Source organism: Hyperoodon ampullatus (genome assembly GCF_949752795.1).
Source record: "Hyperoodon ampullatus genome assembly, chromosome: 18".
NCBI lineage: Eukaryota > Metazoa > Chordata > Mammalia > Artiodactyla > Ziphiidae > Hyperoodon > Hyperoodon ampullatus.
Window position 1 is genome coordinate 54,021,038 of NC_136931.1, and position 70,361 is coordinate 54,091,398.

Genomic DNA, 70,361 nt, shown 5'->3' on the forward strand with positions numbered 1-70,361 from the left:
ATCCGGCGCCCACCGCTGGGGAAAGGGTGGGAGGCAGTGTCAGGTCTGGCCCGCTCTCCGGCCCGGGCCTGCCTCTTCCCAGGGCGTCACCACGCCCGCCCCCGCCCCCCACTCCCGAGCCCATTACACAGGTGGGAAGACCGAGACCTCCAGATGGGCAGAGGTCCTTGCCTCAGGTCTGTCTCCAGCGACCTTGGCCAAAGTGCCAGGAGCAAACTGCAGGGGCCAGGGCTGGGTTACCCGTGTGCGGAGAGAGTCAGGCACAGGGCAGGTGGAGAAGGGGTGTAGTTTCCTTCCATCAGCTCCTCACTCCACCCCAGTGTTTAGGAGGGTGAAGAGCCAAAGAAAAGCCTGGGGGAGCCTGGAAGGACCATAGCGACCAGGGAGGACCACACATCCACACCACTTTACAGATGGAGAGCACATAGTTCTCCTGGGGAAGTGTGCATGTGTCTGTCTCTGTGTGACTTTAGGTTGGTGACCTCCCCCCTCTGAGCCTGTTTCTCTTGTCTCTTAGATGGGACAATAATAGGACTGACCCCAGAGGGTCTTCGTGGGGATTAATGAGATGGTTTAAGGGTGCCTACAACACAGCAGCAGCTCAGTAACGGTGACTGTGGCTATAGTGCGCTGAGATAAAGGGGTGGGCATCTCAGGCACTCAGGTGTTTGTGGGTGGGTTTGTTCATTTAGTCTTTCAGCAAGTATGGATTGAGGCCCTACTATGTGCCAGGCCTGTCATAAAACACGTCTTCCAGGGCCAATTCCGACTTCCATTTCTCCTCCCCAGCTAATAATGAGTGGCTACCATTTAGTTTACATACAGGAAGCTGAACCCTCAGAGAGGCAAAGTGACTTACCCAAGATTGCCAAGCGAGTAGCTACCACCCACTGGCTTCACTGAGGGGCCAAGGCCTGGCTGAGCCCCAGAGGCATCCCAATAGAGATGGGCCACCGCCGCCTAGGCTCCCGACCAGCAGGGCTGGATGGGGGGCATGAGGAACTCACGATGAGCCCACATTCCTGGTAAAGGGCTGTTGGGGGTAGCTGAGGTCGGCACAGTAGCGAATCTGTCACCACATCCGGGGGCTGGCTGGGGCTGGGGAAGGAAGTCTGAGGCTGGAGCGAAACCCTAAACCACCACCTGGGGAAGCTGCACAGAGCCCAGAGGGATGAGGGGGCAATGAGGCCACATGGTACCCATAGCTGGGCTCCTGTCAGCCTCACCTGATGGCCATCTGCCCACCTGTGCCCTTTGTCCAGACCAGCAGACGACCACCACAGTGAAATCCTAACATGAGAGTGCACTTCTCAGGCCTTCATCCTTCCTCAAGTGTTCATGGGGCCCTGACAGGAACCAGGCCCTGTTCTGGGCACTGGGGTGCAGCCCTTGATAAGCCAGGAGGTGGGCATTACTGACAGGCTCACTTTACAGGGGAGGCTGAGGCCCAGGGAGGTGCCAGGACTCACCCAAGGACCCCTGGCTGGTAGGCAAAGAGGCCTCATAGCAAGCAGAGGGAGTCACAAGGGACTGGACACAAATTCTGATTTGTATCCTGCTGGGCCCTGAGCAAGCTCCTCGAGCCCCCGCCTCCAGCTCTCGTCCTTTGTAACGCGTGCATAATGCTACGCTCCCCACTTTTTGAGGTTGTGGGGACCTAGTGAAATGGCACGTGAAGAGCTCTGAGGGCACAGCTGACTACTGTGATTCAGCCACCGCAGAGAAGGGAGAAGGGAATGGACTCCTCAGGGCGCCTGCAGCGAGGGGTCAGGCACTTGCGTCTCCTCCCCTGGCACCTCCCAGCAAGGGCAGAGGTGCTCCGCGCGGGCATGTCCCAGGGTCTCCCGTCCTTCCCACTCCATGTAGGCCCAGGCGTGGGGCAGGGAGAGAAGGGGGACGTTCAGTACTCTGGGTTAGCACTTCAGCCTCACTGCCAACCATCACACGGGGGGCGGGGGGGATGAGGAGCTGAACTGCCACATCGTTTCATCTGCTAGTCAGGGCTCTGCTGTAGCCCCTGGGGAGGGAGCGCTTAGGGACAGAAAGGAGGGGCACAGGTCCTTGCCCCCACTTCCGTCCCGCCACCCACACCCCACCCAGGATCTGGGCCCCTCTGCACCCCCGCCCTACCATGAAACCCCAACCCATCACATCCCCTCACCAAGCTCCACCCACCCCTGGCAGAGCCAGTTACTCCTCCCAGCGAGTCCCCGGTCCCCTCAGTAGTCAGCACCGCCGCCCATCTTACTCCAAAGGGTTTATTGAGACAAGGTTCACAGGCAAGTCCAGGGCAGAGGGGATGGGGCTTATAAACAGGAACCTGGAAGGGGGCCTGAGGGCACAGGGTGGAACCCAAAAACGAGAGTGAAATAAATAGAGGAAGAAAGTGGAGGGTCAGGAGAGGAGACGGACAGACTATCACACAGTGATAACAACATGGGTGGGGGTGGGGCTCCATTAAAATCCCATTTATTTATACAGATATACAGGGAGTTACGGGGGACCCGGGGGACCCCACTCCACCCTCCATGCGCCACGGAGGGGCAAGAGAAGGCCATCTCTCCCCATGGGTGACCCCATGGGGGTTTGGGGGGCTGCCCTTGGAGGAGTGTTGGGGGAGGTAGGGGTGGGCACCTCCCCCGAGGGCATCACCAGCTCCCCAGGCAGTTACTGGCCCTGGCGGTGTTGGGTAGTGTCTGGAAAGCTGTGCTGAGGGAACTGGAGGGGAGGGGGTTTACTGGGCGCGCTCCGGGGTGGGCCAGGCCCGCACCTCCACGGAGGACAGCCCAGCCTGCAGCTGGCTCCAAGGCCCCGGCAGACCCAGAGCAGGGGCATTGGGGGCTCCTCCCGGCACAGCTCCCACCCGGGTCCAGGGAGGTGGAAAGGAGGGGTCAGGGGTTCAAAGAGAGAATCTGGCACCTTCTGGCGTCTTGGAAAAGCTAATCCCTAAGCACACCCAGCCCTGGCTGTACGGCCCCTGAGAAGGCAGCTCAGAGACCTGGAGTGGGTGTCAGGGTGAAGAGAAAATTCCCAGAGACCATCCTGGAGGGCGATTCCTGAAGGAGGCCATGTCCCGGCGGGATGCCCGGGGAAGGACGGGCCGAGGGGAGGGCCTCCTGGAGAAAGGGCCAGTTAGCACCACCAGGCTCCAAGGCAGGCAGGAAGAAGCCAGGCCTTGGGGCCTCCAGACCAAGGCTGGAGTCACCTACGGGGGACAGAAGGGAGGGGAGACTGGACCACGACCTCCAGGGTGCAAGAGGCCAGGCAGCTCCAGCCTCTCTAGGCCCCAGCCCCTCCTCTGAATGCCCAGGGGCTACCTTGGCAGTTCTCACAGGGCATCCTGACTAGGATTTCGGGTCTTCGCACCCTCTGGAAATGCCAGGCGAAGGGGTGTTTGTGAGGGCCCCATCGGGAGTGAGGATGCAGGGGGCTTCTGCCCTCCCAAGCCAAGCCTCCCTCCCATCTGGCCCCTCACCTCAGTCCCACCTGCCCAGCCCCACTCCCCAGCCAGCGTGGCGGCCTGGGTGGGGCCAGGTGGGCATCATACGAAGACCTTGGCCAGGGCGTCGGCGCCCGCGCTGGCGATGAGGGCCTTGCTGGGGTGGCAGGCGACAGCATGGATGGCCTCCTCGTGCTTCTTGCGGTGGGCCGTGATCTCCTGAACGCATGTCTTATTGTCCAGGCTCCACAGACGCAGGGAGCAGTCGTGGCCTGTGCAGATGTGGGAGCAGTTGTGGCCGTCACCCAGCAGCTCTGGGTCCCCCCGCCTCCTTGCCCAGACCTGCCCCCCGAATCTGGCCTCGTCCAAAGGCCTGGGAGTTGGGTGGGGCTCGCTCCCCTGCCCAGTTGCCTCCAGATGCCCAGTGTGAAGCACTGCCCTTCTGACCAGCCTATCATCCAGCCATCTAGGCACCGAGTGTTCACTGAGCACCTACTGTGTCCTGCACTCGGAGGCGTGGTGAACAAAACAGGCAAATCTCCCTGCCCCTGTGGTGCTGCGTCCCAGTGTGCAAGAGACAGTAAACAAGAGAACAGGATAAACGAGGCCAGGTGGTCACAAGTGCTGTGAGCACCAGTCAGTCAGTGTGAGGACCGTGTGGCCCAGGGGGTAGGGCAGGGGGAAGAAACTTCCAGGCAGCAGGGACAGCTAGGGGCAGGTCCTGAAGACTGACAGCCTGAGCAGGCAGGCGGGGGGTGGGGGTGGGGAGTAGACTGCGCCAGGCCTTGGGGCCACGAGCCACTGCGGGGAGACCGCCGGACTTAGGCGTTACCGGGATCTGGTGGGCTGCGGTGGGGGGACCTGGGCCCTGTACTGAATTTTTGCCTGGGCCTGATCTCACTGACGGTTCCCTCAACCGGCGTCCTCCCTGGAGACAGCTGTAGCACCGTCCTGGGCCACCCCCGCCCTCCACTGCCACTGCTCACGCCTGTGTGTGCACTCGCTCGCTGACACCCCGGGGCAGGCTCGGTCTGGTCAGGCCTCCGTGACCGCCAGCGCACACCCTTCACCCCCTGGGGAGCTTCAGCCCCCTTCTCCATCCGCCCAAGTCCCAGCCCATCCCGTTGAGGCGCAGCCCCGCACTCACTGGGGCTCAGTGCCTTTATCCACAGACAGCAGGTGCACCAAACGCTAAAATTTCTCGTGGGGATTGAGTCAGATAAACCTGAACTTCAATTCCTGCAACCCAGTGGGCTGTGACCAAGTGAAATGACTTCTCTAGCCCCAGTCACCACATCCGTGGAGTGGGAGTAACAGTACCAACCTCATTCAAATCCAATGAGATGATGTGGGAGAGGGCCTACAGCGGGCTCCAGTGCACAGTGCTTTGTTGTCCCCACCCTCGTGACCGCTGTCATTCCAGCCACGGAGGGGCTCCAGGCCCCTGCTCGGACAGCACTCCCACCAGCTCCCCACCCTCAGGGAGCCCCCGGAGTACCCCCTCGGGACCAGAGCCTGGGTCTCTTCCTCCTCCTCTCCCCCAGCCTGCCGGAAAAGGCACACGCCTCACTCCTGAGGAGCCAGGAGGCTCCCGACTTACTTCCTGACATCAGGAATACGCCATTGGGGTCCACGGCCAGGCAGGTGACCGCATCCAGGTGGGCAACCATGGAGTGCACGGACCTCCCTGAGGGGAGAGAGGGTGGGCGGCAGGTTACCCTCCACTCTGCGCCTCGCCTGGGAAGGTGAAGGGGCTAGAAAGGACACTGAGCCTTCAACGTGGACACCAGGAGGCCTGCCATCTGAGCCTGGTCGACCCCCGCTCCCCCTGAGCACACGTGTAGGGGAGGCCAGGAAGGTTGGGCCTCACCTGTCCGGTTGTCCAGGAAGCGGATGCCTCTGTCGTCATGGGCGGTGATGGTGAGGGGCTGGCTTGGATGACTCACCACCTGGTTGATCTGGGTTGGGCCTGACAGGAAAAGGAGGGAGACGGGAAGAGGTCAAGGGTGGGAGGCAATCAGGTAGACCGGCACAAAGGTAAGAGGAGAGCTGCCATCCCACGCCCATCCTCTGCTCAGACAGCGAGCAGGGCTGGGCACTCCAGCCGCTCCCTCCTGGGCCCAGTGCTTCATCTGTGCAATGGACACTGCACGGCCTTGGGGCGAGCAGGAGGGAGGACAAACACGAAGACGGTCCTTCTGTTCCACCAAGTGGCCCATGGGCGAGTCCCTCATGACGTCTCTCCAGTCAGCCCTCCCGAGCACTCTGTGCCGTCCATAATGGCAGTGACCGGGACCTGATCTCCGTCGCTCTCAGAACCCCCAAGGGGGCAGGGCAGCCACTTTCCACTGACTGGGCAGCAGGTCACCAAAGCCACAGGAGAAACTGGGGCCCTGGAGGCATTCCTGGGGCCTCCCTTACCGCTGTTCCCCCGGGAGTCCAGTGTGAGGAGGGCACTGCCAGCCTCCAGGTCATACAGGACGGTGTCGCCAGAGCGGAAGGAGGCCACAATGTGGGCAGGCTCGGTGCTGGTGAAGGCCACTGAGGTGGGGGTCCCATGATCTGAAGGCGGAGGGGAGAGAAGGCTGCCTAACGGCCCCGCTCTTCCCTGGGTGCGGGGGGCACAGGCCCCCTCTGGGGGCCTCCGGCTCTGTACGGCTCCTGTGCCACCTGTCAGGGTCCCGCACGCCCCCACGACTCACCGCTCGCTGTGGGGAAGGTACAGAGGCAGGTTGGGCTGCTGCTGCTGGGGTCCCAGATGCGGACGGTGCCGTCGGCAGAGCAGGAGGCCAGGCGCTGGGAGGTGGGACTGAAGGCCAGGCCCCACACTGCGTCCCTGTGGCCCTCCAGGACGTGGCTCAACACGCTCGGGTCTGGACCCGCCAGAGGGAGAGAAGGGCTGCGTCAGGGCTGCCAGCCCCGACCCCGGCCGGGACAGCCCAGGAGCACCAGTTCTGCCGAGACGCAGGCACTGAGCTCGAGCTGCCCTTTCGCCCAGCTTCGTCCCCAAATCCTCACGCCCTCAGAGTTGCTCCCGCTCTGACCGCTAGCTGTTCTGTGAAGCTTTTAGGGCTCTGAAGGTGCCCCAGAGTGAAAGCTACAGAAGGTAGGGATTTCCTTGTTCCCTGCGTCCCCGCAGGCCCGCGATAGTGCCTGGCACAAAGCCGCTGCTCGAGACATACCTTTTAGGACTTAGTTAAGGGGATGAGGGACAAGGGTGGCTCTGTGACCCTGGGACCCTTTGCAGCCTGGCCCCTGTGGGTGAGCCCCACCCTCGGTCCCTGCGGTCTTTTCTGCCCAAGAGCACGGCCTTGCCCGGTCTCTCCAAAGCCCTCTGGTCGTTCCCACCACTGCCTCCCTGGTCACTCGAGTCCACACAGGGTGTTCTGGCTGGGTCCTGCTGACACCCGACGTGTGACAACTTGCTTAGCCTAGAGCAGATACTGCCTGGGACTGACCCTTGAGCTCTGAAAGGGTGAGACTATCCTTCAGAAAACAGTATACATTCTCTGAGAGGAGACACAGACCTCTAAACTCTGCCATGACAGCCTGTTGTATGGAGCCATGTGTGTGATCAAAAGGGTTATCAGAAGAGGCGTCAGAGGGCAGGGACACGGACACTGAACAGATGCGACAGTCTGGTCACTTCTCCGCTTAATCTTAGAGGTGGCCCAAGGACACAGCCAAACTCCCTACAGCCTGGCCCAGCCAGAGTCTCCGTCTCACCTGCTCGACCTGCTCCTCACCGGCTCCCTCCGCTCGACCACGCAGGCGTGGGCAGAGCTGAGCGCAGAGAGCTGCCAAGGCTCACCACGCCTTCGCCGGGGCTGGTCCCCGGCCCCAAAGCTCCACCCCAATCAGCTCCTCTGCGAAACGCTCCCCCACCACCCCCGCTGCTGCCTCGTCTTGTCCCACCCTTGGGCACGTGCTGAATCGCCTTGGCCCGTGCTTCACCAGACCGGGAGCCCTTGGCATGCCCACCCCCAGTACCCAGTGTGAAGCCTGGGGGCTTCGGGAACCAAGAGGCCCTGGTGGCAGGTGGGTGGGGGAAAGGAAGGCAGGGGAGGGAGCTGTCCTCACCGTAACCGTCGTACGGGTCCATGTTGAGGTCTGGAATCTTCCAGCTATGGATGCGGGCATCCGCCCCACCGCTGTAACAGTATTCACTGTGGCTGCCCATGGCTACTGCCAACACGGGGCCCCTGGAGGATACCAAGCTGGGTGAAGCGGGGAGACGAAAAACTCCAGGCTCCCCCTCCCCCATGGGACCCTGAAGTGCTCCACTAGCATTTTTCAAGGCTGGCAAAAAGGAATCCAGCGTCTGGACCTCTGGTGGTGCCATCCAGGCAAGGTGCCTGTCCCACTCCCCGTGTCTGTTTCCTCCTCCGAAGGCTGTGCTGAGAACCAGCTACGGGGGCACTGAAAGTCTGCAGAGCGCCAGGAGCGAGGTGGGGTGCGTGCAGAGGGTCACAGGGACTCCGAGCCCTCCTGCCACCCTGGCTCAGCCCCCAGGATGGCTGCCTTGGGGGGCACTTCCCTACCTGTGAGCCCGGAAGGCATGGATAGGTTCCACGTCTAGCGCGGCATTCCTGGGGGGAGACAGAGGGGCTGGATGTCGCTGGGAGCCCCTCATCACCCTGTCCCCTGCGCCCAGATGCCCTCCCCACCCCCCACCCTGGGGCTGCTGCTCTCACTTCTTGGCCGTGACCGCCTTCTGCAGGTTCCAGAGCTTGAGCGTGCCATCCTCGGAAGCAGTGAGCAAAGCCGACTGGCTGTGATGGAAAGCCAGGGAGCGGATGCCGTCGTAGTGGGAGCGGAGGGTGAATTTGGGGTTCCAGGTCTTCTTAAAGGCATCCTTGCTGTCAGACAGCTGCGGTGGGGAAGCTGTCTCAGTGTCTGCTCGTCCATCTCAGCCGTCCCGCAGACACCAACTCCCAGCCCCACACGGGGCACCTCATAGACTGGCCTCCAGCCCGGCCCTCTCCCACTTCCTCCTTGCCCGCTGTGTCCCCTCACTCACTCAGCAAGTGCCTGCAGTGTGCAGGGCCTGGGCTGGCTTCTGGGGAGGCAAAGGGGAGCCCAAACCCTGGGGATCTCACCATGCAGAGGGAGCCTGGGGGAGACAATCAGATCGTCTCCATAGCGCAGAGGATTATGAACTGCGAGCAGTGCCACGAATTACAAACGCACCGAGAGGAGGTATGGGGCAGCCTGTCCTCCTCTGTGGGGGGTCAATAAGGCTCTCCTGAGGAACTGACAAGCCGTCAGGACGTAACCAGATAAGGGGAGGGGACAGAGGATGGAAACTGCACGTGCAAAGTCCCTGAGGCACAGGCAGCAAGGGCGGATCCTGAGCCTGAGAGGAGGCCTGGGATGCAGAAAGCAAGGGAGAGAGCGGCAGGAGATGAGGCCAGAAGGGCTGGCCAGAGCCACAATAGTGGCCCACGCTCAGGAATGTGCAGCTCATCCCAAGCGACAGGGGAGCCACAGAAGGGTTTAGAGCAAGGAAATGACACAGCTTCTTCGGGCCGCCCCGTGGGGGGGCTCGACTGGGGAAGATAAGAGTGCCCGTAGAGAGAGAGGTAAAGAGGTCCTGAGGGAAGTCTCCCAGGGAGAGGTGAGGCAGACCAGACACTGTGGAGTGGAGATGGGGACAAGCACACAGTGGGGAGAGACTGGGAAGCCGAATCAATAGGCCTCTGAGGGAGAGTCCCAGAGACACCCCACAGGTCCTGGCGGACGAGGGTGCTGCTCTCCAGGCGGGGTACCCGGGGAGGGCCACTCGGGAAAGGAGACGAGCAGACTGTCAGCCAGGCCTCAGCGCTCTGCCCCGAGACGAGGTGTCCCCGAGGCACCCCTTCACCTGGCCTCTGTCCCCCAAGGTCACCACTCCTGCCACAGAGGTCTAGGCCGGAGGGGTCTGCCCCCTCCCATGCACGCTGCCCCGTGGGGGTGGGTCTCACCTCGGGGAGGGCAGAGGAGCCCTGCCGCGCGCTCCCTGCTCAAACCCTCCGCTCCAGTCTCGCTTCCTAACACCCCACAGCAGTGTCCTACCCTTGCTGGGATCACTTGAAATCTTGCTAGAAGCTGTGGTAAATGTCCTGCTACAGGAACTTGCTCACACGTGCCCGTTTCAGAGATGCCCAGATAGCCAGAGGCCCGGCCACGGATCTCAGGACACTGGCCCTGAGGTCTCCCTTCATTCCAGCCCAACATACCAGATCGGCCTGGTTTTTTGTTTTGTGGCTTAAAGTCACCTTCCCTGCCAAAGTCAGCTCAATTCTCACCTACTGCACAGACTTTCTCACCCGAGCCGCCACCAGCCCGAAGCCCCCGTCCGTCCTCTGATGCTGTATTGTGACTCAGCACCCCCTTCACCCTTGCCTCCTGTCTGCGGTGGGTCCTGGACTTGAGGTGCGTGGAAGCCCAGAGTGGGAGGGAGCATTGCCGGGAGAAGGAGCCTGGCAGCATGATTAAAACACAGGCGCCAGAGCCTTTCAGGCCAGGCACCTCGGTGACCCCAGTCAAGTCCCACCGCCTGTCTGTGTCGGCACCCTCTGTGAAACAGTGAGCTGGCGAATGATCTCGCATCGTCCTCGTGTGTGAGGGGCTGGGCACAGGCCGGGCACATGGTCAGAGCTCAGCCAGCCCCGGCACTGCGCCGACGCCCCATGGGGGCCTGTAGGGGGTGGGCACCCTGAGAACTTACATCACAGCTGAGGTCGTTGTCGTTGGTGACGGTGAGATCTGCCAAGTCCCCCAGGCTCACCTCCCCGCCCCCGATAGTGTCCATGATGAAAACGTCTGAGGAGAAGCCAAAGGAACCTGGTAGGGGGAGGAGAGGGAGGGCACAGAGAGGGGCAAGGAGAAAGAGAGAAAGACAGAGGGAGGCAGAGAGAGAGGTAAGGAGTGAGAAGGAGGGACAGGGAGAGGACAAGATCAAGAATCACAGCTGGAAAGGAAGAGACAGGGAGAGACAGACAGACGGGGCAGGACAGACAAAAAGAGAGGAGACAGAGACAGACAGACGAACTTTTGGGACAGGGAGGCTGCAGACTAGAGGCTGGGCCTCGACCCTGAGGACACAGAAGCCCTGGGCTTAGCGCTGCAGCCTCCCTCTGCCGTGGGCCCCTCAGGACTGGGCCAGGGTGGAGGGGCCTCTTACCTTCGTGGGGCCGGGGCTGGGGTGTGCCGGGAGGTGGGCCGGTCACTTTGGGTGGCAGCCCATCCACATCCCGAAGGTCGGCCAAAATTCCCTGGAGTTTGACCCGCCGGCTTTCTGAAGGGACAAGGCGCAGGGCAGGAGTTACTGACTGGTTCACTCGGCCACATGCGAGTGATGCCTTCTCCACCACCGAGAGCTCTCCTGCAGCTGTGGGGAGGCCGGGAAGCCCTGGGCTCCGGGTAGGGATGGCAGACAGGCAGAGGAGACAGACTGAGGTGGGACCCTCCATAGGCCGCCCTTGCTGGGGCCTCAGTCCCCAGCCATCCTACATGACCCCCGAGGGCCTCGTAGCTTGGAGTCACAGGACAGGAAGCAGCAGCAGCACTGCCCCGTCTGCCTTCTCCACTCTGGGTCTGCATCCTGTCCACCCCGCCCCCTCCAAGGTCCGCCAACAACTGGCTGCTCGAGTGGAGCTGGAGGCCCTGCCTCAGGAAGAGCCGGGCCTGCCTGGGTCCCCACAGGGGTTTTCCAGGGAAGGAGTGAAGGCCTGGCCATCGTGGTGCAGGCCTCCCGCTCTCCTTGGCCACCCTCCTCTCAGGAAGTGTATCCATCCGGTGGAGACCCTGGGGCAGGAAGCAGCTGCAGGCGGCTGTGTGTGCCCGCAGTGAGGAAGGTGGGCCAGAAAACCCCCAGCTCACCCAGTTCGTGGTGGGTCCCCTCGCCGGCGCATCGTCGGGGGCCTGGGGAGCCCTCTCCGTCCTCTCCTGAGCCCAGGAAATCAAACTCGTTGATGGCATCCTCTGAGTCGTCCTCCTCGTCTTCGTCCTCCATTTCAGGAACCAGGGCCTTGGATGGCAGCTGGGGCGTGGAGACAACCAGGGGTCAGGGGCTCCTGCATGGGCCCAAGCCCACCCAGTCTCCAGAAACAGAGAAACCAAGGCTCCTGGCCTCGGCCCGCAGGGTCCGCCCCAGCCCCACACTTTGAGGCCGTGCTCCCCCTGCTGGGAGCACTCAGGGCTGCTCCTCACTGGAGGAGCTGCTCCCCCAGCCTGGCTCTGGAAACCCCTTCCGCTCCTGCTGCCTCCAGCAGTGATCCCCGCACAGGGCCCTCCTCCTGGCTTTCACTCAGGCTGTTCCTGCTCCCCCATGCGCCACCCCCCAGCACAGTACTTCTCATGAAAAAGTGTCGGATAATATGACAGCCTGTTTCGGGGGCGAGGGAAGATATATGTGTGTCTACGGGGGTAAGTGAGTGGAAGGAGGTGCTCAATCAAAGTGAGAACAGATCCATGGGTACAATAGTAATGATAATGAACACTTACTGGGCCAGCCTCTCTGGGTTATTCAGTGCACTGAATAAGCTTCACATATGTGATTTCACAACCCCATGAATAATTACTATTGTAATTACTATCCCCATATTACAGATAAGAACTGAGACTGAGCAGAGTGAAGCCCCCTGCCCAGGTCACCAGGTCCAAGCTGTTCCTTATACACGAAGACGGCTCTGGGGTGTGAGATTACCTGAGGTTCTCCAAGTCTTCCTCATAACTTTCTACACTGGCTGAATTTTTGTTTTCTTACATAACAAGCAGGAGCTACTTTTAGAATGAGAGAAAACACCCCGATTCCTCCACTTTTGAGAAACAGAACGCTGGGCGAGTGGACACGGAGTGCTATTTCCCACAGTCGGTCTTAACCAGGAGCAAGAACCAAATCATCCTGTTTTCCTCAATTCACAAGCTTGGACCGAATCCCAGGCTTGTGAATTTAGGAGCAGCATCACACCTGTGTTTCCCCACACGGACACCTTTGAGATGCAGCCTCATGAAGTGACATCTTGCGTATGATTCTTTACCCTCTTGTGGCGTAAGCATCACTGTGTTTTACATAAAGTGCCATCCGGAAGCTGTGTACTTGGCACTTCAAAGGCTGCACTTAAATGGCTTAAGGGAGCTTCAGAATTTTCAAATACAGTTTTGAATCCGAGTTCTGCTTTAAGTGCTTCGGAGACCACTGGTTCCAAACACCACCTCTTCCAGGAAGGCTTCTCCCTCCTAAGTGTTCCCTGCCTGGGCCCAGCCTCAGTCAGACTGTGAATTCCTCGAGGGCATGGCTGACGCCCCTCCTCCCAGAGGCTCAGCATCCTGAGCTGGGTCTGGAGGGTATGAATTTGGAGCAGCTACGCTCAGGCTCAGGCATCGTGGAGGGCCAGCCTCTGGCCTGTGTGGGAGGACGGGGATGGGACGTGAGTGCCTTCCTCTTCCGGCCTGGGAGAAGACCCAGGGTCAAGGTTCAGACAGCCTGCCCAGAGAGATAATGGCAGGGGTCAGTCCACGAGAGGGGCCCTATGCAGTTACGTCCTGCCATCACTGCCTGGGACTGTGACTGCCAGGCCCCTGCCAAGCACTGCTAATACTGCTGCCGCCGAGCACCTGGCCTGGCAGCCACCGTGCAGCCAAGGGCTTTGTACGCATGAACTCATTTTAATTAATTCCTCAACGACCCAGAGACAGGGACTACTTTTTTTTTTTTTGCAGTACGCGGGCCTCTCACTGTTGTGGCCTCTCCCGTTGCAGAGCACAGGCTCCGGACGTGCAGGCCCAGCGGCCATGGCTCACGGGCCCAGCTGCTCTGCGGCACATGGGATCTTCCCGGACCGGGGCACGAACCCACGGCCCCTGCATCGGCAGGCGGACTCTCAACCACTGCGCCACCAGGGAAGCCCGACAGGGACTATTAGCCCCTGAGACTGAAGCCAAGACAAAGAGAATCATGTGCCCACAGTTACAGAGCCAGGCCATGGCCACTCTGGGAGTCACGGGCAGGTCTTCTGAATCAGGGTCTGGTCACTGAAGGTCTGCTGTGTGGAGACAGAGGGCTTGGGGAAGCATGGGACCCCTACATAATGAGCCACCTGACAGGGCATGCGGTGACTGACGCAAAGGCCGAAGGGAGTACGCGATCATTTCTATGGGAGGAGCGGAGAGGAGTGGGAAGGTTTCCCAGAGGAGGCTGAGGCGAGACCTGCAAAGGGAGTGAAAATCCCAACAGGGGGCAGGAGGGACCAGGCGTTCTGGACCAGGGGAGAAGCTTAGAGACCCCGGACTCAGTGACACCCTGCTTTTCCTGCAACCCCAGTGCCAGTGTGCCGGCTCTGTGCATTCCATTCCCCTCAGTGCGTTCCCTGAGTGCCTGACCTGTGCGGGACCCTGCACTGAGCCATGCCGGGGACACTGGACACAGAGCTGAGGCCAGGACAGACCTGACACCAGACAGGGAGGACCCAGAATGGTCCCGGTCAGGACGGGGGAGCCCACAGGAGCCTCCTGACCCTGTGGGGGGAAGGGGAGCAAGGGCGGGTCAGACAAGGCTTCCTGGAGGAGGGGGGTGTCTGAGGTGAGTCTGAGGAGGGAGGGCTGGAGTTCGGGTGGGAAGGCCGGGTCAAGGAAAGCCCCTGAGGCCGTCTCCCACAGGCTCCCCTTCCTGGCACGTCCCTCTGCCTGTGACTACCTAGAAGCCCGCACTGGCCCCAAGCTCCTCCACGCCGGGACCGGGCCTCAGCGTCTCCATGTCCTCAGTGCCAGCACAGAGCTTGGCCCAGGGAGGCCCACATGGATGTTTACTGGACAGATGAGACCTGGCCCCACGTAAGGACGGCGCCGTCAGGATGGCGGGAGCACGGGGCTCTGGCAGTTAAGGAGTGGGGGAAATGCGGTGGGAGCTGTATCTCCAGGCCAAGCTGCGGAGATGTGGACTCTACCTTGCGGGCAGTGTCCCTGGGCCTGGGTCCTGCCACCAACAGCAGACTGGACACTTACATCCTATGAAGTCCCCCCTGGAGTCCCCCGACCTGGCTCCAGGCTGAGCTCTGGGCCCGGCCACATTCCCTCAGGGTGCTGGGGAGGGAACAGTAAAAAACTCGCACAGTCCCTGCCTCGTGGAGCTCACAATCTACTGCAGGAGACAGAGGCAGAGTTACACCAAAACATTTCTAAGTCCGACTGTGGTCAGGCTGGCCAGAAGGAGAGCACACTGTGAGAGGGTGTCTCAGAGCTGGCCTAACCTGGAGATTCAGGAAAGGCCTCTCGGGAACATCTGAGCCCAAGGAGAGAGGATGGAGAGAATGACGAGGGTGCAGGTGGAGAAGGGGCCAGCCCTGATAGAAAAGACCTAGGCACCTCCCAAGGTACCCGAGGCAATGGCACGGCGGGACAGGAGATGGGGACCCAGGGAAGGGATGTGATCAGGACACAGACCAGTCCTTCGAGGCAGCCCCAGAGCACTCACAGAGGCGCTCTGCTCTGCACACACAGCAAGCGTCCTCTTGCAGAAAGGGGGAGGGGCACCCCTCGAGCTCACGTGCTCACCTTCACGCGCTGCTTCTTGTGCTGCACGCTGTCCAGCTCATCGTCCTCATCACTGTCCTCATCCTCGCAGTTCTGCAGGAAGGGAATCTGCTCCAGCACTGAGCCACCCAAGCGCTCTTTGCCGTCTTTGCCGGCCGCATTCCTGCCCACGACAAGGGGGCAGAGGGGGCATTAGTCCTGCCAGGCGACGAAGCTCAGATGGGAGAGCGCTGAGGCTCGGGGACCAAAGGCTGGACCCGGCTCTCAGGAGTGCCAAGCCCACCCTGACCCCAGAGGAACCTTGACTCTGATCACACGCAGGACTTCAAGCCCAGCCTCTGCCTGACACACCCCAGCTGGAACCCTCACTGGGACCACAGACCAGGCCCAACCCCTCACTGAGTTCTGACCCTCCCTGAGTTCCAGACTAGCCCCCAACCCTGACGGCACGGCCCTGGCATATGCTGAGTCAGAAGGAGAGCTAGACAACAAAGCGCCACTGACTCAGCAGCCCCCGTTCCCACGGCCCGCTCAAACCACAAGCACAGAGCAGGTGAGTGGCGGGGACAAACCCAGCAAGAAAGAGGAACCGGTCACTGCACGGTCACTCGGGCCCCTCACAGCCTGCACTCTCCCCAATGACAGACGGCGCTCCCCTGTCCACCCCGGGCCGCTGTTTAACGGCTCCATCGGGATGACCAGTTTTAGCGAAGGAGGTTATTTTCCAAACCTGACTCCAGGGCAGAAAGGAGGGTAGAATTTGAAGTTCAGATAAATGCCAACAGCCTCCTCTTCTGCCACTGGGCTGATGCCCCAGAGAGTTCTCGTCAACTGCCCGGGTGGATGGTTGCCACTCCGCCGGGTCGCTGTGCCCAGGCTCTCCCCCCGCTCACTAGCTGCCTCAGCCTGGCCTCCCCTGCTGGACCGCCCCCAGGGCTCAGTCCTCGGACCTCCTCTCGGCACCATCAACACCCTCTGCCTCAGTGACTGCCGAGTCCCGTGGCTTCCAAATCCGCCCGTGTGCTGGTGAACTGGAGGTACGTTTAGGAGTCCAGCGCCCCCACCCCTCACCCTGGGGGCCAAACAGGCACCTCAAACTCCACTCGTCCTGAACGGCCCCCTTGAAGCCCCCCCACCCTTCGTCTCCTCCATCTGGGTCAGTGCTGCTCCCAGCTGCTCAGACCACGCCCCTCAGTCACCCCTAGTTTCTTTTCCTCTCCCCCCACAGGCAATCCTTTAAATAGTGTCGGCTCACCCTAAAAATCCACTGAGAAGCGGACCCCTTCTCACCCCTCCACTGCTAATGTCCATCATTTCTCACCTGGACGTCCGCAGGAGTCTCCTACCCGGCCTCCCGGCTCCCACCCCGACCCTGTCAGCCTCTCCTTCTCCAAGCAGACCAAGTATATCAAATGATGTCACACCCCTGCTCGAAACCACTGGCTTCCCACAACCCCAGCCTCCGAGCTCCTTCTCGTGGCGCTTGAGGGCCCGTGTGATCCGACTCCTGAGATCTCAGCGCACCGCAGACCACAGCCCCCACGCGCTCACGCCACTGCAGCCACACCGGCTTCTGTGGCTGCTCCCGAACGTCCCAGGCCCTTCCCGTCCCGGAACCTTTACACTTGCTGTTCCCTCCGCCTAGAACATTCTCCTTCCAGCTGCTTGGGTGGCTAAGCCTCCACTCCATGCAGTTTTATGCCCAAATGTCACCCCATCCGAAGCAGTACTACTTCTCCCATCACTCTTCCTCACTGCCTTTTATATAGCATCTCACTTCACCACCTATTATTTATTTTGACAAATTACAATTACCGATGAGAGAATGAACAAATGAGAGCTCCCTGGGGGCGGAGACCACATGTTGTGCCCCCCCTCAGCCCCCGGTCCTGGCGTGTGGCCCGGGGTCTGCCTTCAGCAGGGGCTCGGTGTTTCCTGGGGAGCACACAGGCCTGAGCTTCACAGGGGGCCGGGCCAGCGGGAGCTGTGATGCACAACAGCACCAAGGCAACGCCAGGGGAGGGGAACCCAGGGGAACCCAAGACAGAACCTGGACACCCCACAAGGAAGGGACAGAGGAGCCCGCGATACACCCCAGGAAGGAAGCGGCCCCCGGAGCACGGCTGACGTCCTCAGGACGGAGAAGGCACACAGGGATGCACCCGCCAGACCCAAGGGCTCACCTCTTTTTTTTTTTTTTAGCGGTACGCGGACCTCTCACTGTCGTGGCCTCTCCCGTTGCGGAGCACAGGCTCCGGATGCGCAGGCTCAGCGGCCATGGCTCACGGGCCCAGCCGCTCCACGGCATGTGGGATCCTCCCAAACCGGGGCATGAACCCGTGTCCCCTGCATCGGCAGGTGGACTCTCAACCACTGCGCCACCAGGGAAGCCCCAGGGCTCACCTCTTGATCTGCTCCTCGATCTGTTTCACCAGCAGCGACTCGCCGCTGCTGAGTCCCCCGGGGCCCGGCGTGGCCCTGGGGCCCCCTTCGCTGGGATCCACGGCCCCGTTGAGCTCCAACGAGCGGCCCAGTAAAGAGCGCACGCGCTTGGACCGCATGTCCAGGATGGTGTCGGTGTAGCCCACCTCTTCCAGGTACCTGCAGGGAGGCAGAAACAGGGTGGGTCAGGCGCCTTGTGGCTTCTTCATACGCTGCGGGGGGCCGATGCAAATTGGGCCAGGCTTTTTGGAGGAGCAACTTCAGACTATACATCAAAATTTCAAAGAAGCATACCCCTGACCCCACCGTTTCCCCTTTGAGACTATTTCCAGTGGAAGCCTTTCTACACAGGCACTGTGCTGTCGCAGATGCTCGCGGAGACACTGCACATACGGGTAAACCAAAACGCAGGGGCCAAACTACACGTCCGCTGCTGAGGACTGTGGAAGCAAATGACTGCTGGGACACTACGCACAAGATAAACAGAGCAGAGTGCCAAGGAAAGAGGGCCATGATGAACAGTGGAACAAAAACTGTTAAGTTAGGTGTTCCTTACAATTCAAGTGTTTGTGGGAAAAAAAGAATGTGCATATAAGTATAGACCACACACAAACACACATTTGTATCACGCCCCTCGCTAGGCCTAGAGAGAAACACACTAAACTTCAGAGCAGTGACCGCTGGAGAGCGAGACTGGGCATATTGATAGGAACTTCTGGCATTTACTCCACTCACTTCTACAAATGAGCATTTATTACTTCTGCAATTACAAGAACTGAAGCCAGCTGGGACTGGTCTAAAAGCTGAAAATATCTGTGGCTTCAAAAGACTGGAGACAATGAGTCCCATGCTGGTCCTCAGGAGGCGCCTCCAGAGCCTCTTCTGTTGAGCCTGACCCTGTCCCTTTGGGAACATCAGACAGCGCCTGCCTCTGCCTGCTGTCTGGCCTGCTATCTCATCTCGGGCGCCTGTGTGTGTCCGACGCTTCCCCTCCCCACCAGCAGAGGGGCAGGAAAGTGTGGTGCGGAAGGAGCTGGGCTCTGGGGACAGGCTGCCCGAGATCACACCTCACACCCTCCGCTGATTAGCTGTGACCTTCCATAAACAGATACCCTCTCTGCCCCTTGGTTTTTTCATCTGTGAAAACGAGGGGAATGCTAGCAGTTACACCACATGGGGGTTTATGTGAGGAATCCTTGGGTGCAAAGAGTTTAGCGCGGTGTCAGGCTCGTAACAGGTACCTGGCAAGCGTCGCCTGTGATGACCTTTCTGTTGTCACCGTTTGCACACCCTTTAAGCTAGCAATTGCACTCCCAGATATTCAGCTTAAGGAAATCAAGGATATGGACAAATAACTTCCTGGTGTTTGTCACACTGTCTACTGAAAAAAACACCTTCAACGAAATACACAAGAAGAGACTGGCCATAGGAAGTTATGATTATCCATGTGACAGACTATTATACAGATCTTGAAATGAGGCAACATAACTATAATTTATGTGGGAAGATGTTCACAACACTTAGCAAAAGCAATGCCTTATGAAACTGCAAAGGGGGAGCCCCGGCTTTTTATAAAACACACACACACACACACACACACACACACAGAGGCACAAATACATATCCACGGAAAAGAAAGCATATGTGCCAAAATGTTGACAGGGGCATGAAATTCCTTGGGTGGTGGAATTATGAGTGATTTTTATTCTTTTCTTTCTGCTTCCCTATGTTTCCCAAGTTTTCTAAAACACACACATCTCTTTAATAAAAAACAATTTAACATTACCCCTGGGGGAAAAAAAGGCACAGAGGCACTTGGGGTCGCTTTCCACACGTGCCTCCTGCAGGGAGTCTTCCCTTGCTCTCCCCGATAGGGTGACAGCTGTGGCCAGCAGGGATCCTGACAGCTCAGGGTCCCCAGTGGGGACAGGAAGGACTGTGGAGTCTTCGGGCTTATCTCCCAAGCCAAACATGTCTTCTCGCCCCCCAGCCTCCACCCTGCCCTCCACACACTCACTGTCGGAGAAGCTGTCGCCCCTCTTTCCACACCAGCGGGCTGTTCTCCAGGGTGACCGACTCCACCGGGCCGTTGGAGACTGGAGGGTGGAGAGAAGGGAGGCGGGCTGTCTCGGTCAGGGCACCACCACGCGCCCATCACCTCCTCCATCGTCCTTGGAGCCCCTTCCTGAGAGCGTCTGAAGACTCCCTCTGCCCCTGTGCTCCTCCTCTCTAGTCTCTGGGTCACTTCCCAACCATTCCCAGACTATCCTCAGACTCCACTTATGTTAGTTTCCCACAAGGGAAACGGGCTCAGTTCTGAGCGAACAGGAAGACTTGACCACGTCCCAGCCTGGCTCTGCCACTTCCCGGCTGTGCGGCCCTGAGCAGGTTAGTTTACCTGAGCCTCAGTTTCCTCTTCTGAGAAACGAAGTTAATAATCTCAGCACCTACCTCTTGGGATTGTTGTGAGGATTAAATGAGACAATCTGTTTGTTTTATTCATCGAATATTTATCAGGCATCTACTATGTGCCCGGCTAGGTGCCTGGACTACATCAGTCAACGAAACCCCTGCCCTGGTGGAACTCACACTCTGGTCGGAGGAGTCTGACATGAAGAACAGAGATCACCGTCAGCCTGGCCTCGAAGACCCTGACCCCGTGAGCACACCACACTCTTCCACGCCTCCGTGCTCCAGTACACTCTTCCCTCTACCTGGAGTGCCTTCCCTACTGCCCTGATGATGAACTGATGCCTCCTTCCAGGAGCGCAGCCTGTCGGGCCTTGTGTGTCTGTCTATCTCACACAGGGACAGCAGGCAGGACTCCCAGCCTTCTTCACCCCCTGCCCCCACTCCCCCGAGCACCCAGCACAGGACCCGGCAGAGCAGCCCACGGGGGCGGGACGCTGAGAGTGAGACCCAACCCCTCCCCACCCCGGCCAAGCCTGCTTTCTGTGGAGCACGGTGAGAGAGACGTGGCCCATCTCAGCTCTTCTGTCACATTCGGTTTTGTTGGGAGGGGGCAAGAGGGGAGGATCGGGGGTGGGTACCTTGTTCCGACAGTTCTGGCTTCTTCTCCCCCTGGTTCAGGTCTGTCCCGAATTTCAATTTGTGATATTTGGCCCTAAAAGATCAAGCAATTAACCAGTGAGAGACGCAGAAGAGTAGACGGGGCCAGCCCCCACCTCGGGAATCCCAGACCCCAGGTTCTCTTTAATCAGCTCTCCTCCCTCTGAAGCTGAGCTGCCCGATTAGGAAGCAGCCTGGGCGGAGAAGGCATCACGGATGGCCTGTGAAGTGCCCACTCTTTGGAGTCAGGCAAACTGGGTTGCTATCCCAGCTCCAGAGTCCTTGAAGAAGTCATCACCCTCTGAAAGCCTCACCTGTACCCATTAGGCCACTGGAAGCGATAAATGAGACAATGCACATATGGTGTTTGGCATACAGTGGGCCACCACCATTATGAATACTGTTGTCAGTTGTTTACCCCGAATCCCACCCACTATTTCTTGTTCTGTCCCCCTCCTGGAACCATGCAGGACTGGGTGATGGGGAAGAGAATGCTTGACCCCAAAGGCTTGATCCCTGAAGGCAGGACGGGGGACAGCAGGGCTCACCTTTCCTGCTTCAGTGCATATTCTAACATCTTGATCCGCCGCACCAGGTCTGTCTTGAGATTCTCTTGCCCCTTCCTTTCTCCCTGGAGGAAGGCCACCTGAGCCTGTGGGGGGGAGAAAGGGAGACAGGAAGACAGCAGGGCTCAGGCTCACTGACATGTGTCCCTCACTCACTCAGGGACAATCAGCTCCAGCCCTGCCCCCACAGCAACACACAGCAGCCACTTCTTCAGGCGTGAAGACCCTGAGCCAGGGTTCCACGGAGCAGTGAAAGGGCGGCTGGATCTGTCTCCATGTCACCCGCAATGAAACAACTGAAGAGAAGCCCTTAACTCCTGAAATTAAATAGGGACAGCCTGGGCCTAACTTGGTCCCCACCTCTGGGGAGGAGGTGGGCCAGGGAGGTATTAACAGCCCTGGGCGCCTCCTCCCCCCACTCAGGCCGGTGCTGTCCCTAAGGTTGCTGGTGGAGGTGGCGTGCCACTACTCCTACCAGAGCATCTGTCTCTGGGAGGCGTGGGACGCTGCTTCTGGCGTTTAGAGACAAGAGCGGGCGGCTCGGCTCAGCTCCCGCTGCAGCGCGAAGGCTTCCCCACCCGACCCCCATGGTGGGGACCAACCTTTCCACTGGAGTCTGCCCAGGGTGAGGGAGACGTGCCACAGCCACGACCCAGGGCCCTTGCCAACCACTTCACACTGTCTGCTGGCACGGGCTGCCCCAGTCTGCTCTGGTCTGTCAACAGGTCTTTTGGAGACACCGGGTCAACGGCCTTCGAGGCAGGATCTTGGCCCCTGACCAGGTTCCGGAAGCCCAGTGCCAAAGCCCTGAGCGCAGGGCTCCTCCCCAGCTTCTCCCCAAGGCTCCTCTGTTCCAGGCTAGGACCGCCTGAGCACCAGGCTTGGCTCGGCCACTTATTCGCTGCATGATCTTAGGCAGGTCACTGGCCCTCTCTGAGCCTCCGTTTCCCCTCATGTGTTAAGTTCTTCTCAGTCCAAAGCCTGGCACAGAAGAAAGGCTAACAAATGCCAGCTCCTACCTCTTACTATTTTTCTTCTCCCTGTCTGTTCTTCTAGGGTCTTGAAATGGGCCCAGTTCTTTAAGAGAGCTAGGATCCCTCTCAGACCTGAGGCCCATCGAGCAGAGCTGTCTGTGGCTTACAGGCCTCCTGCCCCACAGGCAGCTGCGTCTTCCTGGGGCCAATCCTCACACATCAAATGCTTATTGAAGAACTTCAACAGCTCCCCCAGAAGCCCCCAGTCGCCCCAGATACCTTTTCCAGGCGGTGAACATTCCCAAAGCCTCGTGCTCAAGGACTGTCCACTGTTGGTGGCCTCTCAGACGCCCATGAACACGCCTCTTCCTCGCCTTGGGGCTCAAAGGGCTCTGACCTATCTGCCCCCAGCACAGCCCTGTGCCCCCAGGCCTCCTATCACCCCTGTCCTGCTCCAGGGACCAGGTCTCTCCCGCAGATTAGCAGAGAACCAAATGTGCGCTAAGCATTGCCGAGCACTGGCCAGGGCCGGGGGCCAGGGAAACAGGCACACTCAGACACCACTGGTGGCGCCATAAATTGACAAACCCTTCCGGGAGGGCAATCTGGCTATATCCACAAACACGTTAAATGCACATGCCTTTTGTCCTAGCAGTTCCACTTCTAAGGAATTTACCCCACAGGCATAATTGCAATGGTAGGCTTCCTTTTGAACAAATAAAAAGGCATATATGTATACGAATGTACGACAAAAGTATCATTCATTCATTCATTCACTCCACAAATATTTATTGAGTCCCAGCTATGTACCAGACACAGTTGTGGACAAAGGATACATCACTGAACAACGTGAGGTTTATATTTTAGAGGAGGGTGCGGGGAAACCGACGAACACATAAATACACGTCACAGGTACGCTATGGAAAAGAAACCTCATCTGTCCATTGAGAGAAAGGGACTCCCCCCAATACCTTTTCCGTTCTACACTTTAAATCAACACGTATGTACATAAACACCTAAGGCCAGACAGGCAGACTCACACGTGATCAGTGTCTCGGAAGTGTGAATTTCTGTCCTCTGTGCACCTTCTCATCACCCTGAGGTCTACTCTGCCCGTGACTTGTTGGAAGGTGGGGGGCGGTGGGGAAGGAAAGGTCCATCACCAAATACGAGTCCGGGGTCACGGCCTCCCTGTGCCCTCACCCTTCTGGGCTTCCGTCCGTGAGCTTCTGTTTCCCAGTGCCTGCGCGGGCTGCTGAGCCCACGCGCATTCAGTATCTGACACTGGTGACCGCCTGTGACGGGCCAGGTTCTATGTGAGGTGCCGGAGAAGGAACGGAGAAGACGAGTGCCTCCTGTCCCGGCAGAGCCCTCAGTCTGGCTCAAGCGACAGACACGAGCAGCCACAACTAACACAGGACATGACTAGGACCCTACGGAGGGAGCAGCGGAGGTTAGGGGAGGGACATCCAACCCACTTCTGGGGTGAAGAAGTGACGGTTCAGCTAAGACCTGAAGGCTGATTAGCAGTCGGCCAGGGGCTGGAGCATCTAGCTGGCCGAGGCCAGAGACAAGGGTGGCAAGGTGGGCTGAAGGAGCTCTACAGAGGCCAGGATGCCTGCATCCGAATGTGTAAAAGGGTTAGTGAGGAAAATCGGAGAAGCCTGCAGGCCCGACAAAGGATCGCAGACCATGTGAGCAAGTCTGAAATTCATCCTAAGAGCACAGGGGAAGCTATGGAAGGGTTTTTTAAGCAGAGAAGAGATATAATCAGATTTGCCTCTTACAAAGGTAATTCCGCGAGCTCTAATGTGGAGAAATGAGAGCTGCAGGGGGCGAGTGGAGGGCGAAGCTAAAGGCCGAGAGACCAGTCACAGAAGGAAGCAATCCCAGGAGTCCCAGGGAGAAATGACGGGGGCCCAGACTAGGATCAGGCAGGCGGGCAATGAGTGGATTTAAGGTAATAAGGAGGTGACCCTCACCTGTGGGGGAAGAAAGTGGAGTCGAGGGGCAGAAAGCAGGGTCCAGAATCACGCTCAGACCTCACACTTGCTCAGCCTCCCGCACCCCCTGTGCCCCATAGCAAGCCCTGATTTCCCTTCTCCTAATGATGATGCAAGAATCTCACTCAGGGGGCCTTCCCTGGCAGTCCAGTGCTTAGGACTCTGCGCTTCCACCGCATGGGACACGGGTTTGATCCCTGATCCATCGGGGAACTAAGATCCTGCATGCCATGCGCCGTGGTCAAAAATAATCTCACTTTGCTCTCTGGGCCTCTTCCCAGTTCCTCTGGCAAAGAAGGGAAAAAAGAGAACCAGAAACATGCGGCTGAAGTGTCCCGGGTTGGTGGAATACCACAGAGAGGGGAAGTGCTGGTGGCCAGTCCCTCCCACCCCGCAAACACCAGCAGCCACGGCTGCCTGATCTGTTGGCAGGTAAGGCTGGGATCTGGAAGTTTTCTACCCGCCACATCCACCCACTACCACTCTGAGACAGGGCCGCCGCCTCTCCTCCGGCTGTTCCCTTTCCACCCAGGCGGCATGGAAAAAGCTTCCGGAGGGGCCTGAGCATTTCAGCCCTCCCAGGGGCCGCTGATGACTCTCTGTACCCCAACCTTTCTGTCCCAGCCCGCTCCCCGTCCCGGCTCAGTCCCATCTGGCCCTGCATCTCCTGCACTCCACTCGTCCTCCCCAGGGTCTGGGGGGCTCCTGGCAGGGTTGAGTCCCCATGGATCCCCCAGAGCCCCTTGTGAGGCGGGCAGTGGAGATGGGCCAGCTCCATACCTTCTCCGCCAGCTGCTCCTACATGAATGTCCAGTTCAGGCCCCGCCCCCAAGGTCCCTCTCGCCCTCAAAGAGCTCGCTCCCCTTTGCAGAAGTACCAGAGATCGTGGGCAGAGCCACGCAATCAAAGACTCAACTGCGTCAGTGTGTACAGTTCTCTGCAACCTCCTGCACAAACCAGCCTTCTCTATTAGCCTGGAAGTTTCTGAAGGGCAGAAACCACGTCACCTCCTTCTGGGAATCCCCCTACCTGGCAAAGTCCTGCTTATTATCAACCACGTCAACGCCACCTCCCTGCTCCCATCTTCGGGCGCCTCCTGGCAGGACCTCACGAGAGGCTGCCTTTTCTGCTGCTCCCCACACGCTGACTGCATGTGGGTCCTGTGCCAGGAGCAGCTGCACGCAGCTACTTGGAGAAAAGGTATTCAGAGTTTATCAGAAAAATCTGACGCAGTCCAGGCCTTAAAGGATCTCACAGGAGAAGTCACACCTCCCTAAGTGATAAGGGCTCGAGCAGAAGTGTATAAAAAGGGGTGCTGCTGCTGGGACTGTAAACGTGGGGCGACTTGGCACAACTAATCACCCCTTTATAAACACATCTATTCTACCATTCCACCCATCTATTCTGCTGTATACTCACAGGGGAACACAGGGACATTCACTGCAGCCATTTCTGACGGGCAGAAACGGGAAACAACCTAAAAGTTCAGCAAGAGGGCTCAAACTAAATGAGCTACGGTACAGACACCAGTGGCATGGAGTTTTCAATAATAATAAGACCTCTCTCTGCTGATGTGAAAGGAACACAAAGACACATGGGTATGTGGGGAAAAAAAGTCACCGAATGATACATGTAGTATGATCTCATGTATTACACACAGAGGTGAATCACTTTCATAGCAATAACAGTGGGGGGGGGCCTTTCCCTTTCCACTCGCGCGCGCGCACGCGTGTGTACACATCTATAAACGCAGACGCTTCTGAGATCTTTGCATTTTTACTTATGTAACAGAACAAAAGAAAATAAAAGTACAGGGCTTCCCTGGTGGCGCGGTGGTTAAGAGTCCGCCTGCCAATGCAGGGGACACGGGTTCGTGCCCTGGTCCGGGAAGATCCCACATGTCGCGGAGTGGCTGGGCCCGTGAGCCATGGCCGCTGAGCCTGCGTGTCCGGAGCCTGTGCTCCGCAACGGGAGAGGCCACAACAGTGAGAGGCCCGCGTACCGCAAAAAAAGAAAGAAAGAAAGAAAGAAAATAAAAGTACAAAGTAAGAGATGCTGGAGCCTAGACAAAGGAGAGCCTAACTGGGTGCTATCTACAACTTCCTCTCAAACGCCAAGAAGGACCACTAAATGCGGGAACAGACACATGTTTTCTCTCGTTTGTCTCAAAGATGAGGAAGCGGGGTGGTGAGTGCTGTAGGGTACGCTGGTCTGTTACGAGTGCTGGATGATCCTGGGGAGGCCACTGGGTTTCCTTGGAACAGGCTTCTCATCTGTCCTGGGCATCAGAGAGGTAATAATACATGGGCTTGAAAGCCCACAGACCACCCCTGCCACCCACAGGCTGTGACCCTAGATAAATCACTGATCTTGTCAAAGCCTCCATTTCTTCTTCTGATTATTTTTTTAAAAAGGGGGGTGGTGGTGGAGGGGGGAATAATATCACTTACCCTCCCAGAATGTTGCAAGGATTAAATGATACCATGTATCTGAAGTGCCTAATACAGTGCCTGGCACATAATATGTGCTCAACAAATAGCAGCTGCTATCATGATTGCTAAGTGAGGGCAATGCCATTGGCCCTGCCTCCATGATGGGGCACTGAGAAGATCTAATAAGATGTACCCTGGGAAAGAGTTCTGTAAGTAGAGATGGGACACCATGGGACACCAAAGCAAGGGGTACTTACATAAGGATTTCTCTCCCACCCCAACTCCAAGCCTCAGCCACCACACAGCTAAGATCCCTATTGGGGTGGGAGAATTGCGGGATGCTCTCTTTATTCATCCTAAGGACAAAATTCTAATCCGGTATTTACTTGGGTCCCCACCTCAACTAGATAGGAAACAGCAAATCAGAAGGGGAAAGACGAGCTGCTAGAAGCAGGTACTGACTTCTGCTAATAACGCCCCAGCCCACGGACCCTTCAAATCCTCACAACTCTGATTCCCAGGCTCCTCAGGACACTCTGCCAATCGACCCACACTTCTCAAGGTCACAAAACCCAGTCCAGCCTCAGCCTCTTCCAATCATCATCCGAGGGCACATCCCTCCCCCAAGCTACTCCACAAACCATAGGGTCCTTTCCCAGAAACTTCCACAAACACCTCCCCCCAGGATCCTTCTGAGATGCTTCCTCTGGCTGCCTTCCTGCTCTACAAAATGCTCCCCCTGCCATCCCTGGGGTCCCCCGGGTTCCTCCTCACATTCGCCATCCCGCCTCCCATCTCCACAGCTGGACATGTTTGACCCTCCCCCACTCCAGTTCGGGGTTCTCCATCCGACTTCCTACACACTTCCCATCTCAGGGCGGGAGTCCCCACTCCTCCACACCCCCAAAGAGTTTCAGCTCTCAGGCTCTTCCAACACAGGTTCTTGAGGCACGTCCTGGCCCCGTCCGTGCTTCCGACCCAGGGACCCCCTCCCCTGCCCTCCCAAGCCACGCCTGCCCGGGCTCCCCAACGTTTCCTCCTCGGAGGGGAGGGCACACATCTTCATCGGGGACCCCCCGACACCTTGCTCTCATCCCCCGAGTCCTCACCACAGCCGTCTTTCAGTCCCTCCTGTCCAAACGCTCCGAAACACACCCGTCCCGAGCTCCCTGACTTCCTCTTCCGACTCACCCGGGTTACCCGCCCCGACCCGCTCTCGTCCCCAACGGATCCCAAGTTTCCCCGACGCCCCCTCTCTCCCACCCGGGGCCCAGCGGGCTCCACCTCCAACGCGCACCTGGCCGGGGACGGAGTGGGAGTCCCTCGGCACCCTTGGAGCTTTTTGCTCACTCGCATACAAGACTCCTCCATCCCCTCTCATCACCCTTTGCTGAGTTCTCTTGGGGTCCCCTCGGGGCCCCGAGGCCACTCTCTCAGGAATCCTTCTGCCGGTCCGTTCACTCCCACTCCCACTTCCAGCCGGTTCTGCTCCCCTGTGCCCCTTCTCTCGGCGGCCGCGGTCCCGGCCCTGGGCCCCCCCTCCCGCCTCCAGCTGCCCGGGTGCCCTTAGGACCCCCCTCGGACGGCCCCTCACTCCGTCTCGGGGCCGGTCGCTGTCCCCTACCCGCCCCCCCGGCCGTCCCGGCGGCCATTGCTCCAAGATGGCGGCGGCGGCGGCGGCGGCGGCGGCGGCGGGTGAGGCCGGGCCGGGCCGGGCCGGGCGGGGGGTCGGGGGTCCCGGGGCGGTACTCACCTGCAACTCGGCGCGCTCGGCCTCCCAGCGGGCCTTCTCCGCTTCGAAGCGCGCCCACTCGTGCTGGATAAAGTGTAGGATCCCGGGCAGGCTCAGGGGCTCCGGCCCCGCCGTGGGGCCGGGGCTCCCTCCACTGCCGCCTCCCTTAGCAGCCGGGCCGGGCCCGGGGGCGGGGGCAGAAACCGGGGCCGCCCCCGTCGGGCCGGGGCCCGCGCCGGAGCCCAGCGGGCGGCAGGAGGAGGCGGCGGCGGCGACCGCGGCGGCCGCTCGCTCCTCCATCATGGAGGCCCCGGGGCCGGCCCGCGCGCCCGCTGTGCCTCGCGCGCCTGCGCGGCCGCGCCGACAGTCGCGCGCGCGCTTGGTGGGGGCCGGGGGGGCCGGGGGGGCCGGTGACGGGAACGAAGTCGGATGCGCGCCTCGCCCACCCGGGTCGACCCCGAAGGCGCGCGCGTGGGGGGCGGGAAGGGGCGCGCGCCCGAAGGAGGGCAAACGCGACCCAGGCCCGGCGCGAGGGTTGCCTTTGGGAAGCGCGGGACTTAAGGAGGGGCCGCTTTCTGCCCCCCTCCTCACGCTTCACCCCAAAGAAAGACTCTAGTCCTCTCCAGACCCAAACACCATTCTCCTCGACAATCACTGTCACTCTTTCAGAGACAGAGCGACCACCAACGGTGGTTTCAGCAATGGCCCCATCCAGATTCCTGGCCCAGGTCGGTTGTCATGGTAACTCTTCCCAGTCGGGAACACCCTTAGCCTCCCCTCCCCTCCACCTTTGTGGTTATGGAGCTCCAAACCTGTCCTGGCCCTGCACCAGGAAGAGGTTGCTAAGGGAACCCAAGTCCCTGGTGGTCCTTATACCCCTACCCTCATTGGTTACTATGGCGACCTCACCTAGCACTCAGGTAGAAAGGACCCCAGCCCCAAGGACACTGCTGAGGGAAACATCTCTTTCCCAACCCCTCCGCCCAGCCACCCAGTTGGCATTACCATGGTAACCATCCATCTCCCCCTTTCCCATCAGTGGGAGGTCTGTGGACCAAACCAACCAGGTGTTTTTATTTAGACGAGATGCTCTGCTGAGGAGTAGTTGCTATGGTTACAAGGCCTGGACCATCCCCAGGGAGGTAAGAAACAAGCAAAGCCAAGTCCTGGTTACTATGGTAATGGGGGCAGTCCCCCTTCCAGTGACCCTAGGAACCAGGCCCACCAAGGTACAGGACATTTTAGGATTGTCTCTCAGGATGGAGTGTGTCTAGGAAAGGGGTTGTCATGGTAACACCTGTCACTTCTAGCCTTACCTTTCTGGACACATTTATGAAAGAAGGGATGGTTATAGGTTGCTATGACATCCTTCCCTTCACTCCTTCCCTTCACAGATGCTTCAGGTGGTCCCTGAGCTTATGAGATTTCAAGAGAAATGATTCCTTGACCTTCTCGTTGCCACTTTTGTAGGTAAAATGAAATTGTGCTCTGTTGCGTGAAATTGGCTGATTTGGGGTTTTCTGGTTTCTCCTTCCCTCAGCAGTGCAGCTGAGCTGGGCTGGAACCGCCCCCCTGGAGCTCCCTCAGCCTGCAACCTAGGAGGTAAGAAGCCCCTCAGTGTCACCTGCACTCACGTGGGAACTGCCCTTGTCCCCAAAGGTTTTTCCGCACATCACTTATTTTCTCTATCCATCACATTCCCATTCTACAGATGCAGCAACTGAGGCTCAGGCCAGGTGAAGTCTAGCCTGAAGTGAATGTGGATCCACTTACCTTGTTTTGTGGGCAATGGAGAGACAAAGTCTCAGCTTAACTGTCCTCTCCTCCCCTGACCACCTTTTCTCTCTCATGCTCCCTGCTGGTTTCCTGCTCTATCTGTAAGTTGTTTGCAGGGATTTTGTCTGTCTTCCTATCTCTGGAGGGCCTGCCCAACCACTGCCTGGTTCACCCCGTGTCCCCAGAACACAGAGGGCACTCAATAAATATATGTTTGTTGAGTTAATGAGTTGAATTAATTAATTAATGTGCCATATTCAGCTTTGAAAGCACCTGTCAAGTGAGGGCAAGGGAAAGGGGTTATCTCACTGAAGATGGGTTGAAAGTTGGACTGTCTTTGTGGACCCAAAAGAGACAGCAGAGTTTATTGGCTAAAATCACAACACTGGAGCCAGCTTCCCGGTCAAATCCCAGGTCCACCACTTCCCAGCTGTGTGACCTTGGGCAAGTGACTTCACCTGTCTGTGCCTCAGTTTCCTCATCTTTACATGTGATCATAATGTGAAGATTAAACAAGTTAAGATCGGTAAAATGCTTAGAACAGGAACTGGCACATCAAGATCAGCTAGAATTGTTGATATTATTATGATCCTTCAAATTCACCATTTCATCCACTTTGCCCCAGTGAAGGAGTTTTGAGTCCTTACAGTTGGGGAAGCCAAGACTGACCTTGTCAGGGTACTAGATGATTCCTCTCTCTCTCTACTCTGGTTCCCTCACCTCCTCATCTGGCTGTCATACCTGCTGGTCTCTGAGAAACTGGCTTCTGTCCTCTGTCCTTTTGGGCACCTCCTGGCCCAGAGTCAGCCAGATAGCGTGTGGTGAGAACCAGGTTCCGGGGGCGGAGACCTGGGTTCTGCTCCCTTTGGCCTTCCTCTCTCTGTGCCGCAGGTTCCCCATCTGAATAACAGGAGTCAGTCATTCATTCCACACAAATTTATTGAGCACCTGCTGTGTGCCAGGTACTGAGCCGTGTTCTGGGTGTACAGCAGGGAACAAAACAGACAAAACAAGAGACAAGATAAGTAAAATCTACATGAGAACTACTAGGGGAGGAAAATAGCCCAGGGATGGGACATAGGAAGTATGTGGGTGATAGGGAGAGGCATTTTTAAGTAGGGTGGCCAAAGGAAGGGATCACTCTACAGGTGACATTTGAGCAAAGACCTGAAAGCCAGGGGAGAAGGCATGCAGCTGCTACCTGGGGGAGAGCATCCAGGCAGAGGGGACAGCCAGTGCCACAGCTGGGGTCTCCTGGGTGTATTTGGAGAATGGTGTTTGGTGGCCTACGTGGCTGCAGCTGAGCAGGCAAGTGGGAGAGGGTGGGGGATCACGTGGAGCCTTGTGGGTCCCAGCGAAGACTTTGGCTTTTCCTTTGAGTGAGTCTTGAGCCACAGAAGCCTTGGCAGACGCAGGACAGAATCTAACTGAAGATTGAACAGGATCTTTCTGGGCTCTGAGTGGGGCACAGACCATAGGAGACAAGGCCGAAGCAGGAGGAAGGTCTCTTTAGAATTGTTAGAAGATTCTGAAACCATCTAAAGGTCTCTTCTCTGTTTCTGTGTACCTGAGCGCTAAAATTCTAAGATTTTTAAGACCCTGAAGATTCTGTGGTCCCAACGGTTCCTCCCCCACCACCCAAGTAATGTGAGTTGCCCAAGCTCAGTGGTATTGTCTGTCCCTGTGTGTTATGTGTCCACGGCTGTTTCCCCAGGGCCTAGGACAGTGCATGGTATGTTGTAGGAGTTCCGCAACCTGGAAGGAAGGAAGGAAGGAGGGATTGATCGAAGGTCCAGAAGGCAGTTCCAAGGTTCTGAAGAATAACAAGTCGCTCTGGAAGTGCAACTCAGATTCTTAAGTGCCATCTGAGTTGGGTCAGAGAAGGGCAAGCAGGCCTGGGATGGGTGAAGAGGGATGAAAGGGCGTTTCTGGAGGGAGAGAGAGAGAGAGGAGACAGGGAGGCCAGGGCAGGGCCCCAGGTGCATGGCCACAGTGCAGAATTTGGCCCTGGGGACCTGAGTGGGCTTTACAGACACACAAAACCCCTGCCCCCAGTCATCATCTTTTCACCAAGTGCATTTTCAGTGCCCAGTCGTGTGGGAGGAACACAGTGGTGATTGAGACGGTCCTGGCTCTACCCTCCTGGGGCTCACAGTCTAGTGGGGCACACAGAGCCATCCCCAGACAGTGCCAAACCAGAACAGGCAGCCCAGGGGTTCCGGGAGCCCAGAGGGGACTTCTGACTCAGCCTGTGGTTCAGGGAGGGCTTCCTGGAGGAGGGGCCATCTGAGCTAAAGCCTGAGCACAAGTGAGTTCTCCAGGAGAAAACAGGCACAGGGAGAAGGGGTGTTCGAGAGGAGACTCTTCTAGGCAGGAGGAACAGGATACACAAAGGTTTAGAAATAAGATCTGTTTGAAGAAAAGTCCAAGATGGCTTAGGCACAGAGTTCGAGGATGCATGGCAGGAGATGGGGCTGGAATGGTGGCAGGCAAGGGCCGGGTCATACGAGGCCTGGTGGGACTTTGTAAGAAACTTAGACTTTCTCCCCAGGGCACTAGGGAGCCATGGCAGATTCTGAGCGAGAGAGGGAGAGGTCAGATTTGTGCTTTATGCAGACCCCTCTGGCTGCCACGAGGAGGGGACTTAGGAGACCGTGGGAGGCTGGGTGGGGATCTGGGTGAACCGGGGTTGAAGGGAGAGCTGTGGGAATGAGGAGGGGGGCGTCAGAAGTATTTAGGAGGTAGGAAGATTAGCGGGGTCTCTGACGTCCCCCTCTCCGGGAGGGGCAGAACCTATGAAGATCCTTCATGGGGAAACTTTAGTATCTGCTCAGAAGAGAGAGTTAATTATTCCTTCTGTGCTGGAGACCAGCCAAGTCTTCAAGTTGTGATGGGGACATAGAGACCGCGCCACCTGGGGGTTGCTTAGGAATGTGGCCCATGAATAGAGGTGGAGGTGCCCTATGGAGGGAGCACAGCCTCTTTGGATGCAGCCCACTCTACTTCCAAAAAAAAAAAAGATTTTTTAATTGTGATAAAATACACATAACAAAATTTGTCATCTTAACAGTTTTCAAGTGTATAGTTCAGTAGTGTTAAGTATATTCATATTATTGTGCAAACAATCTCCAGAACTTTTTCATCTTGCAAAACTGGAACTCTATACCCATTAAACAACAACTCTCCGTTTCTGCCTCCTCACAGCCCCTGGCAACCACCATCTACTTCCTGTTTCTATGAGTTTGACCCATTCCATTAAAAAAAATTAATTAGTGGCCAACATTACAAACTGGAATAATTCTATGATTTAAGAAAACATTTCTAGCTTTCCTTGAAAAAACTGAAAACATCTGGCTGACCATCAGGAAAGAAATGGCCAGATGGCAGAGGATTTGAGGAAGTGAGAAGGAGGCAGCAGGGGAGGGGCTTGGTGGCCAAGGCTCTGACCCCAGGGCCAGGGTGTGGCGGGGGGGTGGAGGGAAGAAGAGATCAGGGGTGAGAGCAGGGAATGAATGGGGTCTGGGCATTTATAACTGAACCCGAATCTGAATGAGAAGTTGGCAATGAATAAAAGGGTGGGACTGAACAAGGAAGAAGGGAAGGTGATTCATTGGTTAAAAACTTCCTCAGCATCTAATGTGTACCTGGCTCTGTGCTGAGTAGCCTTGGGTACCCAACAGTGACCAAGACAGGCTCAGGACCTGCCCTCACACAGACTGGGCCCTACTCACTAATGAATTAGAGTGGTAGGCTAGAGTCGGGGAACCCACGGGTCTGAAGGAGCCCAGAGGGGGTTGCATGACCCAGCCTGGGATCAGGGAGGGCTTCCTGGAGGAGGAAATGTCGGAAGTGAAACCAAATAAGGAAAAGGCTGGGAGAGGAAGACAAGGCTGAGGATGGGTTGGGGGGGTTTCTGACAACCAGCTCCAGTCTCCCCTTTCATCCCCGCTCCCCAGGATACCCGGGAAGCCCAGCTCAGGGCCTGACTTCAGCCCCATGCGGCTCACCCGCTGCCAGGCTGCTCTAGCAGCCGCCATCACCCTCAACCTCTTGGTCCTGTTCTATGTCTCGTGGCTGCAGCACCAGCCCAGGTACTCCCCGGCCAGGGGCTCCCGCCGTGGGTCTGCCTCCGGCCCCCGGGTCACCATCTTGGTGCGGGAGTTCGAGGCCTTTGACAACGCGGTGCCAGAGCTGGTGGACTCCTTCCTGCAGCAGGACCCAGCCCAGCCGGTGGTGGTGGCAGCCGACACGCTCCCCTACCCGCCTCTCGCCCTGCCCCGCATCCCCAGCGTTCGCCTGGCGCTGCTCCAGCCCGCCCTGGACCGGCCCGCTGCAGCCTCGCGCCCCGAGACCTACGTGGCCACCGAGTACGTGGCCCTGGTGCCCGACGGGGCGAGGGCCGAGGCACCGGGCCAGCTGAAGCGCATGGCCGAGGTGCTGCGAGCGGGAGGCGCACGCCTGGTGGCCGCTCCCGTTGCTTCGGCCAACCCTGCCCGGTGTCTGGCCCTGAACGTCAGCCTGCGGGAGTGGACGGCGCGCTACGGCCCGGCACCCTCCGCACCCCGCTGTGACGCCCTGGACGGGGACGCTGTGGTTCTCCTGCGCGCCCGCGACCTCTTCAACCTCTCGGCGCCCCTGGCCCGGCCCGTGGGCACCGGCCTCTTCCTGCAGACCGCCCTCCGCGGCTGGACGGTGCAGCTGCTAGACCTGCCCTTCGCCAGGGCGCGCCAGCCCCCGCTGACCACGGCCCACGCGCGCTGGAAGGCGGAGCGCGAGGGGCGGGCGCGGCGGGCGGCGCTGCTGCGGGCGCTGGGCATCCGCCTGGTGAGCTGGGAGGGCGGGCGGCTCGAGTGGTTCGGATGCAACAAGGAGACCCCGCGCTGCTTCGGGACAGTGGTGGGCGACACGCCGGCCTACCTGTACGAGGAGCGCTGGACACCCCCGTGCTGCCTGCGTGCGCTGCGCGAGACGGCCCGCTACGTGGTGGGCGTGCTGGAGGCGGCCGGCGTGCGCTACTGGCTGGAGGGCGGCTCGCTGCTCGGGGCGGCCCGCCACGGGGACATTATCCCGTGGGACTACGACGTGGACCTGGGCATCTACCTGGAGGACGTGGGCAACTGCGAGCAGCTGCGGGGTGCCGAGGCGGGCTCGGTGGTGGATGAGCGCGGCTTCGTGTGGGAGAAGGCTGTGGAGGGCGACTTCTTCCGCGTGCAGTACAGCGAGAGCAACCACCTGCACGTGGACCTGTGGCCCTTCTACCCTCGAAACGGGGTCATGACCAAGGACACGTGGCTGGACCACCGGCAGGATGTCGAGTTCCCCGAACACTTCCTGCAGCCTCTCGTGCCCCTGCCCTTCGCCGGCTTCGTGGCGCAGGCACCTAACAACTACCGCCGCTTCCTGGAGCTCAAGTTCGGCCCCGGGGTCATCGAGAACCCCGAATACCCCAACCCCGCACTCCTGAGTTTGGCAGGAAGCAGCTGAAGCTCCAGCACCTGATCTTGGAGTCAGGAGCACGTTCAGGCACAGGGCATTGTCCTTTGTCTTGGTGCTGCTGGCGTTTGGCGGGCGGGCCAGGGATGCCAAGCCACCCTGCTGGGCCCAGCACAGCCTGGGACATCAAAGGTGTGCCCTGCCCCAAATTCCCAGAACCGGGGCTCCAGGGCTGGGGCAGAGTTTTGGAAAGAGAGGGAGAAAGAGTGTAGGTTCTGGGGCCAGACCGCTGTGTCCCAATGTCTCTGCGCCTCGGTTTCCTCCGGGATGCAGTGTGTGCCCTCAGGGTCTAGCACACAAAGAGCCCCAGGACACTTGGCCGTTGGGGTTGCTTCCGCCACTAGAGGGCGCCCTTGTCCTACCTTGGGGCCAAGGCGAATGTAAGCCCGGGACCTCTGTTCCACGGCTTTCACGTCTCTTGAGCCTTTGGTCTTCCCTCTAGCCTCCTGTGCCTGGCGGGACAGGATGACTAAATCCCCTTCTTTCAGAAAACGACCTCCTTCCCTCCTGGGAGAGCGCTGTGAGGTGCATGCTGCTCTTAACCCCATCTTGCAGAGAAGCAAACAGGCTCTGAGGTGCGGCTGTGGTTCAGAACCGGGTTCTGGATCCCGGCCCCCTCCATTTAACTGTTACCTCATTATTTTAGCTCTCTGCACCTATTAGCCACTCGCAAGGCGGGGTAAACAATAGTCATAGCTCACATTTACTGAGCACTTACTGTGTATCAGGCATCGTTCTCAGTATTTCACTGACTTAGGGATAACTGACTTATCCCTCACCTTGACCCTCTGAGGTGAGAGCTGCTGTTATTTTGATTTCACAGATGAGGAAACAGGCCAGAATGGTAAAGCCACTTGTCCAAAGTCAGACAGCTTGGGAAGTGTCAGAGAGGGGACTTGAACCCAGGCTGTCCGTCTGTAGCCTGCATTGCCGTTGCCTGCTATGCCCCTCTCTGGTGATAGTACCCGAGAGGGGCTTTGGGAAGCCACACGGCGTAGCAGGTAAAGCGACAGCAGCCTTCCTCTCGTGATCGTGCACCTAAGAGGAAATACTGTTTGGGCATGTACCTCCAATAGGTATATTTATTTATAAATTATATTCAGGTACTACTAGCATTCTGTATATTAGTAATGAGGCTTAAATTATTCCATTTTAAAATTAAAAATAAATAGAGAGGGTTTTGATTACCAGCCTCATCCCAGTGACTTGTCCTGCACACCCCTTGGGTGTATGCACCTGGCTTTGAGACCACAGGCTCTGAAGTGGGAGAGGCCTGGGTTCAAATCCAAGTGCTTCAAATCCAATTCCCACTGTGAACTTGGGCCACCAGTGACTCTGACTCCCTTCACCTTGGCTTCGTACCTGGGAAACAGGGCTAATGGTGACCCTCGCCCCACAGGAGTACTGTGAGGCACTTGGGTGGTAAAGGGGTCGGGAGTCAGGGCTGGGTGTGGCTACTGGCTTGGCTACTTACTTTCTGTGTGACCTTAGGCAAGTCACTGCTTCACTGAATGGGTGGCGGGGATCGGTGATATTGCAGAAGCGTGAAGCCCTTGGAGGAGGGGGCTTCACAGACCAGCAAGAGAAGATAAATGCCAATTTGGCCCAGACTCCTGAGACTCAGACATCCGAGGCCTGACTTATAATGCAGCCTCTGTTTTTAACCACTGAACCTGCCAATGGCTCGCAGTCTGTTGGGTTCCCAGGGAGCATTCTGGAAACATATGGGGATGATTTGGGTTATTTCTGTGATCGGACCATGCTCTTGGCTCTTGGAAGGCATGGCCCAGGGATGGAGATGTCTTATAATATATGCAGGGCACCTCCACACAATGAAGCAGGGTCCCTTGTCACATACTATTTTAAAATGTCCCATTGGGCATTCATGAAGGACGGTGATGTTCAAAATATTTTGCAACTGGTATGGTAATATAAATACATAAATCATATCTGCATCACATCTTAAAATATTTTTTTAATTCTCAAAATAATCAATATTAGCTATCTATATATACATATTTCTTTAAGTTGTTGCCAAGAATACAAGTTGAAGCTCAAATCACTCTTAAATTATTGTAATGGTTTTGTTTCATTTAGAAATTGTTGGTGTGATTTCTTGATTGGCACAGCTGTATATACGTATATACATAAAATAACATGTTACATATGTACATATGTATATTTAAAATAACCTTGTCTTAGCTGTGGTTTGATAAGGGAACCGCATCAAATGCTTTTAGCAACTTCCCATTAAATTGAGAATCATTAGGACTTGAGATCTCAATAGATAAAGAATTTCTCTTAGCAGCAACTGCAGTGTTTTGGTGTTTTTCTCCTCTCTTTGCTGTTCCTGAACTAACAGCAATTACATCTGAAACTTTTCTAGCTCTTAAAATATTGTCTAATAGTTTTGTCTATTCAATATGTTTATTACCAACTAAGTAATGGGATGACAGAAAACCCATCACAACAACTAACGAACTAATTTATTGCAATAGGTATTATTGAATTTTATGCTTTCTCACTCACTCTTATACTGTTCACCAGCCAGAAGTATTTCAATACTTTAACAACCAGCCCATCCATACTAGTGCAAACTAACAAAATTTTAGCCTTACTTGGAAACACCTGGTTAAGAATGATTTGAGCCTAGAACCTAACTCTCCTTAGGCAAACACAAAGTCATTTTTGGATGGTTTTCATAGGTTCTGACTTTTCCAGGAAGTGCAACTACCACGTAAGATGAGGGAAGCTTGTATCGTGTTTTGTTCGAAACTTGGCCAAGGATTGTCAACAATATCAGAAAACCACGTTCCACCTGGTTCTTGGTAATTCAACACGTACACCGCATGTTTACAGCCGCGTTAGGAGCTGCCTCTGTTTCAGGTGTAAATGTCTCCCTCCTCGGGTTCTAGGAAGGTGGCCCCTCACATTTGCATATTGAAATGCATATTTTAAATTCCTATCCTTTTGTTTCTCCTTTTTCTTACAGTTGGGGCAATGGGATCATTTTGTGTGTGTGTGTGAAGTATTTGCTTTTATTTTATTTTTATTTATTTTTATTTTTTATGGAAATATAGTTGATTTACAATGTTGTGTTAATTACTGCTGTACAGCAAAGTGATTCAGTTATGTATATATACGTTCTTTTCTTTTAAATTCTTTTCCATTACGGTTTATCATAGGGTATTGAATCTAGTTCTCTGAGCTGTACAGTAGGACCTTGTTTATTGGAATCATTTTTAATATCATGTGCCCATGGGTTATATCATCTGTGAACTTCCATTCAGGAGAGCCAAGAGGACTTTCCCAGAGCTGACATTCAAGCCAGCACATGCACTGGTGTGGCCATGCCTGTGGTTTAAACATAGAAGCATTAAATTGTGGGTTATTAATCCATTGGTAAATGGTCACTGCCAAGAGTCCCCTACTATTACCCTTCTGGCTCTCCCTGGGGACCCCCTGGGTCTCCCCCTGACCCAGCAGCCCAGGGGTTAACACTAGGCACAATGGGAGGAAAGGGGGTCCCAGGGACTGTGGGATGAGCCAACGCATTTACCAAGTAACAAGTCTTCCGGGTGTCACCCCTGGACATTACAAAATATGTGCTCTGAAAAGTGAATGGCGCTCAAAGACGTGTTTACAAATGCACCTTTATGCACGTTAGCTCAAACTGGAAACTACCCAATGTCCGTGAACGCATGAGGCAAACTGTACATCCAGACAATGGAATACTCAGTGATTAAGATGGGTTGGGGGGGCCACGGTGGGGGGGAGGAATGAACCACTGATACATGTAAAAATATGACTAACCCTCAAAAGCATTACGCTGAGTCAAAGAAGCCAAAGCAAAAAGCCATATGCCATATGATTCCACTCATGTGAAATTCTAGAAGTGTCAAAACGAATCCTTAGGGACCAAAAGCAGATCAGTTGTGGCCTGGGCCTGGGAGGGGACGGAGGGAAAGACAACAAAGGAGCACGAGGAAGTTTGGGGGCGGGTAGGAATGCTGTGTGTTTTGATTGTGGTGGTGGTTTTTCAAGCGTATATGTGTCTGGCAAAACCCATCCCGTTGTCTGCTTTGAGGGATGCAATTTATTGTATGTAAATTATACCTCAATAAGGTTGACCCCCAAAAAGCAGATGGCAGAGAGGGGCCAAATGGCCTAGAAACATTGATCTGTCACTAGAAGACAAAGCTGAGTCATGACGCTGCCTGCCCGCCAGACTGTCACTCTGAGCTTGAACCCGGGCCCAAGCCCAATCCAAGGCCAGCCCGAGCCCTTCCTCCCATGCCAGGCTCCTTGGGAAAAAGCAAGAGGGGTGTCCCAGTAATAGGAGTGGGCGGGGCAGGGGAGATGGAGGCTAGGCTCCAGAGAGCGGCCCTCCAGGGCTTTTTCTTCTGCTCTTATGTAACCTTCATCAGCTGCCTTCGGGTGAGGCGTAACAGCCATTGTCACCAGATGGTGACACCTGGCAGTGCTTGCCCAAAGTCACATAGCTGGTAGGTAGCAGAAGCAGGATCTGCACCAGGGTAACAGCCTCTTGTAGCGAGGAGGCTCTGTAGCTGGAGCCCAATTCATTCCTTCTGCAAATATTGAGTACCTACTATGTGCCAGGACCTCTGCTGTGCTCTGGACACAGAGCTGTGAGCAGGACAAAGGTGGCTTCCTCCTGGAGTGCACATCCTAGTGGGGACAGGGTCTGGGAGTCACTTGAGGCCCTATCAATAGCAAGGAGGCTTGACATGGCTCCAGTCTTTCTATACGACCTAGATCAGCATTTTAGGCAAACTAATGGCATGTGCTCAGCAATTTTAAACAATGGAATAGAGTGCTTGCTTTGGCAGCACATACACTAAAATTGGAATGATACAGAGATTAGCTTGGCCCCTGCACAGGGATGACACGCAAATTCGTGGAGCGTTCCATATTTTTCTAAAATATGACACGAATGAACCTATCTACGAAGCACACTCACAAACACAGAGAACAGACTTGTGGTTACCAAGGGGGCAGGGGGTGCGGGAGAGATGGGTGGGAGTTTGGGATGAGCAGATGCAAACTGGTATATACAGAATGGATAAACAAGGTCCTACTGTATAGCATGGGGAACTATGTTCAATATCCTGTGATAAACCATAACAGAAAAGAATATGAAAAAGAATGTATATATATGTGTGTGTGTGTGTAACTGAATCACTCTGCTGTACATCAGAAATTAACACATTGTAAATCAACTAGACTTCAATTTTTGTTTGTTTGTTTGTTTTTTGTTTTTTTGCGGTACGCGGGCCTCTCACTGTTGTGGCCTCTCCCGTTGCGGAGCACAGGCTCCGGACGCGCAGGCTCAGCGGCCATGGCTCACGGGCCTAGCCGTTCCGCGGCATGTGGGATCTTCCCGGACCGGGGCACGAACCCATGTCCCCTGCATCGGCAGGCGGACTCTCAACCACTGCGCCACCAGGGAAGCCCCTAGACTTCAATTTTAAAAAATGGAATAGAAAAAATTTGGTAAGTGGGAATTCCCTGGCGGTCCAGTGGTTGGGACTCTGCGCTTTCACTGCCATGGCCCAGGTTCAATCCCTGGTCAAGGAACTAAGATCCTGCAAGCCGCACAGCGTGGCCAAAATAAAAAAAATTTTTTTTTAATTAAAAAAAATTTTTAGGGCTTCCCCGGTGGCGCAGTGGTTGAGAGTCCGCCTGCCGATGCGGGGGACGCGGGTTCGTGCCCCGGTCCAGGAGGATCCCGCGTGCCGCAGAGCGGCTGGGCCCGTGAGCCATGGCCACTGGGCCTGCGCGTCCGGAGCCTGTGCTCCACAACGGGAGAGGCCACGACAGTGAGAGGCCCGCATACCAAGAAAAAAAAAAAAAAAATTTTAAGAAAATTAAAAAATGGGTAAGTACTGTTTGGTGGAATATGGCCCAGTTGTATGTACATATATTTTCTACATAGATTGTACATGCAAAATATTACATATGTAGGTGTGTATCTCTTTAAATAGGCATCCCTCATCATCTAAATCTCATCCATTCTCCCAAAAGCATGAAATAGAAAATTGGGCAGTAAACAGCTATTTCAAGTGAGGAAAATAATGCACTCCTAGCTCCATCCAAAAACTCCAACTGATTTCCCCAAATATCATTTAACACTCCTATTAAACACTTCTGTAACAACCCACTAAGGTTTCTGGCATAATAGAAATCATTGAAAACAATTACTTAATTTATTCAACACTTAATGAACTCATTAGTGGCTATGTTTGTGTGCAATACACAATTTTGCACAGAATCAGATATGAATGATATTTCCCTGCCACACAGCAATGATCAGGAGAAGTAACTACATGAACCCAAAAAAGGTGCTAAAGCTGTAACATCTGTAATTGGTGGTGCCTCCAGGCACCTGGCAGAAGTCCACATAGGGACCTAGGAAGGGGGAGAGAATATCAGTCACGAGTAACATGCTTCAACAATGCACAAGACAGGATCCTGTTAGAACAGGTGAGTCTTGACTGGTGTCGTCCGTGTCCGGGACCCAAAGAGAACTGAAAACAGTTGCAGAACAGGTTTTTGATTCAAACAGCAAATTAGGGGTTTAAAACAAAACAAAAAAAGAGCAAGTCATTATTGGGACTATTAGGATAGTGGGAGTTATCAAGGGGTAACTGCATTCCTATGGAGGTGGTTATAGTCGGAAATGAATTGACCACAGGTGGTACAAAATTTTTAACTGGAAGCTAACATACCTAGGGTACATAATGCACACATCTTAAGTGTACTGGTTAGTTTATTTTTCCAAACGTTTACATCTGTGTAAGCATCAGTCATATCAAGATATAGGACAGGGCTTCCCTGGTGGTGCAGTGGCTGAGAGTCCGCCTGACGATGCAGGGGACATGGGTTCGTGCCCCGGTCCGGGAAGATCCCACATGCCGCGGAACGGCTAGGCCCGTGAGCCATGGCCGCTGAGCCTGCACGTCCGGAGCCTGTGCTCCGCAACGGGAGAGGCCACAACAGTGAGAAGCCAGCGTACCGCAAAACAAAACAAAACAAAACAAAATGTTATCTGTGAGATGCATCGTGTTGAGTGTATCAATACTTTTTGTGCCCAGCAGGCTTCCATCGAATGATGATTGTACCAGCTAATCCAATTGATTTGTTTCTAAATTTTGGCAATTACAGAGAGCACCTATAACATTTGTGTACCAGCTTTTGTGTGAATAGGAGCTTTCATTTCTCTTGGGCAAATACCCAGGAGCGGGACTCATGAGCCCCATGGTAAGTAGATATTTTAAAATACACTTTGATATTAAAGTGCCCAGGTTTTTTTTTGTTTGTTTGTTTTGTTTTGTTTTGTTTGCGGTACGCGGGCCTCTCACTGTTGCGGCCTCTCCCGTTGTGGAGCACAGGCTCCGGACGCGCAGGCTCAGCGGCCATGGCTCACGGGCCCAGCCGCTCCACGGCGTGTGGGATCTTCCCGGACCAGGGCACGAACCCGTGTCCCCTGCATCGGCAGGCGGACTCTCAACCACTGCGCCACCAGGGAAGCCCTAAAGTGCCCAGTTTTTATAAGCAACTGCCCAGTGATTTTCCAAAGTGACTGGACCATTTTGCATTCCCACCAGCAATGCATGGGCTCTGTCCAGTTCCACATTCTCATCAGCACTTGGTATTGCTTTTGTGTGTTGCCATGCCAATAAGTGTGTGTAGTGGTATCTCACTGTGGTTTCCAACAGTGTTGTGTGTGTATATATATATTTTTATTTTTTGGCTGCGTGTTTTTTGATGAACAGATATTTTATTTCAATGAAGTCCAATTTATCATTTTGTTGTTGTTGTTTGTTGTTTTCTGTGTGGCTAGCACTTTTAGTCAAATTCTTGAAAACATCTGATTAGATATACTTGACAATTTTATTGCTGAAAAACATCCTCTGGAGTAACAGCAGTAACTCCCCTCAGGGCTCCTGGGAGTGTTTCTGTTACTGTGAAGGGAACAGAGGGCCTGGGGACAAGGTGGGATTGTACTGTGGAGAGTCACAAAAGACACACACACACACACACACACACACACACGCACGCCCGCCCCCCAGAGCTACAGCCACCAAAATAACCATCAAAGGAGCCAGCAACCTGTCAGAACATCCTTTTGCTCCAAGAGAGAAGAATTTCCCATGGTGCCCTGTGTCCTGAGACACGAGGCCATGCAGGCTCCCAGGATGGGGTGTGGAGGCCGCAACTTCTCCATCTTACTGTTTTCTAGCCTTGGGTGGGGACAGGAGTTGAGGACTGGGGAGATTTGGGGACAGACAGTCACACACACACACAAGCAAACGCATATACCCCAGCAGTGAGGCCTCCCAGATCTCATGGCAGGGAGGGAAGCTGAGGCCTGTGGCTCCCCGACTGTGTGGGCGGGACTCTGCAAGAGGCCCTGTTAGTCCGTTCATCCATGCCGCATGATCCCAATGTCCAAAGCACCCCCCCAATGGGGCAGGGAAGGTCCCTACTGGGATTTACATGACTGATTCCTTCTCACAGGTGTCAGCGTCCCCAGCAGGTCCTGGACAGCGTTTGAGCAGAGGGTTCCCTTCCTCGGTGGGGACCGGCAGCCCAGCCAAGGGGGCCTCACTCTTCACATGGATCAGCTCGGGCACTGAACTGCGGGACTCTGTGCGATCCACGTAATTTTGGAGGAGTCCTGCCCCAAAGGCGTCACCTTCCACGTTGAGGACAGTACAGGAACGGTCGCTGAAGGGGGAACAGTGAGGGGGAAGTGAGGGGGAGGGGAAGGGTCAGGGCCCAACTCTCTCCCCTCTCCCTGCCTGGTACCTTCAAGTCCCCATCATGGCCTCCTTCACAGAACCCTGTTCTACGCCTCTTAGGAGCTCATCCCTCCATCCTCCCAGGATCTCAAATATCCCTTCCTCTAGAACCTTAAAGATCTTTTCCTCTAGAACCCCAGAAGCCTCCTACCCACCTTCCTTCCCCTAGAAGCCCAAGTGTCCCATCAGGCTTTCTCTCTGCCTTAGGATCCCAAAGATCTCCTCCCTCCTCCCTGGATCCCCAAAGATCCTTCTTCCAATCAAATACAAGATTTGTTCCTTCTGGAACCTCAAGAAATCATGCCTCCCTTTCCTTGGGGCCCCAGAAGATCCATCAATGCCTCTTTCTTCTGAAATACTAAGTTCTCCCTCAGGCCCTTCTCCTCCCTAGAATCCTCAAGATCTTTTTCCTTCCTCTTTATATACTTTTTGTGTGGGTGTGTGTGCCATTTAAAAAAATTGAGATACAATTCACATACCATAAAATTCACCCTTTAAAAGAATACAACCCAGTGGTTTTTAATTTATTCAGGGTTGTGCAACAATCACCACTATTTAATTCCAGAATATTTTCATCACTCCAGAAAGAAACCCTCGTGCCCGTTAAACAGTTATCCCCCATTTCCTCCCATCCCCCAGCCTTAGGCAACCACTAATCTACTTTCTGTCTATAGATTTGCCTATTCTGAACAGTTCATATAAATGGAGTCATATACAATGTGGTCCTTTTTGTCCGGCTTCTTTCACTTAGCATAATATTTTTAAGGGTCATATGTTGTAGTATGTATGTTTGCATCACTGCTTCATTCCATTTTATTGCTGAATAATATTCCATTGTGTGGACATATGACATTTTGTTTATCCATTCATCAATTGATAGGTATTTGGGTTGTTTCCACCTGTTCGCTATTAGGAATAGTGCTGTTATGGGGAATATCCCTGGTGGTCCAGTGGTTAAGACTCTGCCTTCCAATGCAGGGGACGCAGGTTCGATGCCTGGTCGGGGAACTAAGATTCCACATGCCTCGGGGCAACTAAGCCCGTGTGCCGCAACTACTGAGCCTGTGCTCTAGAACCCATGCACCATTAGAGAGCCCACCTGCCACAACTAAGACCTGACTCAGCCAAATAATTAATTAATTTTTTAAAAAAGGTGTTGAATTAAAAAAAAAAAGTGCTGCTGTGAACATTCACGTACAAGTTTTTGTGGACATGTTTTCAATTCTCTTGGGTTTAAACCTAGGAGTGGTATCGCTAAGACACATGGTAACTCTCTATTTAACTTTTGAAGCCAGACTGTCTTCTAATCTTTTACACTCTTAACAGCTTAATCATGATAGCTAACAATTACGTAACATTTTCTACTTACTGTTCTAAGTAGTTGTTCTAAGAAAGCTGCGTGTATTAAGTCATCTAATCCTCCAGGAGAAACTATTCTCTCCATTTTACAGATGGAGAAACTGAGACACAGGGAGATTAAGTACTTGCCCAAGGTCATTATAGCTAGCAACAGTGGCTCTGGGAGCCTGGTCTAAGAGTCTGCTCTATTAACCACTGGGACATGCTACCTTTCTGGGGTTCCTCTTGGAACCCCAAAGATCCCTTTCTTCCCTCTGATTGGAACACTCAAGGTGAGGTCCCCTCCCCTTTCTTCTAGAACCCCTTCCTTCCTCTCTTCTGCTCAGAGGCTCTCAATGACCCTCTTGCTCATCCCCTTTCTCAGGAGTACCCCTGAGCCCCCCGAACCCCCGAACCACACTCACACTAGCCAGTCCACAGCCAAGATCAAGGAGATGTCGTGAACCGGCAGGCTGACCGCCTCGAGGATGATGGCCAGAGTGAGGACACCTCCGGCGGGGATGCCCGCGGCGCCCACACTGGATGCTGTGGCGGTGACCCTGGGGGAGGAGAGAGGTCAGGGAGAGGCCGCTCGGTAATGGGAGAAGCTGTGGGGGTGGGGCTGCTCCTCCCATCTCGTGTCCATTCTCAAGGGAGGGGTCAGGTGCCTTGAGGGTCCTAGCCGCAGCACCCCCGCACTCACAGGATAGTGATAATCTTCACGAAGTCCAAGGATCGCTGATTGAGCTGTGCAATAAACACTGCAGCCACACACTGGAAGAGCGCGGCACCGTCCATGTTGACAGTGGCACCGATGGGCAGAATGAAGCGGCTGATGTGCTTGGCCACGCCGTTCTTCTCCTCCACGCACTTCATCATCAGCGGCAGCGTGGCGGAGCTACCAGGGACCGCAGATCTGAGTTAGCACGAGCTCACCCGGCCAGCCCGACGGGGCCCCGCCCACTGCTCAAGCCACGCCCCACCTACCTCCCCTGACCATCCCCTGGCCCAGGCCCCGCCCACACAGCACCTAATCTCAGGCGCAAGCTCTGCCCACCAGCCTAGACCTCTGCTTCCCACGACCCCGAGCCTCCACCCACACCCCTTAGCCCTCCCCGGCTCGCCATGCCCTTCTCTTCTCAGAGCCCGAAGGCACTAGGGATCCCACAGAATGGAAGCATTCCAAAATATAGGGAACCTTGGACCCCTGGGAGATTACCAACGGCTACCCCTTAAAATACACATAAAAATTCATAACTAAATTCTAGAATGTCTGAGCGCTCACTGACTCACACCCCTTCCCCATCTCTACCAATAACAGACCTCGACTAAGAATTACTATACTCTTGGGGATGCTGCTATAGGGAGGGTTGGATCCTGAGGGGACCGGGCCAGCAGTGACGGACAAACTACTCAGGAGAGGTGGAAGGAGCTTTTAGAGGTTGGATCCAGGGTAAAGCACTAGAGTCCCCCAAGACCAGGCCTTGGGGTGGGGAGGGGTTCTCAGGAAGGGAGGAATAAATCTCCAAGGCAGTAGTTTCCTAATGGGGGTGGGGGTTCCCTGTACCCAGATCCCATGTCCCTAGACAAAATTTCAGGGGTCTTTAGACATCTGATGCCTGCTCCAGGCCCCTTAAGCTTAAAACCCCTGCCTTGGTCTGCCCCAAGGTCACACCTGGAGGAAGTCCCGAAGGCAGTGGCCAGCGGCGTCATGATGCCCCACAGGAACCGGTAGGGGTTCTTGCGGGTGAAGAAGAAGTAGATGAAAGGCAGCACCAGGAGCCCATGGATGGCGTGGCCAAGCAGGCAGCACAGGATGTATTTGCCGAGACTGGCGAAGAGCATCCCCACGTCCTCCATCTCCACGATCTTGCCGGCCACCAGGAACAAGATGCCCACAGGGGCATACCTAATTACCCAGGAGACAGCTTGCCACCTCTGACCATGTGACCACCCAGGGCCAGGCATTGTGCTTGGGCACATGGCCTGACCACATTTCTCAGCCTCCCTCAAAGTCAGGAAGTGCCCACAGCAATGTGGGCTGAGGTTCGGGCACCTCCCCTGCCATCCTCCAATCTCTCCCATTGAACATAGTGCCATTGGGAGATAAAAGAAGTTTGGGTGGTTCCATCAACCACTTGGAGTAGAGTCACCCACCAGATGTGGACTTAACACATGACCAGGAAAGAAACACCCACCACGCATATCATTTACATATTCTGGGTTTGTTTGTTACAGCAGCTAATATGACATAAACCAATACACTCTCTCACCATGAAAAATAAAAACCGTGGCTCACGTCTTAATGACAACTCCCAGGTATGAAGCGTTTATGATGTGCCGAGCCCTTGAACGGGATTGAATCTTCACCACAACCCCACAAGGGAGCTCCTATTTTTCGTCTCTTGCTGCTATCATTGAATTAAAATCAAATAGGTCTGTAAAACAGGGGCCATAATGCTACCAACCTCATAGGAATCTTGGGAGGATGAAATGAGATGCCAGTTGAAATGAGTTGAAAGCTTTTTGTACACAATAAGTGAAGTCTATAGACTTCCGCTGGGATTTATTATCACCCTCTCCTGGAGGGAAGATCCCAGGGGTTGCATGTGTCTCCTAGCCAGGAGGGCTCCCAAGATCACTTCCCTGATTGCCTGATCGCTATGGTTACTTGTCTCCAAACCCCTTCTCCTCTTTAGTTACAGAAGAAAAGCACCATTTCCCAGCCACCTGTGCACCTAGGTTTGGCCAAATGCCCAAGTTCTAGCCAGTCAGATGTGCCCAGAAATTAAACAGGTACTTGACAAATATTAGCTAAGCTTGTTTACTGTAGGCACACTATAGGTCAGGCACTGTCCCAAGAATTTTACATGTATTAACTCGTGCCTGGTACTATCAACGCCGTTTTCCAGATGGGGAAACTGAGGCACGGCGGGATAAGTAACTTGTCGTAGGGCACACAGCTGGGAAGTAGTAGCGCCGGGATAGGAACTCAGGCTGCCCAGCTGCAGAGCCTGCTCTTAGCCACACACCAAGTGTTTCTATGAGTTCCACACAGCAGCTTCTTAGATGTCAGCTACCCTGGAATCAGGGTTGGGGTGGGGGGAGATTTGGTAAAAATGCAGCAGCCCTAACCCTGATTACCTCACCTCCTGATTTCTGACCTTCTGACCCAGGATGGGTCCTGAGAATCAGTGTGACACCATGTGGAGATGAGACAGGGGAGGTAGCAAGGGTGAAGCTGAAGGCCTCTGCACATGTTTTTTTCCCTCATTATCTGAGGCCATTTAACAAAAGCTCACGCATAATGGTGATAATCGTAGCTGACATTAACTGAATGCTCAGTAGGTGCTAGACATTTAAAACTCTTTCTAAGTGCTTTACTTACACCTCAGTCACTCATGTCATCTTAATTATAACCCTATAAAGCAGGCACTATTTTCCATTATTGATCCAAAGGTAAACATTTGATGACAGTGAAATCTCAGAAACTGAGATGCATTAGCCAGGCTGCGGCCACAGCTCAGAGGTCTTTTTGTCACCTTCCAATAGGATCAAGAAGGTTCCAGGATCAGTATTAGCTTTCACGGCATACAGCACTGTCCTCACCTTATAGATGAGGAAACTGAGGCACAGAGAGAGTAAGTCACTTGCCTGAAGTCACATAGCCAGGGAATAGTCGATGCTGGATTTGCATCTAGGCCGTCTGGTTCGAAGGAGCAGACAGAGGATCGCCCCACCCCGCCTCACCAGCCCCCTCTCCCGCCACTTACCACATGATCCAGGAGACCAGCACCATGGTGGCATCGTTGAAGGAGTTGAAGAAGCGGATGAGCAGCTCTCCCTCAGGCCCCAGCTTCCGCAGGGCCACGCCAAAGATGATGGCAAACACCACCAGGCCCAAGATGTTCATACCCTCCACCTCACCCCCCACGGGCACCTTTGGGCAAGAACACATGGGGATGGGCGGGGCCATTCAGTCAACCTGCACAGTGACTGAGGGCCTGTCCTGCGCACTGCTGGGCCCCAGCAGAGACAGGACCATTCCCCGGGCCCCATCCTCCCAAGGCTCACAGTCCAGGTCCAGGGACCACCCAGAGTGGACAGGGCTGGGACGGGGGAACCCAGGGGAGTATGGGAACCAAGGAAGGTTGTGCTGCCAAGCTTGGAGGAGGGGAATCAGGGAGGGCTTCCTGGAGGAAGGGGCTAAGACCCGGAGACCAGGGGTGAACAAGGTAAAGGGAGGGGAGGGGTATTGTTACCTCTTCTAGAGAGAGTTAACAATATGCAACAACCTTGAAATGACTCTAACTTAGGCATTCAAAGAACAGAAAGAAATTCACTGTGGCTGGAGCACAATGGACCAGGCAGAGTCACAAGATGAGGCTGCGTGGGCGGATGGGCAGGGGCAGGACCTCACAGGGGCCCCGGGGACTATGGCGAGGAGCCTAGGCTTTCTTCTGAGGGCACTAGGGAATATGACAGGGCTTTAGGCAGGAGAGAGGCTGGGTCAGGTTTGTGCTCTGGAAAGAATACTCCAGCTGCCAGGCTGAAGGTGGGCGGGAGGGGGTGGGAAGGGAGGGGAGACGAGGGGCCCGGACCTGAGTGTGGCTGCGTGGACGGAGAAGAGAGGGCACAATGGAGATTCCAGAACAGCAGAAAAGACAGAAATTGGGGAGGGGCTTCGGAGAGTCTAAAACAGATTGCGCCCAAATGTTAGAGGACCCAGGGGACTTCCCTGGTGGCGCAGTGGTTCAGAATCGCCGGCCAGTGCAGGGGACACGGGTTCGAGCCCTGGTCCGGGAAGATCCCACGTGCTGCAGAGCAACTAAGCCCGTGCGCCACAACTACTGAGCCTGTGCTCTAGAGCCCGCGAGCCACAACTACTGAGCCCGCGTGCCACAACTACTGAAGTCCACGCACCTAGAGCCCGTGCTCCGCAAGAAGAGAAGCCACCACAATGAGAAACCTGCGTACCGCAACATAGAGTAGCCCCCGCTCGCCGCAACTAGAGAGCGCAGCAACGAAGACCCAACACAGCCAAAAATAAAAATAATAAATAAAAAAGAAGACCCAGAGAGCAGACGAGACCAGGGTAAGAACAAAATGGAAAAACCAAGGTGCAGGGCCCCCCACCGCCTTCCCAGCTCTTACCTTCACCTGGGTTCCGTTGAACAATCTCTCCTTATAGGAGGTAGCGTACTGCAGGTGGGGTTGGGGAGAGTCAGCATCAATTGTCATGGAGGCTCCCCCACCCCATCCTGGCACTGACAATACTCAAAGCCCACCCTAAGCTTCCCTTAAACGTGATCTCATTCCATCCCACCAGCAACCCTGCTGCAGTAGGACTATTCATACCCCCATTTTCCAGAGGTGGAAACTGAGGCTCAGAGAGGTAAAGGCACTTGCTCAGGGTCACACAGCTAGAATTCGAACCCAGAGGGGGCTCAGAACCCATATTCTCATGAGGGGCGTGGATGGGTTTCATTCAGAAATCACCCAGGAGCCCTGCAATATGGCCTGTAAATATGTGGGCACGTTCGTTTTTCCAGGCACCACCCAAAATCAGGCACCAAGGGGCTGGAACTGGCTGTCTCCCTCCCTGCCCACCCCCCAACCCTGAGGGACACCCCAGAGGACTCACTGAGCGGAAGGCTGCGGACACCAGGTTGGAGGGGAAGATATTTCTGCAGAGATAAACATGGTGGGGGGGGGGGGAGTATTAGATACCACAGGAGGAGGTCAGGGGGGCTGGGTTGGCCTCTTGGGGTGAGGGGAACCTTGGAGGCCCCATCTGTACCCAAATGTGGTCCTCAGCCAGGTTCAGCCAGGCAGAGATGGACCTGGGCCTGCACATCTTTCCAGGGTGTGCAGAGTCTCAGTTGGAATCCTGGGACCCAGGAGGCTGGTGTTCTAGCCCAGAGGGAATGTGGATTGAGGGTGAGGAATGCCAGCTTCCCAAGGCAGGCTGGGGCAGGGTTACGGGGCCTGGCTCCATCCCACACTCAGCACCCTCAATACTCTGGACATCTTGCATCAGCCACTTCCTCCTGGCGGCCTGGGAGGGCTGAGGAAAGGGCTGGCCCTGGGGGCTGCCTGGTGGGTTGCAGGCTGTGGGGAAGATCTGGGTGTGTTAGGGAAGAGGTGGTGAGAAAGTGACAAGGATTGACTGTGTTGTGAATGCGCCTTTGTGTTTATGCAGCCACTCTCGTGTGAGGGTGTCTGGGTGTGACTAAGTGTGCAGCAGCGTGCATTAAACCCCACTGAGCATGAGAGGGAGTCGGACAGTGGCCCCGTGTGCCTCAGGGCAAGACAAAAATAACAGCCAAGGTGACTACGGGCGCTGTACTAAGTGCTTTATATAAATCAACTCATTTAATTCTCCTGACAGCCCTCAGGGCCCTGCATTATTACCCCCATTTCACAGAAAAGGAAGCTGAGGCACTGACAGGTGAAGAAACTTGCCGTTAGGAAGTGGCAAAACTGGGATTTGAAACCGGCCAGCTGGTGCCACAGTCCAAACCGCTCGGCAACCTCGGATCCTCCCTCTCACAAAGACGTGGGTGCGCAGCTGGTGGTGGTGGTTGGTCGTTTATCAGGTGTTGGTATCCGGTTGGGTGGTGCAGGTTAGTGTTCAGATATGTGTGACCCTGTTGGCGTGTGGCCCTATAGGCACGTATGTGAGTGTGCATGTGCTCCTGAGCTGTGTTTAGGCAGTGTTACACATGTTGGTGCGGTCAGTGGCATCAGTGAGCGTCTGCGTGCCCGTGTCCAGTTGTGTGTCAGTGGCTTATAACGTTGGGTGGCTCTGAGATGTTCCAGCTAAGTTGCCGAGTGGCTGGCCAAATGAGCTACATGGATTTGGGCACGATGGGGAAGCTTGCACACATAAACAAACTTCAAGTGGGTGTGCCCGTCTGCAGGTCGGCCTGTACCCACCCAGGCCAGCCAGGGCTGGGTCAGGACACAGCTAATCTCCCCCAGCCAGGAGGTGCCCACCCGCTGTAATTTCTGGACACCAAGCCTCCCCCCAATATCGGCCTGCACTGATGCCCCAAGAGACTGAGGGGAACCCTGTTCCGTGACTCATCATTTCCTTCCCCCACTTCCAGGAAGTCCCCAACCAACCTGGAGACACTGAATCAGCAGGCCTCAAAGGTAAGGCCATGTGGATCCAGCAGTCTGCCCTCCTTAAAAGGGGGGAGAGAGCCATTCTTGAGGGCAGAGGAGCAGAAGCCCAAAAGAAAAGAATCTGCCCCCTTTCTGGGCAGCCTAGTGGGAGGGGAGGGCGGCCGGGTACCAGACAGAGTAGGAAATGGGATGGAAAGTTTGTGGAGGTGGCGGGACTTACCTACCAGGAACATAAAAAGGGGAAGCCAGGGTCCTGCCCAGCTGAACTGGGTGGGGAAAAGAGGCCGAAAAAAGGACCTGGCTTTGTCTGGGGGACACGTGGTGTGGGGAACCACGTGGGAAGAGGGCCTGGTGGGGGGTCATTCTGATCTCTTCAGGTCCTGCAGGGGCCCCTTACCCAGGGCTCCCAGAACTTTTATCCAGACACTGGACTTAAACCTTTATCCAGAAGCCCCATCCTGGGGCCCTTGGCCACCCAAAGATCCCCTTCCAAGTTCCCCTCAGGATCCTCCCCCCTCACAGCAGAGACCCTCTTATGTCCCCCTCAACCCCGCAAAGCATCACTTCTCCCTCTATAAGACTTCCACGCCCCTATCACCCTCCTGTGGGGTCCCGCTTATGTACGCAGGCCCCCATATTTAGAAATCTCCTCCAGGAGCCTGTTCTCACCCGCTGTACCCTGACCCTCAAGGGGCCAGAGCTCCCCCCCAACTATCCCATCCTGTTTTCCTGAGGCCCTGGGGATGTCCCGGACACGGAGGACCCAAAACCCCCCTTCCGTCCACGTGGCGACCCCGGCCAACCCTAACACGCGTCCCCTCCCCACGAGGCTGAAGCACCCACCCCCTTCCCCCAACCTCCCCACCGGGAGGGCGGGGTCTGACCTCACAAGATCCAGGAACGAATCGAGCACCTCCTTGCTGGGGGCCTCTTCCACGGAGCCCGTGGCCCCGACCGAGGCGTTGATGGCGGCGAAGGCGGCGCCCGGCTGCAGTGCGAGCGCCAAGCCCACGCCGAGCGCCGACGCTAGCAGTGTAGTAACCAGGAAAAAGAGCAGCGCCCAGGCGCCCAGGCGGCCGAGCGCGCTCGGGTCCAGGCTGGCCGCGCCGCCGATCAGGCTGCACACCACCAGCGGCAAGATAATCATCTTTAGCAGGCGCAGCAGCAGCTCGCCCGGGAAGGCAAAGGCCTCCAGGCGCGCTGGGCCCAGCGCTAGCGCGCCGCCGGCCCCCGAGACCCCCAGCCCCAGAGCCACTCCCGCCACCACTGCCACCACTGTCAGCAGCACCAGCAGGTTGGCGCGAAGGCAGCGGCGCACCTGGTCCCCGGAGCCGCAACAGCCGCCTTTTGCCGAGCCGAGGTCCTCTAGGGGGACCAACGCCGAGACACCGTTGGCGGTGGGCTCCGCCGCCGCGTACCCCTTGGGGTCTCCCTTAGGCGGATCGGCCACCATGATGAACGCCCCGGGGTTCCTCAGAGCCTGGAAGCTGGGAGCGCTTGGGGCTCCTTCCCAGGACGCTCTCGTTCCTTAAAACTTTGTTGAGTTAACAGAGCCTGGAGGCTGGAACTTTGGAGGGTTCCTTGGAGTTGTAAGTCCACAGCGCTTAAGTTCCTTGTCTCTTAGAAGCTGGAGTGTTTGAGATTCCCCAGGCTGGGCGCTGGGGCTCCTCTGCTCTTCGTTTGCGCCCGGCGCTGAAAGCTGGGAGGTGGGAGCACCTGGGGTTCTTTACCCTGGGGGTTAGGAATACGGGAGTTTCTCAAGCTGGGACCTAGGGTCCTTGGCTCCGGAAGGCTGAAGGCGCCCAGGCGGCAGAGGTCTTCAAGAGGCTAGGTCCTGGTGGCGCAGATCCGGGAGGCGGGGACCTGGGGTGCCTGGGTCCTGGAAACGGAGAGCTGGGGAGCCTGAGTCTGGGGGCCGGAAGACGGAGCTCCGGGAAGAGGGGGGCCAGGCTCTTGGGTCCAGGCGGGAAGATCCGGTCCCCTGGGTGCCGAAGGCGGCGGCCCGGGATCCCGGGAAGAATCAGCTGTTAGCCGAGACCGGACCTCCCGGGCTCGCCGCGTGGCTCTGAGACTGCTTGGCGGAAGCTGCCGGGATTAAGAACCCGGGGCGAGGCTTGAGAGAACGGGGACAAACCCACCGGTGCCGATTGGCTCGGTCGGGTTCAGGGCCCTCCAGGGCGGGGCTTTGGCTGGAGCAGGGCCAAGTCACCCCGATAGAAGGCAGAAAAACAATGGTTACATTCAGGGGCGGGGTCCGGGTGGGTGGGGGTGGAGGGTCCGAAGGGGGCGGGGCGTTGGGAGGAGGCTTTTCCCTGCGGGAGGATAGGGTATTGGGTTGGGGGCCTTTAAGCCACAAAAGTGCCTGGCGCGAGGGTCTCTAGAAAGTGCCAGGTGATCCGCGGGTCTGCAAATCAATTTAGCCTGAAACTTCTCTTCCGCCCTAAATTCCGGTCTTTTGTCCCTTCTCGTCAATTCCTCGAATGTAAAATACAGATCCCTCACGTGATCGGTGTAAGAGTTAAATGAGATGGAGTGATTTATTTAATAATGTTAATAATTTTCAAAATAAAAGTTCTCAGTTCAGAGCCCCACACGTATCAATTAATGGCAGTTATTATATTAGGATTGTAATCCACTTCCCCCTAGGTACGCAATTTGCAATTCATCCATTAAAAATTATAATTCAGTTTAATGACTGTGCTAATGCTTTTGCTTTCACCAGATATTTTCTCCTTTTTTTAATTATTAAAAATTAAAAATTAATTAAAAATTTCAAACCTACAAAAAAGTTTAAAGGATTTTAGAGTGAACATCCATATATCCACCACCTAGCGTCTACAGTTATTTCACGGTACTTCTATATAAAATTTCTATCCATTCATCTATCTCTCTAGCCATCCACCCTTTTGATGCATGTCAAAGTTGCAGATACCAGCGCACTTTCCCTCTAAACACTTCAGTATGTATGCATTTATTAATCAGAGTTCAATATTTCTATGTGGTCTTCTTAGTTCCCTGACCGGGGATTGAACCCGCGCCCTGGGCAGTGAAAGCACAGACTCCTAACCACTGGACCGCCAGGGAATTACCTGTCTGCAGTCCTCTTTTTCACAAAATGCACAAACCGTAAGTGACATCTGCTGATTTTTGACAAATGCATATGCCTGATTTCACTGGAATCTTCATAACTGCTTGGTGAGGTTAGGCCCACTATTCTACCCATTCTCCAGATGGGCAAAACTGGGGCTTATGGCAAGAGGAAGTCACTCACCTTGAGGCCACACCTGGGGAGGCTGGGAGTTGCAAGCCTGCCTCTCAACACCCTAACCTTAGAGGGAATCAGCTGTGATTGGCTACTCCTCCTGGCAATATTGAAATCCTAATTCCTTCTCCACCTGGCCTGTTCTCTGATAACATATCAGGTGTTCACACTTGCTCAAAGAAGATCGATAGTGATCATCAGAGGCTTCCTTCTGAAGCAGCTGTGGGGCCTTAGGTAAGTCACTGCCTCTATGAGCCTATTTCCACATCTGTAAAATGGGAAGAATAATAGTAGCTCAGACCTCCTTGGGTGCTGAAGAGCAAATGAGATCCCATGTTCAAAGCATTTAGACAGGGTATAGGTTAGCCCTTAATAAAGTTAACTACTACTACTACTGTTGTTGTTATTGTCATTATTATTGAAGAACATGGTTTGGGCCCCAACCAGCTCCAGACACTGCTGGGCATTTGTCACTTGGTCACTGCCAGCCCTAGCCCTAGACCTGCTTGGGAAGGAGCTTTGAGAGCTTGTGGTGACACCGTGCAGGATCTGAGGGGCCAAGCCAAGCTGAGAATTTGCCCAGGATCTGATGGACCTACCACCCAGGCACCAGTGGCCTTGCAGACCTCCTTCCTGTGTCTCCTGGACACTCTCCCCTCCCAAATTCTCCCAACTTCCACACCACCTACTTCAGAAAGCCCCCATTCCCCATTCCACCCTCCAAGTCTGAGGTCATATTCATTCAACAAACTCACGTTAAACTCCCACGTGCTCGGCTCTGTGCTAGGCACCGGGAACATGGACACCAAAGCCACACAGACATTGGTTCGAATCCTTGCGCCACTACTTACCAGCTAAGCATCAGGTTCTTCATTTGTCCTAGAGTCAGTGTGAGCGTAAATTTGATGGTGCACACGGTGACCCTCGATCAAAACACAAGGGGACAATTTCTGAGCACTCTATTCACTCCACAAACATTCCTCGGGCCCTTACTAAGGGCCAACTGCTGTTTAAGGTTCTGGGGATTCCACAGTGAGAAAAAAATTAAAAATGAAAACCCAGGGGGCTTCCCTGGTGGCGCAGTGGTTGAGAGTCCACCTGCCGATGCAGGGGACACGGGTTCGTGCCCCGGTCCGGGAAGATCCCACATGCCGCGGAGCGGCTGGGCCCGTGAGCCATGGCCGCTGAGCCTGCGCGTCCGGAGCCTGTGCTCTGCAACGGGAGAGGCCACAACAGTGAGAGGCCCGCGTACCGCAAAAAAAAAAAAAAAAAAGTTATCATATCTTCATTAATCTTTGCGATCAATCCTGTTTTAGTGACTTGGAAGCAGACGGGATAATGAGGTTTGTTGTGGCCTAACCCCAACCTGGGCAGGGATTTGACCTCAGGTGTCTCTGCATCCTCAACCCTTATCTGACACGCCAGCTACCCTGCAGTTGGCTCCTCCCCAAGCAGGGACATTTCCTTCAAGGGACCATAGTTTATTCTGATCAGCGTTGGGCCCTCTGTTGGGAGGTGCCAGGGACCCAGCAACGATCAAGACAGTCCTGGCCCTATCCTCCGGGGAAGCACAGTCCAGAGCGGGTGACAGACCCATCCTCAGACAGTGACAACACAGAGTGAGCGGGGCTGGGATGAAGGAGCCCAGAAGGGATGCTTGACCAGGACTGGGAGGGCTTCCTGGAAGAGGAGGAATCCCAGTTGAGATAGGGAGGGTTTGGACCGAGCCCAGGGAAAGAGTATTATTCCAGGTAAAGGGACAAGTACATGCACAGCCTCAGAGTTGAGAAGGGCCTGGAATGTTCGAAAGCACAGGTCTAATCTAGTAACCCCAGTGACTTCCCTGGGGATAAAGTCCAAACTCTTTAGCCAGGCATCTGCCTATTCAGTACTACATTCCTTCAATCATTCAACAAACCACATCTAGTGAACGGAATGCTGAGAGGCATCAAATAGAATGAGACAGATGGGGAAATGGGTGGAGGGCAGGTTTCAGTACCAAATCAGGTGGTCAAGAAATATTGCTAAGGGACTTCCCTGGTGGCGCAGTGGTTAAGAATCCACCTGCCAATGTAAGGGACATGGGTTCGAGCCCTGGTCCGGGAGGTTCCCACATGCCGCGAAGCAACTGAGCCCGTGTGCCACAACTACTGACAACTACTGGGCCTGAGTTCTAGAGCCTGAGAGCCACAGCTGCTGAAGCCCGCGCGCCTAGAGCCCGTGCTCTGCAATGGGAGAGGCTACTGCAATGGGAAGCCAGCGCACCGCAGCGAAGAGTGGCCCCAGCTCACTGCAACTGGAGAAAGCCCGAGTGCAACAACAAAGACCCAATGCAGCCAAAAATTAATTAATTAATTAATTAATTAAGAAATATTGCTAAGGAGGTAAAGGCAAGGTATGGGGTGGGGGGGAATATAGGACAGGGCACCCTATCACCTGTGGGAAAAAACTATATATAACAACCTCTGTTTCAAATGCATTGATTATCTCTGCAAGAATTTACAGAAACTGCTCAGAATGGGAGCTTTCAGGAAGGAAATCTGTGGCTTTGCAGTTCAGCACTGGCATCCTGAAACTGTCTTCTTGTCTCACGGCTTAGTAGCTGAATGACCTCAGGCAAGTCACTCAATCCTCCAGCCTCAGTTTGCTTGACTGTGAAATAGGGTTAAAGGGTAGCATCTGCCTCCGGGGTCATGGAGGGTGAACCAAGTTCATGTGTATAAAACACTTTGGTTGGTGCCTGGCAAATCACAGCCTCATTGTATTTTAAGCTGTGATGACCCTTTGAGATCAACATTATACCTAAGGGTGAAAGTAAAAAGGTCCTCTTCCTTGAGTTCCCACAGACTCACAGGCTGGTGTTCCTCCGCAGGAATGTTCAGGCCCCAGGGACCACTGAGCAAAGGAGCCTGAGAGGCCCCAGTTGGGACCCGGCAGCTGGTGGCCAGGCTGGGGGCCAGCAAGCTCCTGGCACCCCTCCTGGTAATCAGGGCCCCCCGGGGATGGAGAAGTGGCCCATGTTGCCAGTTGGGTGACAGGGGTGTGGGCCGGGCTTAGTCTAGTCACTGCCCACCTACAGGGGTGTCAGGGAGGAGAGGGAGGGAGAAGCCTCCAGGACTCAGGGGACCCTAGAATCCCAGAACCTTCAGGAAGTGCAGAGTGGGTCCGGGCCAAGAGGGCAAGGTTTGAGGGTTTGGTTCAGGATTGGCCATGCATGTCCCACCCCCTGCCCTCCTCAGGCTTGGAGAGAGAAATAGACCAACTGGTCTCAGCAAGCTTTCTTCCCAATCAGCCAGACCTCCTACCCAGATTCAGATTTCATCATCAGAAAAAAAAAAAAAAAAAAGAGTCCAGGAAGGAGGTAAGAGGGTCCAGGAGGAGGCTGGGCTGAGCGGTGGGAATCTGAACCCCACAGAGCAAGAAGGCCCTTGCTGGCCTCAGTTTGCCGCCTGTGAAAAGGGTATTGTGAACGTTGCCCTCCCTGAGAGGAACGAGTGTCTGACAGCAGGAGGGACTGAGTAAACTCCAGGGCTCCAGCCTTCTCCATCAGACCTGTGAACAAGCCTCTCCTCTCAAATTTGCATTCATGCATTCACCAAACCTTTTCTGAGTACCTATTGTGTGCCCAGCCCTGTGCTGAGTGGTACTGGGGACCCAGCAGTGGCTGAGACGAGCCTTGCTCCCACCTTCCCAGGTTCATAGGTCAGCAGGACAGACAGACAGTGATGATGCAGAGTGAGTAGGGCTAGAATGGAGGAGCTCCGAGGGGAAACGCAGCTTGGGAAGTGGGGTCAGGGAAGGTTCCCTGGAGGAGGGGACATCTGAGCTGAATTTGGAAGGGTGTCGGAGACAGCCAGTGAAGGGAGGAGGAAAAGGGAAGGTATGGACAGAGGACACAGCAAGGGCAAGACCTGCAGATGAGAAATTTATGAAACGAAGAATAGTTCCATCTGGTCACAGTGGAAATTGGGGAAAACTGAAGTTGGAACGGTGAGCTAGATCAGGTAGACAGAAATAAAAAGACTGAAGTTAAAATCATTCATTTAGGGACTTCCCTGAAGGTCCAGTGGTTAAGACTCCACGCTCCCAATGCAGGGGGCCCAGGTTTGATTCCTGGTCAGGGAATTAAGATCCCATATACCCACAACTAAGCCCGTGCGCCGCAACTAGAGGAGCCCGCGCGCCGCAGTGCTAAGACCCGGCACAGCCAAAATAAATATATAAATAATAAATAAAAATTTAAAAAAGCATTCATTTAACACATCTTACCTAAGCTCCCGGCTCTGTGCTGCGTCCTACCGGGGTCTCTGCGGTGGCCAAGGCGGGTTCTGCCCTGTCCTCATGGAGTTTATCACCTATGTCACTGTTTCTTAAATTTCCCAAGTCTCACAGCTCCCATTGTCTGTTAAAATGCAGATTCCTGGGCTCCAAGGCTACCTTCCAAAGGGAGGCAAGTACAGTCCCACCAGGTGCCCAGAAGGAGAGGAGGATGGGAGCATCGGTGAACAGCCCTGAAGACATCACACCTGCTGATTCTAGAATTCTGCTCCTTTGATTGGAGTCTAAGCATTCTTAGCACAGCCTGGACATCTATATTTTCCAACCTCAGGTGTCAACCGATTAGTAGGGCATGAAATAAAGTAGTGAGTCTCAAGCAGTTAATTTTTTAAAATGTCAAATAGAGTGTATTGTACAAGTAATTATTGTATCGTGACATTTTAATTTACATGTGTGTGTGCACACCTGTTCATACACATACTGTGTTGCAAGCAAAATATACATTCTATGGTGTATCAACTGTCTCAAATTCAAAACAGTTTGAAAAACAGTGGTCTGTGGACCCCTGCGTGATTTGCCCCCTCCTTAAATTTTTAGTCCTCTTTTTCTCATATGCCTTTCTCCTCACTTAACCAAGATCTTCAGATTTCCACTCAGGAATCCCCTGAGTTTTCAAGACCCTGAGGCTGGCTCAGGTGTCCCTCAAGGCTCCTCCAGCCCCTTGGACGCCCCCATCCCAGCCCTGCCCACTCTGGGTGGTCACTATCTGGGGATGGGTCTGTGCCCTCCCTTGGGCCAGGGATGGGAACCGTCACAACCACCGCTGAGTCCCCCCAGCATTGCCCTGCATGGGGCTAGGCACACAGTAGGGACTCTGGGAATGAGGGTTGAGTCTTTTAGAAACAGGAAGGAAAGGAGGAAGCGGAACCCTTGGGTCCATCAGGGCCAAAAATCATGGGAACTTCATGCATTCTGGCCTGGCTGGGAAGCTGCAGCCTGGGGGACTGGAGACTGGCCCAGACCTTCCCTTCCTACATTTCTAATTATTTATTTAAAAGTTGGCTTGTCTGGGCTGCTCTGCCCCGCCTCCCCCAGCTGCAGGCTGTCCAGCCCCTGTGGCTTGTGGTACACCGTGTAACTCGGGTTTCTTGAGGCCCAGCGTGGGTGTGTCTGGCGCTGCCCTCCACACCTCCCCCCAGGTCCAGCCAAGGCCATAAGAGCTGTTTTCCAAGGCAGTTGCCCCTGCCACCACTCCAGGCCCTGCCCTGGGACCCCAGAGGTGTCCAGGGGCTCGGGTGACCTGGAGAGAAAGACATTTGATGCTTCCAGGGAGACAGGCTAGGCTAATGGGCAAGGGCGTGGGCGTAGGGCCAGAGAGATGAGCCCTCCCACTTCTTAGCTGACCTTGGACTAAGGATTCCGCCTCTGAGCCTCAGGTCCTCGGGTCTGAAACAGGATGAAGGTAGTTTCTACCCCAGAGGTGGCAGGGGAATGAAATGAAACCACACGACAAAATCCCTTAGCATGGGTCTGGACGATGTAATAAGAGCCGGTATATTGGGGAGGCTTTTAATCCTGTGATCATTAGCATCTCCCTTTAGAGAGCCCTGGTCAGAGGCGAGCCAGGCCCCGTGCAAGGGGGAGGCCGAGGGGACGCAGGCCTGCCCTGGGGGTGTGAAGGACGAGGCCCTGGCAGGAGCCAGTTCTGCGGGCAGATAGTCACACAGCGTGTTCCTGGGACTGTGTGGGCACCACCTCTGAGCGCGGCCGGCCTGAAGGCCTAGGACACCGTTGTGAGTCTGCAGACAATTCCCACCTCTGACTGCCTGGGGCTAGAGACCTGGAGGTCACTCGCCTCACCGTGCAGAGCCGGCTGGATCCCAGGAGGAAAGTCCAAAGAGCCCCTGCCTCACTTTCTGAGGGGAGTGAGGGGCCAGCAGCCTGACTTTGAGAGGTGTTAAGAGTCCGCAGCCCAAGATGAGGGCGGCGGTCTGAAGGCCGTTTAACAGTCCCTGGGCAAAGTCCTGCCAGAGCTGAGGGAGAGAGTCAGCACTTGGGGGTGGAAAGGGTAGGGTGAAGGGGGTTACCACCTTGGGCTCAAGTAAGGCCTGGGCCCATGAAATCTGAGGACATGTTCGGTCCAGTGGTTAGGACTCAGCGCTTCCACTGCCGTGGCCCAGGGTTCAGTCCCTGGTTGGGGAACTGAGATCCCCTGCAAGCTTGGCGGCGTGGCCAAAACAAACAAACAAACAAACAAAAACAGAGAAAAAAGAAAAGAAACCAGTGGGTCCAATGCCCTCTTGGTACAGACAAGGAAACTGAGTTCAAAGACCCGCAGCAAATTATTGCAAGAGCCAGGGGAGGAGCCGTGAGCCATGCCAGCTAAGGCCCCTGGAGGAGGTCGGGTACCAGGCCTGGAAGAGAGAAGGGCCCGAACCATCCAGGATAACAAAGCTTCAAGGTCTCACAGCCTGAGAAGGACATCAGGCTACATTCCATCCAATTTTCTTTTTTCACAGTACCCATGAAGGGCTTCCCTGGTGGTGCAGTGGTTAAGAATCCGCCTGCCAATGCAGGGGACACGGGTTTGAGCCCTGGTCCAGGAAGATCCCACATGCCACGGAGCAACTAAGCTTGTGTGCCACAGCCTGCGAGCCTGCGCTCTAGATCCTGCAAGCCACAACAACTGAGCGTGCATGCCACAACTACTGAAGCCTGTATGCCTAGAGCCCGTGCTCCGCAACAAGAGAAGCCACCGCAATGAGAAGCCCATGCACCGCAACGAAGAGTAGCCCCGCTCGCCGCAACTAGAGAAAGCTTGCGTGCAGCAACGAAGACCCAACACAGCCAAAAATTAATTAATTTATTTATTAATTTAAAAAACAAAAAACAAAGTACCAATGTAAAAGAATTTTTGAGTTGAAATTCACATAAAAATTAACAATATTATAGTGTATGACTCAGTGGCATTTAGTACATTCACAACATTGTGCAATCATCACCTCTGCGTAGTTCTAAATCATTCTCATCATTTTCCCAAAGGGAACCCCACACCCATTCAGCAGTCCCTCCCCATCCCCTCCCCACAGATCCTGGCAACCATTAATCTGATTTCTGTCTCTATGGATTTCCCTATTCTGGACATTCATACAAATAGAATCATACAATATGGGATTGTGATAGTCTGAGTGTTTGTGTCCTCTGTCCCAATTTGTATGATGAAACCTACATTGCAGCACTATTTACAATAGCCAAGACATGGAAGCAACCTAAATGTCCATCAACAGATGAATGGATAAAGAAGAATCAGATATTACTCAGCCATAAAAAAGAATGAACTAACACCACTTGCAGCAACATGGATGGACTTAGAGATTATCATTCTAAGTGAAGTGAGCCAGACAGAGAAAGACAATATCATATGATATTGTTTATATGTGGAATCTTAAAAAAAAATGATACAAGTGAACTTATATACAAAAAAGAAATGAACCCAAGACATAGAAAACAAACATGGTTACCAAAGGGGAAGGGGGTAGGGGTAAATTAGGAGTTTGGGATTAACATAAACACACCACTATATACAAAATAGATAACCAACAAGGACCTACTGTATAGCAGAGGGAACTATACTCAATATTTTGTAATAACCTATAAGGGAAAAGAATCTGAAAAAAAAAAAGATATATATGTATGTAAAAAAAAAAAAAAAAGGCAAAAAAACTTAACTCCCCAGGGTGATGGTATTAGGAAGTGGGGCCTTTGGGAGGTGGTTAGGTCATGAGGGTGGAGCCCTCAAGATTGGGATTAGTGCCCTTATAAAAGGGGCTCCCGAGACATCCCTCGCCCCTTCTGCCCATGTGAGGACACAATGAGAAGTCTACAACCCAGAAGAGCGCCCTCACCCAACCATTTACCCTGATCTTGGACTTCCAGCCTCCAGAACTGTGAGAAATACATTTGTGTTATTCATAAGCCACTCCATCTGTGGTATTGTGTTATAGTAGCAGCCCGAACAAGCTAAGGCAGTCACCTTTTGCATCTGGCTTATTTCACTGGGCAATCCACCCAATATTTTGATTTAACAATAATAACTAACACTTATTGAACACTTAACTATATCCCAGGTACTACCCCAAGGACTGTGCATGTATTAACCTACCTGAGCCTCTCAATAAGCAGGTGTGTGGGGTTCTTTTATTGTCCTCATTTTATAGTCCAATAAACAGAGGTACAGAGAAGTCACACAGCTGGTAAGTGGTAGAGTCAGGCTTTTCTCTCTCCTTTTTATTTTTATTATTATTTTTAGCACCGTCAGCCTGTTTTGTTTGTTTGTTTGTTTTGGCCGAGCCACACAGCATGTGGGATCTTAGTTCCCTGACCAGGGATTGAACCCGTGACCCCTGCAGTGGAAGCGTGGAGTCTTAACCACTGGACCACCAGGAAAGTCCCAGCCTCATTATTTTTGTACTGTGGTAAAATATACATAACATGTTGATGACACTTTTAAACATTTTGAAGTATACAATTCAGTGGCCTTGAGCACATTCACAGGGTGGTGTAACCATCACCACTATCTAGTTCTGAAACTTTTTCATCACCCCAGGATTTGATCCCAGTTTTTTTCTACCTCCAGAGCCCAAGCAGCTATTCCTACCTTGCCTCTCAGTTGAAGAATTTAGCATGGGGGCGAGAACTTGTCTTCCCCTTGGAGTTCAGCCTGCAGGATGCTATGCGGCTATCAGGTTGTCCGCTATGCCCGTCCAGGATCTGGGTTTGCTAGCACCAGTTCTGGACTGTTTTCTCTGCCTGGAACCTTCCCTTCCACCTCCCAGCTCTTTGCCTCCTGTGACCATGAGGGGGATTTCTAAAGGCAGGAGCTGCCAAAGGGTCCCATTGTGGAAGAGAACAGAACTGACAGGCCAAGACTGGCTTCATGGGATCGTCCGAACTCCTGAAACCAGCTATGCCTGAAGCCAGCCAACTCGATGATTTTTTCACTCAGATGAGCCAATCAATTCCTGATTTTGCCGAAGACAGTTACGCTGGGGTTTTCAGCCTGTTGAAACAAAAAGGGACATAACTGGGACTTCTTTGGCAGTCCAGTGGTTAGGACTTCGAGCTTCCAGTTCAGGGGGCATGGGTTCAACCTCTGGGCGGGGAACTAGGATTCCACATGCCATGTGGCGCCAGCCAAAAAAAAAAAAGGGACAGAACCAGTGGAGTGGGAGCTAGCCTGGTGATTAAGGTGCTGGGCAATAAGTTCCCAGAGAAGGGACAGGCATGAACAAACAAGAGTGGGTGGGGACATGGCCCATTTCAGGGGACAGACAACAGATTATCAAGGTGGCTGCAATGTGGAATTTATGAGGGGTCACAGTGGGGTCATGGTGCAACCTTCCACTTGCAAAAAGAAAGGGGCAAGCCCTGACGATGAGAGGCCTAGGCCTTGGGAGGACCTGAAGGCTTCGTCCTAGGAGCAGCAGGAGGTCATCAGAAGGTTTAAGAAGCAGAGTGATACAATCAAATTTGCATCCTTATTAGAAGCCTCTGCACTCTGGCCCATTTGCTGGTGGCTGTGGAAATTGGTACAGCCTCCATGGAAAGGCATTAGGCAACAGGCATTCACGTTAGAAGGTCCCATGCCCTCTGACACAGCAGTTCTTCTTCAAGGGGTTGATTCTACAGTTATAGTCGCACACGTGGGAAATTAGTGCTGTTTGTGTTTGCAAGAGACTGGATGCCAGCCAAGCACCCATCAGGAAGGGACCAGCAAAATACGTTATGACCCATCCATGCAGTTGGAATACTATGCAGCTTTACAAAAGAGTAAGCCAGGGCTTCCCTGGTGGTGCAGTGGTTGAGAGTCTGCCTGCCGATGCAGGGGATGCAGGTTTGTGCCCCGGTCCGGGAAGATCCCACATGCCGCAGAGCGGCTGGGCCCGTGAGCCATGGCCGCTGAGCCTGTGCGTCCAGAGCCTGTGCTCTGCAACCAGAAAGGCCACAACAGTGAGAGGCCCGCATACTGCAAAAAAAAAAAAAAAAAGAGTAAGCCAGATCTATATGCATTTCGGTGGTGTGCTGGTAAATGTTTAACCATCGGCTCTTTGGGGAGAAAACAGTCCTGATCTGTAGCGTTTGCCAACGTCTGTGGTGTAAAATACTCCCATCACGGCTGATTTTAAGCTTACCAATGTGACCTCACTGAATGCAGAGTTGGAAGATATCCTCAATACCTCACCACGATGTGGGATTTTCGTAACCTCTAGAACAGAGATAGCATTAAAATGTAGTAGAATAATTAGGAAGTGATAAATCGACTACTTCTCATCATCTTGTGTAATAGAATGTATTCAGTTGTAAGTCTGTATAATTTAAGTTTTAGTAAAAGCTATGTTTAACAACAGGTTTGCAAAATTCCCGGAAGTTTAGCAATCAGCCCTCACAAACTGTTACAAGCCAGCCCCCGCACACCACTGAGACAGCTCCAAGATGAGACAGCACAGCCAATTTATGGACAAGGATCTACAGGACTGTATCTCACCCCCACACACAAACTCTCCGCCTTACTTACTCCTCTCCAGCCTGGATCTGGAACACTTCAGTCTCACACCCACCTCAGAACCTTTGCACTTGCTGTTCCACTCTTCCCCTCACATAACCACATGACTTGCTTCCTTACCTCCTCCAGGCCTTTGCTTAAATGTCACCTTTATCAAGACTTTCTCTGAGCATCCTGTAAAAAAATAGAAACCCTCCTGCCGCCTCAACACTCCAGTTTCTTTGACTGCTCTATGTTTTATCAGCAGCACTGACTGTGCCATCTAACCTACTATGTAATGTTAAAATGTACTTGTCATTTTATTTATCGACTGTCTGTCTCCCCCACTAGAATGTCAGCTCCATGAAGGCAGGGAGTTTTGACTGTTTTCTTCTCTGCTGTATCCCCAGTGCCTAGAAGAGTGCCTGGCATATAGTAGGTGCTCAATAAATATTTGTTGACTAAACTTAAGGAAAAAATAAAGCACAGACTATTTACAATAGCCAAGACAGGGAAGCAACCTAAGTGTCCATCAACAGATGAATGGATGAAGAAGATGTGGTATATATACACAATGGAGTACTACTCAGCCATAAGCAAGAATGAAACAATGCCATTTGCAGCAACGTGGATGGACCTAGAGATTATCATACTTAGTGAAGTAAGTCAGACAGAGAAAGACAAATATCACATGATATCATTTATATGTGGAATCTAAAAAGAAAAAAACGATACAAATGGGGAATTCCCTCGTGGTCCAGTGGTTAGGACTCAGTGCTTTCACTGTTGGCGCCTGGGTTCAATGCCTGGTTGTGGAACTATGATCCCACAAGCCACATGGTGCTGCCAAAAAAAAAAAAAAGATACAAATGAACTTATTTACAAAACAGAAACAGACTCACACGTGGAAAGCAAATTTATGGTTACCAAAGGGGAATGGGGGTGGGGTGAGGGATAAATCAGGAGTTTGGGATTAACAGATACATACTACTGTATATAAAATAGATAAACAACAAGGACCTACTGTATAGCATAGGGAACTCTATTCAATATCTTGTAATAATCTATAATGGAAAAGAATCTGAAAAGATATATATATATATATACATGTATATGTATATATATATATATATCTGAATCACTTTGTTGTGCACCAGAAACTAACACAACATTGTAAATCAACTATACTTCAATTTAAAAAACAAATAAGTAAAATAAAATAAATAAGGTGCCGAATCATGTAAATAACCTGAATAATATTCCCCTATCTGTATTTACAAATGATAGACTACCTCTGGGAGAAAATCCAAGAAACTGGTGGCCCCAGTGCCTCCCAGGAAGGGCTCCAGGGGGGAAGGGAGAAGAGAAAGCTTTCACTGTATCCTCTCGTGTACCTTTAAAAATCTGTGCCATGTGCCTTTAATTACCTATTAATATTTTTTTCAAGTGTTCTATTAAAAGCACCGCCTCAGGCTGGTGTGGGGAGCTGGGCCCTGGAAGAGGGCGAGCCTGGGCCAGGAGGCCAGGGCAGTGACCTGGGAGCGGGGACCGGATGGGGTTGCCAGTACTTTACGGCCTGTTCCAAAAGGTCCAGCTGTGGAATGTTCTACACGAAGCCCTTAGAAGGCTCTGAGAGGGGAGGCCTGTCCTTCAGGCCTGGCTTTTGCCAGCCAGAAAAGCGGGTCTCCCAAAAAAGCACCTTGGCCACCCCCTCCGCCGCTACATAAAAAGATCCCAATAAGATGCCACCTTCTGCAACCGGCCGGTGGATAAAAGCCTCCCTCCTCCTTCCGGCTCCCCTCCCCTCCCCTCCCCTCCCCTCCCCTCCCCTCCCCTCCTCTCCCTTCCCCTCCCCTCCCCTCCCCTCCTCTCCCCTCCCCTCCCCTCCCCTCCCCTCCCCTCCCCTCCCCTCCCCTCCTCTCCCTTCCCCTCCCCTCCCCTCCCCTCCCCTCCTCTCCCTTCCCCTCCCCTCCCCTCCCCTCCTCTCCCTTCCCCTCCCCTCCCCTTGCCCTCCCTCCTCTCTCCACCTCCTCCTCCATCCTCCTTCTCCCCCTCCCCTCCCCTCCTCTCCCTTCCCCTCCCCTCCCCTCCCCTCCTCTCCCCTCCCCTCCCCTCCTCTCCCTTCCCCTCCCCTCCCCTTGCCCTCCCTCCTCTCTCCACCTCCTCCTCCATCCTCCTTCTCCCCCTCCCCTCCCCTCCCCTCCTCTCCCCTCCCCTCCCCTCCTCTCCCTTCCCCTCCCCTCCCCTTGCCCTCCCTCCTCTCTCCACCTCCTCCTCCATCCTCCTTCTCCCCCTCCCTCCGCCGGATCCTCCCTCCAGCCACGCACCACCTCCCCCAGAGCCTCTGAAACACCAGCGCTCTCTCTGCTCCACGCCTTTGCCCGTGCTGTTGCCTCTGCCTGGAACTCCTTTCCCCTGCCTCTTCACTGGCCCCTGCTTTATCCCAGAGAACTTAGCTTCCTTCCTTCACGTCACAAAGATTTACCAGGCATCGAAGGTCGGGCGCCCTGCCAGGGGTGAGGGAGCAGGCGCTGAGAGGTCACATCCTAACTGGGAAGGGCAGGGAGTAAAGTAGTCAGCAGAAACTAGAAACAAGGGAATTCTTAAAAGACAGCTAAACGCTGCAAGAATGAGCTGTCTACAGTCTGAAAGAGGAGAAGGAGCCCGCCTGCTGAGGAACTGGGGAACAGCAAGTGCAATGGCTGTTGAGGATGGGAATGAGCTTGGAGAGTTCAGGAATCAAAAAGGCCAGTGTGGCTAGATTCGAGGGAGTGAGGGAAAGTGTCATCAGATGCGGCCGAAAAGGTAGGTTTCCATGAGGGATGTCAGAGACTCTGTGAGGAGCTTGGCGTCTCCTCCTCCAGGAAGCCCTCCTTGACTGCGTCAGGCACACTCACCCTAACCCTGTTCACTCTAAGTTGGAGCTGTCTGGTCACAGGCCTGTCTGCCCCACTGCCCTCTGAGGGCAGAGCCAGTCACCACTGTGTTCCCAGCACCGCACAGCACATGCCTGGGTACACAGCAGGTGCTCAGAAAATGCCCTGGTCATCCCCAGGAAGGCTTGCCTTCTCTACCTCCTTGCCTCGCCTCTGCCTATGCCTCTTCCTGACCCAGCCCAGCCTCTTTCATCCCATCCGCAAAGGCTCATCTGGGGAGGATGCCCATCCTCTTTCATCTTATCCTCAAAGGCCCTTCTGGGGAGGATTCACAGCTCCAGCCACCTCTGATGGGTTGCAGGCCTAAGGTGAAGGCTCTGAAGTGGTCAGACCAAACACCTCTAGAGCTGGCTTTGGGCCGGGCCAGTGTCAGGGAGGCTCCGAGGAGACTCAGCTTCCCAGATTTGAGTGTTCCAAGATGGAGAATGGAAGGGGGGCTGGGCAGCATGTGGAACTAGCCAAGGGGCCCAGTTGTTTCCCCATCATCATAATCACATCACTTCCAGTTTCTGACTCATTTCGTGCCAGGTGCTGGGCTAATTTTTAAAAATAATGGCATTTATTAATTTAAATGGATAAGATCTGGTCAGGGTGCAAAATTCAGAAGCCT

At 54.6% G+C, this 70,361-nt stretch overlaps 3 protein-coding genes across 3 annotated transcripts; 1 reads left to right on the top strand and 2 right to left on the bottom strand.

Moving 5' to 3' along the window:
- Nucleotides 1-2,429: 2,429 nt before the first annotated feature.
- On the bottom strand, nt 2,430-28,474 carry STRN4 (striatin 4; the record flags this gene model as incomplete). The annotated part of the gene is made up of 18 exons (XM_079723455.1): nt 2,430-3,205; nt 3,476-3,711; nt 5,040-5,126; nt 5,310-5,408; nt 5,861-6,001; nt 6,142-6,312; nt 7,520-7,641; nt 7,981-8,028; nt 8,134-8,309; nt 10,149-10,264; nt 10,605-10,718; nt 11,303-11,462; nt 14,975-15,116; nt 17,357-17,554; nt 19,413-19,491; nt 20,446-20,519; nt 21,013-21,116; nt 28,193-28,474. 17 exons carry the CDS (start codon nt 28,472-28,474, stop codon nt 3,542-3,544), a joined length of 2,283 nt encoding a protein of 760 aa, XP_079579581.1. The 3' UTR covers nt 2,430-3,205; nt 3,476-3,541.
- A 1,204-nt stretch (nt 28,475-29,678) lies between these two features.
- FKRP (fukutin related protein) lies at nt 29,679-35,431 on the top strand (the record flags this gene model as incomplete). The annotated part of the gene is made up of 2 exons (XM_079723544.1): nt 29,679-29,788; nt 33,927-35,431. Exon 2 carries the CDS (start codon nt 33,944-33,946, stop codon nt 35,429-35,431), a length of 1,488 nt encoding a protein of 495 aa, XP_079579670.1. The 5' UTR covers nt 29,679-29,788; nt 33,927-33,943.
- A 7,910-nt stretch (nt 35,432-43,341) lies between these two features.
- On the bottom strand, nt 43,342-54,187 carry SLC1A5 (solute carrier family 1 member 5; the record flags this gene model as incomplete). The annotated part of the gene is made up of 8 exons (XM_079723682.1): nt 43,342-44,191; nt 46,029-46,163; nt 46,307-46,501; nt 47,279-47,512; nt 49,377-49,543; nt 50,758-50,805; nt 51,248-51,290; nt 53,619-54,187. 8 exons carry the CDS (start codon nt 54,185-54,187, stop codon nt 43,957-43,959), a joined length of 1,626 nt encoding a protein of 541 aa, XP_079579808.1. The 3' UTR covers nt 43,342-43,956.
- Between the last annotated feature and the right edge of the window lie 16,174 nt (nt 54,188-70,361).